The following is a 71,777-nucleotide window of genomic DNA, read 5'->3' as shown; positions in this document are numbered from 1 at the left end:
GCGCGCGCGCGTTTGTGTGAAATGGATGGCTGTTTTTTTTCCCGCAAAGGACAGAGAGAACATCATGCTTTAGGACCTGAAGGCTGCATACTCTCAGTTTCAACAATTTAAGCCTTCCCTCATAGTATGCATCATTAGAAACACTTCTAGGAGAATGAGTGACAGGTGTCAAATAAACTTTATTTAGAAAAACATATTTAGAAAAATAGGTCATTTAGGATCTGGGAAGATGGCCCAGTGTGTAAAGGATCCTTGCTCTGCAAGTCTAGTAACCTGGGTTTCATCTCTAGAGCCCACACTGGCTCAAAAAATCTGTACTCTAACTTCCACATATGTGTCACACACATCTCTTTCACCTCCCTTTACACACACACACACACACACACACACACACACACACACACACACTACTACTACTACTACTACTAAAACAAAATTTAAAAAATTAGGTCATTGAAACCAGGCCTGTAATTCTAGCACTTAACAGGCTGAGGCAGAGGTATTGCTTTGAGTTCAAGGTTTATCATGGATGCATAGTGAAAACAACAACAAAACAAAACACCCCAGCCAACTAAATACCTAAGCAAATAAGCAAAATAACAGTGGAGACAAAGCTGAACTTAGTATATGCGAGGCGCTAGGTCTGATCTCTAGTACTGCAAAAGAAAAAAAAGCAGATACTAGTTACTGCCTCTGCTCTAGAGTAGCTGCTATTCTCTGTCACCCTCACTGAGTGGTTAGAGCATTAATCTGTTTACAATGGCGCAGCTAAAAGAAAGACTTGTGTCTGACTGAAGGGGGACTGAGCACCAAGAGGTGCTCAGCTTAAACTGGGCAGTGGTGGTGCACGCCTGTAATCCCAGGACTCAGGAAGGCAGAGGCAGGAGGATCTCTGTGAGTTCGAGGCCAGTCTAGTCTACAAAGCAAGTCCAGGGCAGCCAAGGCTACACAGACAGACCCTGTCTCTGAAAACCAACCAACCAACCAACCAAATAAAAGCCTCCCAAAACAAAAACAAAACTAAACAAAACAAACTCCTAAAAGAGTTGGAGGTCAGCCTGGGCTACAGAATAAAATTTAAGGTCAGCCTGGGCAACTTAGTAAGATACTAACTCAATCTTAGCCCAGTCCTGGGGGGTGGGGGGAGAACGGGAGGGAAGGAGGAAGGGAGGGAGGGAGGGAAGGAGAGAGAGAGAGAGAGAGAGAGAGAGAGAGAGAGAGGGAGGGAGGGAGGGAGGGAGGGAGAGAGAGATCAATTGAGCGAAGGTCAGGTGTTCTAAATCATATTTCAAGAATACCTTCAACACAATGGTGCAAGGGCCTCCCCAAGGCAAAGACAAGCTGGGATGTTCACTGGAGCAGCTGGAAGTGGGATCCTCTCCGATGTGGAGGCGATTTAGCAAGTCCATAAAATCGAGGGTCAGCACGAACAGTCCTTTAGAAGACCCCCAGAGGCCCGATTCAAATGACATAGCAATATTACTACTGTATGGCTCCCATCTTCATAGTCTGGGAAAATAAACTTTTAATGGCACTATTAAAATCGGAATTTCCTTCAGGGCCTTGAACATTGGGATGTCTCAGTATTGTCCACTCTACACAGAATATAAATCTCACTTCTGAGTTGGCTACGAGGATGAGAGCACAGTGAACTGGAAATTAAAAGCCTTGACTAAACAGTGACTCAACAGAAGCTACACACAATTTGTCTTCCTCCAAATGTCCATTGCTATTGAAACAGACCAGTGGAACAGCTCTCCAGCGCTTGCTAATCCCTCTACAACTGTCCACGTTAAACACACTGTGTACCTGGAGGCGGGAATGCCTGGGCATCCTCGGAGGACTTGGCAAGCCTATTTTCTTCTCTCTTTTCTGAGTGAGATTTACGCTGACATCTGCTCTGATTGTTCTCGCAGTTTCATCCATCACGAGAGAAGCCCGTGAAAGGGTACAAAAAGGCTTCTCGGCTACAGAGATTCCTGTTTGTGATTTCTTCCCTCTGGAAAGGAAAAATCCCACTTGGAAGACATAAAGCCCTACAAACGTTAAGCACAGGGCACGGCTCCTTAGGCCAGTTTCCAGATAGGCTCTCAAGTCACCCAGGAGGCTGCATGGATAGCTCCTGCAAAGCTGGCGAGGGGCAGTAGGTTCTCGGCTAATTGCTTGCTGAAGCGCAGCCTCTGCTCCTGAACCTCGGGCCCCATTCAGGTTTAGACTGACCAAAATGCCTCTTCTCAGAGACACCTTTAAAAACTGCAAGTTAGGTGGCCACAGTGGCTCAAGTCTTTAATGCCAGCACTCGGAAACAGAGGCAGTAGGACTTCTGTGAGTTTGAAGCCAGCCCAGTCATACGGAGCTCCAGGCTGGTCAGGGCTACGTAGCTTTGAGAACCCATCTCAATGAGGCAAATTAGGGGCAAGGGGATGGCTTAGGGGTTAAAGATGCCCACCTGGTGACCACCACAGGCTGGGAGAAAATGGCTCCCACAAATTGTCTTCTGGTCTCTACACAGATGCCCTACACACAAATACAACAGGAACAAACCTGCACACCTGTCCAGAGCAGTGGTCCATGCCAGGTGCTGACACAAGCGTTATTAAGCAGGCTGAGAATCAATTGAGTCCAGATGTTTAAGGGTAGCCTGAGAAACACAGTGCGACGCCCTTCTCAAAACAAAAACAGAAACATCTCAAAGCTTCCAGATCAGTGGTTCTCAACCTTTCTAATGTTGTGACCCTTTAGGGACAATTCCTCATGTTGTGGTGACCCTCAACCATAAAATTATTTTGTTGCTACTTCATAACTGTAATTTTGCTACTCTTATGAATCATAATGTAAATTTCTGATATTCGACATTCCGCCCCCCCCCCCCCAAAAGAGGTGAAGACTCACAGGTTGAAAACCACTGTTCTGGATGCATGTGCACTTTTCCACTGAGTTATTTTGTGCTAAAACCTGTCAGAATATCTCAGTGAACCGAGGCAAAGGCTTGTGGTTTCTTCTCATAGAAAAGCAATGAGGCCATGGTGGCACACGCCTTTAATCCCAGCACTTAGGATGCAGAGGCAGGTAGATCTCTGAGTTCAAGACCACCTTGGTCTGCAAAATGAGTCCAGGACAGTCAGAACTACACAGAGAAAAACCATGTCTTAAAAAAAAAAAAAAAAAGGAAGGCAGGCAACAATGTGATCACACACACCAGAACTGAGTCCTTTTTCTCTCCTATGAAACACTGCGGTCCCAGCACTCAGAAAACAAGTGAAGGCAGGCAGATTAGGAGTTCAAAGTCATTCTCAATTAACCAGGAACTCAAGGGCAGCCTGAGCTACTGCAGACCCTACTTTAACAAACAAGTAACAGACAAATCTGAAACCAAGCACTGTGGTGCCAGGCTGAAGGAATTTAGTGAGATCTTGTCTCAACCCCCACCACCAAAACATAGCAAAACAACTCCAAACCAGACAAACTGGAACTGAAATTCTTCCATCTCATCATCATCATGATCATGATCATGATCATCATCATCATCATGATCATCATGATGTTGTTGTTGCTGCTGTTGTTTTTGAGACAAGGTTTCTCTGTGTAGCCTTGACTGTCCTGGTCTCACTCTGTAGACCAGGCTGACCTCGAACTCAGAGATCTGACTGCCTCTGCCTCCCCGGGTGCTAGGATTACAGATGTGTGCCACTTCTGGGACTGAAATTCTTAAATCCAATACTATGAAAATTTCATTTTTAACCTTGCACTTTGGGGGGAAGTGTAGTTGCTGTTGGAGAGTGTATCAATTATTAGGAGAGGGGCTGATGCTAATTCGATGGTGTCTATGATAGGAAGATGGACCATCACCGGCAATGGCATAAGTTTGGCTGCAGCCACCCCAGGCTCAGTGGATCCAGAGGCAGAACTGATAGCCCTGGGCTTTGGGGGAGGAGGGCCATGATTGTGGGCTGGAAGTAGATGCTGCAAGGACAGAGGGGAAGAACAGCAGGTGTTCTGAAAGCTGACTCCTCAACTAGTTAATCTTGGTTCATTAATGTTGGTAAAGACACTTCTACTCTTTGTGGAATGAATAGAAGGCAGCGAGGAACTTCATTCATTGTGAAAATGTCTTTGATTTTTCTCCTGTGTGGAATCCTCCCCTTGGGCTGTCTGAATGAGGCTCGGTGTGGGAAAGGGCAGGATGAGGGATCCCCATTTTCTGCCAGGCTCTCCCACTTCCTGTCTGGCTCAAGGCGGTCTTTATTGTCCCTTATCTTGAGTACCCAGGCGAGCGGTTGGGTCAGGTCTGAGATGTCAGTGTACTGGTTATGAGCCACTGCTTTCTATATTTCCTATAGCTCCTAAGCCAAGATGCAGAACTTCCAGATTCCAGTCCGAGTCTCTTCAGTTTTTTTTTTCTTTTTTAAATATTTATTTATTTTAGTCTTGCCCACATTCCTGTTTTTGCTGCATGCACGCATGCATGTGTACTGCATGCCTAAGGAGCCTAAAGAGGTGTCAGGTCACCTGGATCAGGTGCCAGTGAGCTTCCAGGTGAGTGCTGGAACCAAACCCAGGTCCTCTCCAAGAGTAGCAAGTGCTCTTAAGAGAGAGAGAGAGAGAGAGAGAGAGACAGAGAGAGAGAGAGAGAGAGAGAGAGAGAGAGAGAGACAGACAGACAGACAGACAGATAGACAGACAGAGAGACACAGACACACACAGAGAGACAGAGAGAAAGAGAGACAGACAGAGAGACAGACAGACAGTGGATATTGCCATGTCGCTCAGGTTGGTTTTGACCTCTGGATCCTCCTGCCTCAGTCTCCCAAGTGCTAGGACTGCAGGACTGTACCATCACACCCAGCTCAGACTGTAAATGCAATGACCTTAGTGAGCTATATCCCACAATGTGCCCATTTGACGTGGTGAGCTTCACAGTGGATGACTCTTTCCTTGCAACACTGGTCTGCCCCCTGCATCGGCTCCTCTCTTGGAGCAGCACTGTGGGGAGGGGGACCCAGAACTAACCAGAGCTGAGCCTAGGAACTTTTCTGATTGGACCACCTGCTGGGAAGGACGTGAGCACTTGGCCCATCATACCAGGAAGTAGGGTTTCTGCAGTGCTTGAAACTGCAGCCACCACAGGGGGGGGGGGGGGAAGCAGTGCCAACATCTCTGCCAATATGCCAAACATTGAAGTGGCTTTCAGAAAAAGCCCAAATTTCCCCAGATGTCTAATTCCAGCCTTGTTTCCTGTGCCAGTTTAGCACTCAGAGAACAGTATTTAAGCAAACAGCAACTGTCATGTATGCCTTCACTCAGCAGCTACTGACTGCACTCTGGAAAGGCGAACAGCACTGTTCTCCAAGCTGCTAGGGATAAGAACTGGTCCCAGTGTCCCTGCTTGCGGAGGCAGTGTAAGGAGTCTGTTGTGAAGACACAGGATCACCAAGGAACAGGCAAGTGAGCAAGATGATCTTTCACAGTCTACATTTCAGGTTTGCTGCAGAATTGAGGAGGTACTCTCATGTCTCCTCCCTACCCCCACACATAACAGCCTCCCCCATCACCAACATCTCACACCACCGTTTTTCTTTTCTTTTCTTTTCTTTCTTTTTTTTTTTTTTTGAGACAGTGTTTCTCTTTTGTTATCTGGGCTGTCCTAAACTCTCTTTGTAGACCAGGCTGGCCTCGAACTCACAGGGATCTGCCTGCCTCTGCCTCCCGTGTGCTGGGACTAGAGGCATGCACCACCACACCCGGTGCTCACACCACAGTTTTTCACAGTTGTGGGCTCTGTGTTGACACACTGTAATCATTACTTCATAGTAAAGTTTGTTTGTTTTTGTTTTTAAAGATTTGTTATGTAGTGTTCTACCTGCATGTACACCAGCAGGCCAGAAGAGGGCACCAGATCTCACTGTAGATGGTTGTGAACCAAGCTATGGTTGCTGGGAATTGAACTCAGGACCTTTGGAAGAACAGTCAGTGCTCTTAAGCTCTGAGCCCATTTCTTCAACCCCTAAAGTTAGTTCTTGATGTAGGATCATCAATAGGTTGAACAATTTTGTTTTGTTATGATTTTTTCCTTTTGCTTGTGTTGTGTGTGTGTATGTGTGTGTTTGTATGCATACTCACATGTGAGTGTAAATGTGTGCACGGAGGCCAGAAGTTGGTGGTAAATTAACAGCTGATTGGGGGGGCTTTTAAAAGCAGACAGAATTGCGCTGCAAGCTGTATAGAAAGTAGTGTCCCTGAGGCTTTTCCTTTCCAACGCTCTGTCCAGGGTATTCAGAGTGCTTGAATACAGAACAGGACCCCAATTGTCACGAGCACACCATGTCAGAAAAACCAACGAACACATTCCTATCTTCCCACAATATCAAAACTCATTGAAGAACAATAAAATCCCAAGGTACATCAGTTCTGCTGCTAGTGATTTTGCTGAGATCCCTCACTGCCAGCTGAAAGAAACACAAACTCAGCCGGGCGTGGTGGCGCACGCCTTTAATCCCAGCACTCGGGAGGCAGAGGCAGATGGATCACTGTGAGTTCGAGGCCAGCCTGGACTACAAAGTGAGTCCAGGACAGTCAAGGCTACACAGAGGAACCCTGTCTCGAAAAAGCAAAAAAAAAAAAAAAAAAAAAAAGAAACACAAACTCTTTTTTTTCCAATTTTAATTAGAGATCACCTCCCATATCACACATTGCATACACCGCACACAGTAAACATCTCTCTCTGTGTGTGCATACGTGTAGGTTATGGAATATGGCTACAAAGGGTTCAAGTAGCCACAGTAGCAGGAGCTGCAGAGGACCCGAGGGGTAGAAGCTGGGGTTCTGGAGGGGGCGTGGAAGGAAACGGCAGAGAGCGAGGGGAAGCAGATAACAACCGCGTTAGAGATATGTTACAGCTGTGTCGGGGCAGCTGCTGGGTCAACGCTGAGTTGAGCCTCGGGGTCAAGACAAGTTACAGAAGTCCACAGTGGGACCATGGAGGCCACAGAGGTAAAGGAAAGGTCAGACCCAGACAGCGGAACGAGCAGAAGGAATCCCAGCAGTTTGTGCCAACTGTGCAGACTGAACCCAGCTAAGTCCCTGGTGGGGGGGGGGCAGTAGGGAGCCAACACACCAGGTGACAGGTGAGTGGATCATATAGGAAGTGTTAAATGCACTTTTTTGTGTGTGTTTGTTTGCTTATTTATTATTTATTTATTCTTTCGAGACAGGGATTCTTTATTTAGCCCTGGCTGTCCAGCAACTCATATGGCTGAGCTCTGCCTGCCTCTGTCTCCTGAGTGCTGGGATTAAAGGCGTGTCATATGTCCTATTCATGGGTCCAGGTGAGGGTCTTGCATCTTTTCCATAAGCTATTATGCTCAATAAGTTCTTGGGCCTGCTTTGTTCCTTTTTTCCTCATGTATATAACATGTGAGTACATGTTAATACGTGTATTCATGTGTGTGAGCACAGCTGGGTGCCTGTCATAATAAATTCATCAAGGTCCGAGAACCTTCAATGTGGGTCCTTGCTTCCCCCTTGTTTAAAGACAGCCTTACACTTCCTGCCGTATATTACAGGTGTCCTGGTTGGGGGTTACTATTGCTGCGATGAACCACCATGACCAGAAAACAAGTGGGGGAGGAAAAGGTTGATTTGGCGTACAGTTCCACAGTACTGTTCATTACTGAAGGAAGTCAGGACAGGAACCCAAACAGGGCTTGGACCTGGAGGCGGGGGCTGATGCAGCGGGGCCACAGTGCTGTGTTGCTTACTGGCTTGTTTCACATCACCTGCTCAACTTTTGTTTTTTTTTTATAGAAGCCAGGCCCAGCCGGGCATGGTGGCGCATGCCTTTAATCCCAGCGCTTGGGAGGCAAAGGCAGGCGGATCGCTGTGAGTTCATGGCTAGCCTGGTTTACAAAGCGACTCCAGGACAGCCAAGGCCAACACAGAGAGAATCCTGTCTCAAAACAACAACAACAACAATAAACCCAAAAGAACCCAGGACCACCAGCTCAAGGATGGCACCACCCACCATGGGCCGGGCCCTCCGCCATTGACCACTAAGAAAATGACTTACAGCTGGGTCTCACGGAGGCATTTATTTGAATGAGGTTCCTTTCTCTCTGACAACTCTGGATTGTGCCAAGTTGACACACAAAACCAGCCATTACACCAGGCCAGCTGGCCTGTGAGCCCCCAGCGGTTCTCCTGTCTCAGCTCCCAGCTCACCATAGGAACACTGGCATTATGCACAAATACATCTGGTTTTATGTGGGTTCCGGGGACCCAAACTCAGCTCCTCACACTCACACAGCGAACGCTCTAACCAGCGAGCTACCTTCCCAGTCCCCGATACGATTTGACTATGGTCATATGCTTCCTGCCGTTCCAGCTTAATTGATAAAGTTGGAGAGTGGTACCCATTCTGTGTATAGGAAGAAGTCACTCATCAGAAGGCGCCTCATGGAGGTGCTGGGCTGCACAGCTGGCACTGCTTACCTGCCCACCAAGAAGCAGAATCCACCTGATTCTGCATCTACCCTCAAATGGAGCCAACAGCTGCTTATAACAATGGAGTCTCTGGGGGGCAAGGCATAGCCTGAAAAAACAACAACAAAACAACCAAACACTGTTTTGCATAATATGAAGTTATTTAGGGCAGGGCACAGCCCCCCCCCCACTCAGCACCAGAGGTGGAGGGATTCACACTGAACCCAGCTCCAACAGTTTAAAGAACAGAACTTGTCAACTCATGTTTGATGCTTTGTGTTAACTTATTTGTGGATTGGTACTTTCTTACGGGAATCATACACTTGACCCTGACATGACTTATTTGCACCAAGGAAACACACACGAAACGTAGTTTTTCCAATGTCGCGCCCTAAGCTATCTGTTGTCCTCCCGTTATCTACCTCACTTAACACCCACATCACCCTTTTAATGTAAGTCTCCTTATCTTCATTTCATGCATGAGAAACTGAGGTGCAAAGGCTAAGGAATCTGTTTCGTATCACGTGGCAAATAAGCTGCGCAGCCAGCTTCCCACGGGGGATGAACCCAACAACCGTTTTGGACGATCTGAACTTCTAAATGCGGGGACAGACCACTAAGCCCAGTTTATTTGATTCCGGCTTCATGCATGCCAACACTTTACAAATTAAGCTATATCCTCAGTCAGGATTTTGGAGAACGATGTCATGTAGCCCAGGCTGGCCCCAAACCCAAATTCAGTGCACAGGCAAGGCTGTGCCTTGAATTCCTGATCCTTGGGCCTATGCCTCTCAAGTGCTGGGGTCACAGGGAGCTGCCTCCGCGCACTCCCAGGTTTCCTCTTAGAGTTTGAATTAGGGGTGCCTTGGTGAAAAGGCACTGACTGGGATGGCGGAGGCAGGGAAGATGACGGGTAGAAGGCTGTGATAACAATCTAGAGTCGCTAGAGCATCTCCACCAGATTCCAGCCACATGTGCCACAAACCTTTTAGTCCTCTCTAAAATGGGTTGATAAATTGAGAATGAAAAACCTCCAGCTTCTTTCAAACTCAAATCCTTCCTGATGGTTTTAAATGTTAGTGCACGCCAGGGATTTACACAGGAAGGTCCTGGGTCCGATTGACATAGGACTATCTGTAAAAATGTTTTCTAAACAAATCATACCAAGACAAACCCATCATTTCTACAATAATCTATATACCTTGTCTAAGAAACTGATTTGGGTATTGCTGTTGCGGTAGTGGCTAATATTATCACAATCAACTAAGAATACTATATTCAAAACAAATGAAATGACTTAAACCATTTTTGCCAAGAAATATTATGAAAATATACTTTATGAAGCATAAAATGCATTGTCACCGAATTAATTTGTTTTCTAAGCTCAAATTTAATTTAAAGAGAGACAGTTCTCTAGCTGCTTCCAACAACAGCAGACTGTAAAGAGATTTTTGCATAGAGAACACAGGAAATAAATATAGTAATGTTCAAGCAAGTAACCAACACAATAGTTATTCTGTTGCTTGTTGCTTTTAGAAAGTATTTTTTAACAACTTCCTGATGAATTGGCTCTTGCTGGTGTGAAACCAGGGTGGTGGCTGGCTCTCACCTGTTAGCTCCCTCCTCCATCACTGTGTTCTATGAATATATATATATATATATATATATATATATATATATATATAGTCTATGTATAATTTTTATATAATATATCATATTATATACATATTACCAGGACCTGCTAGATACTTTCCTGGGTTTCTCATAACTGGCCTTCATTTTTACAGACAGGAGGTTGGGGATTCTATTCCTGGCTTTGCTCAAAGGGCCTTTTCCTTAGATAACCCACAGGGCAGAGCATCTTCCTGAACTAAGGCTTTCATCTAGCCACTGGTGTTATTAAAGCCTCAGGGATCCCATTGCTGATAGCCCAGCATGGACACAGGTCCTGGGACTCCTATTGTTTCAGGCAGGCAAATGCATTAGCTTATTTTACAGTCACTAATCTTTCACATCTGGCACCTGTTACTAGGAACCCTTCGCTCCTTTTGCCAGCTCGCCACTGCCAGCACCTCCTTCCATTCCGTACTGAATTCACTTCCTTCAGGATGTTTTCCTTGCTTAGTAGCTACTTAGCAGATAAATAACTCTTGTTTTTTGAGCTTTTAATCACACCGAGTGCTTTAAAAAAATAAACGATCAAAGTCTAGGGATAAACAGCTTACAGAGATTTTTATTCTTTAAGAACCACCCAGGGTGACTTTGTCAGAAACAGAACTCAAATTTGCAGGCGGCTGTGTTTTCACTTACATCTTGCCTAGAACCAGAGCAAATGACTCTTTATGGTGACCTCTAGCGGGCACGGTGCAGTCCTACAAAATTACGAAAAGTGGAGGGGAAAGTAAAACCTTTCCCGAGGTACTCCGTGGTCACAGGACCACATTTTCAACCTCCTTATTTATTTATTTTTCTTCCAGTGTTAGTTTTGCATCTAACAGCGTCTCCCTAACATACAACTCACCTGTTTCTTGCCTTTGAAGGGCTGGGCTGCCGGTGTCGGATGTGTGAACTGCTGTTTAAAATAATGCCTGCCAAGTTGAACCCCACTCCCTTGGCTTTGCACAGTGTAGTTGGCTCCACCAAGCCTTAAAACCGTCTCTGCGTTTCGAGGGCCGGTGCCGCAGTCGCATGGGGGTGCAACGGGGAGGGGAGGAGTGGACATCGTGGTAGCACGAAAAGGAGAATGCAAAATCAAGGCGATGAGACATTCTGGTTTTGCTAGTGAAAGAAGATTCTCCAGACTGCCACCCCACTCCACGGGAGGCACCAAGAGAGCTTGTGTAGGCGCCTTCTCGGGACCCAATGCTGGGAAAAGAGGAGGCTGAGGCGGGTCCGCCGGGCTTTGGCATCGCGCGAGGGGTGGGGTGGGGGGGGCTGGGTGCACCGCCGCCTTCGGAGCGCACGACTCGTGGGGAGCCCCACACGCGGAGAGGAAGCGCAAAGTCGGCAGGTAAAGCCGTGATTGGGGTGCTTGCTTTGAGATAGCCCTTCGGCCCGCCTTAGAGGCCGACCAGGGTTCCGAACAGTCTCTGGCAAAGGCTCTTCCAGATGCCGTCTGCTCCTTACTTCAAACCCTGCACCTTGGTCCTTACCTCTGCACCCTTCCTTTCCTCCTGTCTCCTCCCTTTGGGAACTGTTTAAAGGCGCCTAGGGGAGGTGTGCCGGTCATCCCGATGGCCCCGGGGCTTCCCGCAGCTCGCATCACGCCCCGCGCACCCCTCCCGGCCACTGCGGGCGGGGGCGCACGGCGTCACGAGGCGGGGAGCCCGAGGTCTGGGGCGGGGCGCTGGGGAATCCCAGCCCGAGCGAGCCGGGAGGTGCAGGCGCGGGCGGGCAGGAGGTGCACGCGGAGGGAGCGGAGCGCGCGGAGCCCGCGGGCGAGGAGGAGGACAGCGAGGGAGGACGGTGAGGGAGGCCCCGCCCCCGCCTCCCAGAGCCCGCTTCCCGCAGCCGCCGTGCCCGCTCACTTTGCCTTTCGCCTCTGGACGGCGGCCGGACTGCGAGCGCTGGGGACCCGGGAGCCCTACCCACGGCGCCTCGGCTACCGCGCGCCCTCCGGGAGACCGGCGCCACCTGGATCCGCGGCCACCCACCGGGACTCCGAAGGGCGAACCCGGGAGCGAGGGGCGGCGGCGCTGACACCGCGGGGGACTCAGGCGGCGCGGGGCGCGAGCCCCGGGGGAGAGCGGGCCCCGACGGCGCGGCCACCTTGTGCGCGAGGCAGGCGGGCCCCCGGGGCGGCCAGCCATGACCTTCGGGCGCGGCGGGGCGGCCTCGGTGGTGCTGAACGTGGGCGGCGCCCGGTACTCCCTGTCCCGGGAGCTTCTCAAGGACTTCCCGCTGCGCCGCGTGAGCCGGCTGCACGGCTGCCGCTCGGAGCGCGACGTGCTCGAGGTGTGCGACGACTACGACCGGGAGCGCAACGAGTACTTCTTCGACCGGCACTCAGAGGCCTTCGGCTTCATCCTGCTGTACGTGCGCGGCCACGGGAAGCTGCGCTTCGCTCCGCGGATGTGCGAGCTCTCCTTCTACAACGAGATGATCTACTGGGGCTTGGAGGGCGCGCACCTGGAGTACTGCTGCCAGCGCCGCCTAGACGACCGTATGTCCGACACTCACACCTTCCACGCAGCAGAGGAGCTGGGCCGCGAGCAGGCTCGCCCCGCCGGGTCCGAGGCGGCTCCCTCCCGGCGCTGGCTGGAGCGCATGCGGCGGACCTTCGAAGAGCCCACGTCGTCGCTGGCCGCGCAGATTCTGGCCAGCGTGTCCGTGGTGTTCGTGATCGTGTCTATGGTGGTGCTGTGCGCCAGCACGCTACCCGACTGGCGCACGGCGACCGCCGACAACCGCAGCCTGGATGACCGGAGCAGGTACTCCGCCGGCCCTGGGAGGGAGCCCTCCGGGTAGGACGCACTGCTTCTCTGCCCGTCCAGTCCGTCCCGTCCCGTCTATCCGTGCAGTCCGTCAGTCCAGTCTCCGTCCTGTCTGCTTGGCGCTCCAGCCAAGCCCTTTCCTGCCCCAAGAGGCCCGTGGCGCTCCAACCTAGGGGAGTGTGGGTCCCCAACCCCGCCCCTTTGCTCCAGGCACAGCTAGCTGGTGTGCTTGGGCCTCACCTTTTAGGGTAACACCCCCCCCCCCACGCTATGTAGTTTAGTTCAGACCAAATAGCAAACTGCTAATTAGATTTTCCCCCAAACTTTTATTGCTAATATACAATAATTTGCACGATAATTCAATTTGAACTAAGAGCTCTTTGAAATATGTGCCAATACTGGTGGTGTTGGCGAAGATGAAGTCTCATTCCGGTGAAATGTGGTCTGCTGCACTGCCCACGCATTCTGCACACCCTGCCCCTGGCATAATGTGTGCTGGGATGGGATTGCCGTATTATAAAGGAGGCTAATTTAGTGATAGACTCCGAATAATGGATGTCTGTGTCCTTTTCTTCTCTCCTTTGCAACCAATATGGACCTAAGCAAATTCCTGTCCTCTGTGCGGTATTAAAGGTTTACAGGGTCATTCAGAGGGGTCTACAGTGTGTGTGTGTGTGGGGGGGGAGAAAACAAATACAACTATTACCGTGGGGCGAGGTGGGGTGTGGGGGGAAGAACAATCTGAACTTCCCCGAACCCAGAAACAGGATTCAGTAGTTGAAGTGTCTCTCTCCCTCCTCCCCCCCCCAAACCCCACCTTTCACTAGGATGGAAGGGAAATACTTTAATCTTTCCTGAGATCATGCTTACCCCTTAGTGGTGATAACACTCCCCTGTTTTTAGAACAAGTGAGTTTATTTTGCATATTTGGTGGGAGGAATAAGCAGACTAAAGTTGGACTTTTGGAGCAGACAGCCATTTTGGGCATAAAATCCAACCTGTATATTTTCTCTTACCCTTTGTTTGATAACTCTTCTAAGAGTAACCCCCTTCCCCATTCATTTTCTGTTTCAATTTTTTTTTCCTCCATTCACTTTCAAGTCAAGGCTTGCCCCTGTAATCTTTTTTCTGAGGGGCCTGGGTATGCTAGGAACCGTGGTGGTATTGCCACAGCAGTGCATCTCTTCCAGAGAATAGTCTTGCTGTCAGGAGCAAAGATTTCTGTATGACCCTTAGGAGCAAACACAAGGGACTAGTAGCACACAATCCATTACCGGTATGCCATCTTGGGGTGAAATCCAAGATCTATACTTTGAAAAGAAATAAATTAGGAAACTTGTTTTGTTTTGTGTTTCCGTTGTTGTGTTTTCATGTCACAGATTGGAATTACTTCCCTGGGGCTCCAGTGGTACAATGAAATTAACTAATTTCTATAAACAAAGTGACTTTTTATTTTTTATTTCTTTAAAGGGGGACATTAAAAAGAAATGAGTGACCAGCATTGAGATGACTCATCAACAAATGTAGAATTCTCAGGTTAGGGGCAGAACGAGCTCATTAGCAAAGGGAAGAGGAGGTTAGGTTTTCAGGGAGTTGATTACTCCCAGGCATAAACAGGAACAGGGAACTAAGTGAGTGATAATTTTTGAGGAAGGAGAGAGTTTGGGGAGAAATATCATTCATGTAAAGCGTTAGGACGAATACTAAATTTAGGTAGAAAGAGAAACCGAAGAAACGAAAAAAAGGGGTGAGACAGATAGGCTGCAAAGGAAATGAAAAAAAGATAGGGCAAGGCTTAATTTGAGTACACGCATCTTAAGTCTGAATATAATTATTCAAGTCATACTGTTTCCTAGATACTCATATTTCAGGCAAATGAGTTTTTTTTTTTTCTTAATGGCCCAGTTTTAAGCTTCTCCCCACAAACGGGTATATGAAAGCCAGGATCTGTGATCCCAGATAAACTAGAGGATGGCTGAATAATCGGGATGCACTTCCGCACAGGAAGCCTTCACTGGCCTGCCTCAGCAGAGGGGCCTCCACTGGCATTTAATAGCCTCTCAGTCCCTGCCAGCTTGTGGCAGCTAAAATGAATCCACATCCTTCTGATCATTTGACTAGGGATGCACTAAGTAAACCCAGAGTCTAGGCAAGCGTCCCACCGCGCACTTGTATCCCCAGCCTCACAACTCCCCAGTCTGATTCATCCCATTGCAGTTTGCATCTTTTTTTTTTTTTTTGAGTGTCTACTTGTTCCAGGCACTGCTGCTGTTCCAAATACTGTAACTCTTTTCTTGTAAAGAAAAAGTTGATGTAGGATGCAGAGGCACACTGGGCCTTCAAGAGTTGAATTATTCCAAGAAAGTCTTCAAGGTCACGGAGGATGGGAACAAGGCATCCTCCGAAGTCTGTGCACTGTCCAACACTAGCAGGGGGGGCGTCGCTTACATAAAGTGGTTTATGCAACCTGCACAATCCTGGGTCTTGCTTGAGAACAAAAACTCGGAGAGTTTTCCAGTTAAGGGAACAGCGTGGGCATAGGCATGAAATTTGTATGTTATGTTTAGGGAGTGGGAATCTAGTGACAGAGAGGTGGCTAAGAGAGCACAGCCGAGTAAGAGAACAATTCGATTTTGCTCCCGTGGGCTACCTAGTGGCTGCACTCTATCATTTGTGCTGAGAAACTTAGCCATAGAAAGCAGAGAATGTGTTAAGTATGTACTGTGATGGGAGAGGGAGGGCACTGGACACAGGAGAAATGGCTGGACACGGAGGCACACGCTGTCCTGCTATCTCTCATGGTCAGTGCAGAAGGTAGTGAGGCCGTCTCTCTCTCTCTCTCTCTCTCTCTCTCTCTCTCTCTCTCTCTCTCTCTCTCTCTCTCTCACACACACACACACACACACACACACACAATCAGGGCCTGGGGACGGTAGCTCAGTACTAAAAGCAACTTGTGCAAAAGCCAGACCCTGCAAAAACAAGAGTTGGAAGTCTTTGTGCAAGGGCTGTGAGCTTGTATCACTTTGTCTCCTGAGAATAGATGCTTAGTAACAACTGTGGTCCATACTAGGGAGAATGGAAATTCCTCCAGAGCATCATAAGATAGAAGATGTAGGGCTACTCCCAGGAGCTGGGAGTATCCTGCTCTGCCTGCAGACTCCACATGCCAGCTCACTTGTTCCCAAGAGACCTGCGTGGAGCCCCTCACTGTGCCTTCCTAAGCTAATGAAATACGCCACTCAAGCCCAGCTCAGCTTTTGTTTGAAGCCTTTATGGGCTGCCCCAGTAAATGAGATGTTTCCTCCCAAATTTGAGAGATCACTGGTTTGTACTATTTATACTTGTCATGGGCGTCCTAAATGGCATTTTTCTCATAAACACACTGTAGCTCCTGCGATAGATTTGATAAAAAGCCCTTGAAGGTAGGTAAACTCATTTATACCCCTCCCCCCATTTTGTTTTGGAGTCAGTCTTTTTTTTTTTTTCCTTTCCTGAGATAGAATTTCTCTGTGTAGCCCCTGGCTGTCCTGAAACTCACTCTGTAGAACAGGCTGGCCTCAAACTTGGGGGTCTGCCTGCTTTTGCCTTCCAAGTGCTGGGATTAAAGGCATGCACCACCACTACCTAGCCTTAAACTGACAGTTTTCCTGCCTCAGCCTCCGTAGCCCTGGCATTACAGCTGAAACCACCATGCCAACTCGAAACATACTTTCTTTTTTTGGTGGGGGAGTGGGGGAGAGAGTGCGTAGAGACTGGGTCTCATGGCCCAGGGTGGCTTGAGATGAAGTATGTATCCAAGTGATTTATTCATTCTCCTACTTACCTTTACCTCTTATGTGCTGACATTACAGGCATGTGCTACCATGCCTGGTGTGGGAGGTGGAATGTGCACACACAGAGAATTGTATGTGTGTGTGTGCATGTAGAGACCAAAAATTGAAGTCAAGTGCCTTTAAAAAAAAAAAAGATTTATTTACTATTTATACAGTACTCTGCCTGCATATATCCCTTACACCAGAAGAGGGCGCCAGATCTCATTATAGATGGTTGTGATCCACCATATAGTTGCTGGGAATTGAACTCAGGACCTTTGGAAGAACAGCTAGTGTTCTTAACCTCTGAGCCATCGCTCCAACCTAAAGTCAGCTACCTTTTTATGTCACTGTCTACCTTATTTTTTTGAGACAGGGCCTCTCACTGAAACTAGGGCCAATGGCTTCCATTAGGCTAGCTGACTGGCCAGTAAGCTTTTCTGAACTCACTCTGTAGACTAGGCTGGCCTCAAATCAGAGATCCGCCTGCCTCTGCCTCTCAAGTGCTGGGACTAAAGGCGTGTGCCACCACTGCCCAGCAAGTTTTTGGTTTTGTTGTTTATTTTACATATGGTTTGCCTTCATGTCTTCACCACATGCGTGCCTGGAGCCCATGGGGGAGTCAAAGGAGGACACTGATTCCCTAGAACCAGAGCGGTAGATGGTTTTGAGCTACCAGGTGGGTGCTGGGAATTGAACTCATCCTCTTTAAGAAATGCTCTTAACCGCTGAGCCACTTCTGCAGCCCTTGGAGGGTTTTTAAGGAAATCTATATGTTCTGATGTGCTTGATTTACTTACCATACATACACTAAATCTCCCTGACCCCTGCCCGGGGACCTCCTGCAAACACCTGCTAGGCTTTGTCCCCAGCCCTTTTGGGGATCAATAACAGATGCTAGAAAGCCATGTCAGGCAAAAGAGTGGGCCTTTGGCTGAGGGGCATAGTTGTGGAGAAGGGAAGAGATTAAGCCAGTGATGGATTTCAGGGTATCTCCTGTGACAGGTGCAGTAGCTTTCCGTTGTGGACAAACTACCTGAGAGGAACAACTTGAAAGGAAAGATGGCTTGTCGTCTTGGTTGATGGCGTCTAGGATTCAGCCCATGGTCTTTTGGTCCTGCCATCTTGGGCCTACAGTCGTGCAGCACACCGTGGCTGGAAGTGAGGCATGAGTCAGTGCTTTGCCCCATGTCCAGGAAGCAGAGGGAGAAGGAAGAGGCCAGGGTCCCAATATCCCCCAATATCCTAATTACCCCAGTGGCCTAATTCCTTTCTCGTAGCCCCACCCCCAACCCCCAGCGGTTACCAAGCGTGTCATAGGCTGCGGAGCTAGTTCTTCAATACCTCGGGGGGCCTTCGTTATGCAATGGTGCCCTGGACTAGGCAGGTGTGAGGTGTGTGACCGGGTGAGGTTGCCCTCGGGCCTGCAGGCACTGGATGCCTCTGGCTTGAGGCGCTAGACCACGTTAACCCACTCCTGAGCACTGAATAGAGTTCTCTTCCATGAGGAGTGCTTCCTGTTTGGGGACATTGTGAGGAGGACCCCCCCCCCCAGAGGGTTGACGAGGAGCGAATCAGAGAGCATTTTCCATACTGTATGACTGACTGAAGGTATGAGGACTGTGACGTCATCTTGGTGAAGACCTAAAGTGAATGCACTTGCTGGGTAAACACAGGCATTGACCAGTCAATCTCTGGGTGAGCATGTGCCTTAACGCTTTACCTGACTGACGAGGCAGTTTTGCCTTCCAGCTGTAGTCCCATTCTGACACCGCCAAGCGTCAGTCTGGTGTGGTGGCACAAAGCTGTCATCCCAGCAAAAGCAGGAAGACTGCAAACTACAGATCACCCTGAGCTATCTAGTGAGGCCCTATGTCAAAAAAAGGGGGGGGGGTTGGCTGGAGAGATGGCTCGGTGGTTAATAGCACTTGCTCCTCTTGACGAGGATCTGGGTTCCGTTCCCAGCACCCACATGGTGGCTCACAAAACACCTGAAACTCCAGTTTCAGGGTAATCTAGTGCCCTCTCTTGGCTTCTGAGGGTACTGCGTGCACATCAAGCCCTGGCATGCATGTAGGAAGACGCAGGCCTTTAATCTCAGCACTTAGTTAGACAGAGGCAGGGGGATCACTGTGAGTTTGAGGCCAGCCTGGTCTACAAAATGAGTCCAGGACAGCCAAGGCTACCCAGAGAAACCCTGTCTCAAAAAACAAGAAAAAAAAAAAAAAAAGAAAGAAAGAAACGAAATGAAAAAATGACTAAGCACAGGTGTCTGTTTTATAAAAATGTAGTCTTTCTTTGCTAGCTGCTTGTGACTTCTGGCAGGCCTGTCGGGTATAAATTGTCTGATCTTTTTATCGGTAGACTCGTGGCTGCTCGCTCCATCGGTCTCAGTAAAAGTGTTCTGAGTCGGCATGCAAAGCCTTATGATAATTTTGATCTGTTCTTTAGCAATTCTTTGTTACGGTTGATTCGTGCAGGGGTTTTTGATCTTTAATTTGTATTACTTTGTTGTGGTGGGAAGAATTTGAGGAGATTGTGAAATGTTTAACCTTCTTGTGTTATTTTAAGCCCCTGTCATAAGAAAATTTAAATAATCAAAACGGAGCGCCAAGGTGATGGAAATTTAAAAAAAATCAATTGTGTTATTTCCGTTGCCTTTGTGTTCAATATTACATAAGCCCAGTAGGCTTTGGAGTGTGTTAAAAGTAAGAGCAGTGTTTGAAATTGCAGGCGAAAGGTCTACGGGCTTTTACCTGGCAGATAAGGTGGCTATTTGTAGAAGCTGGTAATTAATAGATCTCTGATAAGATTGGGTGGACCTTGGGACCTCAGTTAAACCCAGTTCTTTCACACTCCACTTTTAAGTGTGGGTAGGTTTTTTTTTTTTTTTTTTTTTATGTTTGCTGTCTGCTTACGGCTCTGTGGAAGGTTTACGTTGTCAGTGCCTTTTAAAAAAATAACATTTTTTCTCATTTTGGTAAGCAAGTGATTTTAAATGCTCTTTTTATTTACTTTTAATGGAAACTGCAGCCACTGGGAGGTGTAGCCCCTCCAGCAGGAGCATGCTCCACTCTCCTCAGGTCCCATGCGGTTTCTGGGTGATCTTCCTGGCCGCAGGTGTGCTGAACAGCTGAGATGACCATGAACTCTTGATCCTTTTGTTTGACTTCTAGTATTCTTTCAGGAATGTTCACGCACTATAAACATAGACATGCACATATATGTGTGAACACGTTGCATAGACAAAATTGTGTATTATATAGATGTTAAAAATATGTGTAACGGGGGTTATTTTGTAATTTTGTTCAGTAGTTTACCTTGATAAAGTGTTTAAACTGTTTGTTTGTGTGTGGGTGTGGATGTCCAGGTGTCTGTGTCTGTGTGTGGGTGTGGGTGTCCAGGTGTGTGTGTCTGTGTGTGTGTCTCTGGGTCCAGGTGTGTGTGTCTGTGTGTGTCTCTGGGTGTCCGGTGTCTGTATCCGGGTGTAGCTATGGGTAAAGGCTTACATCCACAGAGGCCGGAAGCATCAGATCCCCTGGAACTGGAGTAACAGGAGCTTGTGAGCTGCCTGATGTTGCTGCAAGGAATCAAACCCCGGTCTCTGTGAGAGCAGCGCACACCCTTAGCCTGGGGCTCGTGTTCTCGCTAATATCTGCGTAGTGAGGATCCCAGTGCATGCTTAGACCAGGACTCACCTAGAGAGCATATGTCTGAGACTTCTTCATCAGGATGGTTTCAGTCAAGCAGTATGGAAGCAGCCTCTGTTTCTCCTCTCAGCAGCCACTGCCTGGGGTTCTCCCTGCTACACACTTCTCACAGGACACTAACGTGGGAGGCAGATGTCATGGAAGAGAGTTGTATTCCCTGCTCAGGAAGAGTGGTCGAGCCAAAGGGACCTGGATGCCTGTGGCCTGAGGACAGCTTCATTAATAGTAATAGCTGTAAGTGTGTGTGTGTGTGTGTGTGTGTGTGTGGTGTGCTTTCTCACCAAAGCCTTAAGTAGATTTTAAATTTTCTTGGCTTTATTTTTCCTGGTCTTAGGCCATGTCTTATTGTCTGTCTGTCTGTCTCTCTCTCTCTCATGCACACACACAAATGGATGACTGAATGATTATTTTCTACTGTGAGAATTGAACCCATTCATAGGCAAGTGACAGTCCACATGATTTTTAGGATTTAGTTATTTGTTATTATGTATACAGTGTTCTATATTCATGTACACCTGTGGGCCAGATTAGGGCATCAGATCTCATTATAGATGGTTGTGAGCCACCATGTGGTGGCTGGGAATTGAACTCAGGACCTCTGGAAGAGCAGTCAGTGCTCTTAACCTCTGAGCCATCTCTCCAGCTCCCACTGATTGGATTTTTAAATAGGAAAAAAAAATATAAACCCACAAAAAAGCTAGGTCTGTTAGTATATAAACTTGTAAGGTCTGGGCAGGTGCATTGCCTCAAATAAAAACCCCAAATGGTTTTTAAAATGGGCCAAAATGAGACCTTGAATTACGGCATTCATATTTCAGTATCTATGTATTAGGGCTTATTGAAAAGCAGCTATGGTGGTTCTCTTGCACGTCGTCTGGCAGGTCGAACAGTAGTGTTGTAGTGAGTATGGCCTTCTGCAGGCCATAATGGGGCACGCCTTTAATCCCAGCACGTGGAAGGCAAAGACAAGAGGATCAGGAATTCAAATTTGAGGCCAACCTGGTGTACACGAGACTCTGTCTTAAGAAGCAACCCCCAAAAGACAGTGTGCCCCCTCAAAGCCTGGCTGATGGCAGAGGAAGTTTGCCAACCCTTGACCTTCGGGATTGATGGCCTCACTCGGATCTGGGTTCACATGTTTTGGCCATTTCAGGGCGCCTGAACCCATGGGCTTGCCCAGGAGAGGCCCGAGTCCCATCTTTGAGTTGTAAGTCTTTTAAAAACTTTTTATCTTACCAAGTCACCTCAGCTGCTCTTGCACTCACTCTGTTGCCACTTGGGACTCTCAGCTGGAGTAACAGGCTGGTACCCCCAGGCCTGAGCCAAGCTTTAACGCTGTTCCTCTATGTACAGTGGGGAGTCCTCAGGCTCCTTGCATCTCTGGGCCTGATCTTCCTCCCTTGTAGAGATCAGCACAGTGGTTGCACTACCTTTTTGGGTGCTGGAGAGAATGTTACTGCCGGTTGGTTCTAGGGAGTCTGATGTTAGATGCTCCCCTTGGATCCTGCTGAAGAGTCTCAACCCACAAATCCATCTGCCCTCCCCTCCCGAGTTTATTATCCAATCAGAGCTGGGTAGACTGAGAACTTCTGTTTACTTGGTAGGGGAAATCAAGTTTTCATAAGCTAACAACTTTCTTATTAATTAAGGGTTTCTTGGTACACATTTATTTATGTATTCATTTATTCGTTTGTTTGTTTTTCTCAAGACCGGCTCTCATTATACAGCCCTGGCCATCCTGGAACTCACAATGTACACCAGGCTCGCCTCAGCCTCACAGAGATCCACTTGCCTCAGCCTCCAGAGTGCTGAGATTAAAGGTGTGCACCACCACACTTGATCTAACTCACATTTAAATATTTATTTATTTATTTTTAACTCATTTTTATTTTATTTTATTATTTTATTTTTTTGTCATTTTTATTTTATGTTTGCTGGTATTTTGCCTGCATATATGTCTGTGTTACAGCGTTAGGAGCCCTGGAGCTTGAGTTATAGTCAGGTGTGAGCTGTCATGTGTGTGCTGGGAATTCAAGCCTGAACCTCTGGAAGAGCAGCCTGTGTTCTTTTTTGTTCTGTTTTCTACACAGTGAGACAGGGTTTCTCTGTGTAGCCTTGGCTGTCCTGTTGCTTTACAAAGACCAGGCTGGCCGCGAACTCACAGAGATCTAACCTTCTCTGCCTCCAGAGTGCTGGGATTACAGGCCTGTGCTACCATGCCTGGCCTTAGCCAATGCTCAAAACCACTGAAGCATCTCTCCAGCCCATTAACTATTTATTAATTTAGTGGCAGCATCAGGGTTTCCCAGAGCCCTGTGCATGCAGGGAAAGAGTTCCACCACTGAGCTCATGTCAGTCTATTTTATTTTTTGAGACAGGGTTTCACTCTGCAGTCCTGGCTGTCCTGCAACTCACTATACAGAGCAGACTGAACTTGAACTCGCAGAGATCCTCTTGTCTCTGCCTCCTGGTTGCTGTGATTAAAGATGTGTGCAGCTATGCTCAGCTTCATACCAGTCTGTTGTTTCGGTTTTCAGGCAAGGTTTTTCTTAGTTGCCTAGGCTGGCATAGAAGTTTCTATGTAGCGCAGGCAGGCACAAGCTTATAACCCTCCTGCTTCTGGCTTCTGCACCATGGTCAGCTCACTCTCTCTTTCACACACACACACACACACACACACTGCTCACACACACACACACACACCACACACACACACACTGCTCACACACACACACCGCTCACACACACACACCGCTCACACACACACCACACATACACACACACCACACACACACACACACCACACATACACACACACCACACACACACACACACACACACACACCGCTCACACACACACTGCTCACACACACACACACACCGCTCACACACATTCACTTTCAATTACTTTTTATTTAAATATTGAGAATTTTATACGCAGACACAAGACATTTGACCATATTCGTCTTCTCCCCTTATTTATAGCATTTCTCTGTCTAGATATTCATGCCTGGTTTCCACCTCAGACACCCCGGAGGCTCCCTGAGTGTGTGGGGGGGAGTGAGACGGCAGGGTGCAGTGGGTGCGGTTAGGAACTGTCTGTTGCTGGGAGGCTGCAGCCTTAGGTCGGCAGTCATGTACACTGTACTGGTCAATGCCTGTGGTGAGCGGGGAGCGGATGGGCCACCGAACCTGGATTCCTGAGCTAAATCAGAGCCAGACACCTTTCAGCATATCAGCAGTTTATGGTTTTGTATGAGAATCAAGTGCATTGAAGAAACAGGAAATGGAAGCTTCTGTGGTGATCCACTCCTATAATGTTAGCACTCAGGAGGCCAAGGCAGGAAGATCTTGAGTTTGAGGCCAGCTTGGATAAATAGCAAAACCCCTTTCCAGAAAACACCGAAAGGGGCGTTGGTCCATATGTATCAGTACCTACCCAGCTGCCCCTGTGGCATAGGGTGGTCCAGCCTTGGTCCTCAGCATCTTTTCAGGAGGTAAAAGAGCTGAAGGGTCCGTGATGAGGTGGCGCCACTATGGGCAGGAACACTGGAGGGGGCAGAGCTGGGACTGCAGAGGGGCATCGGCATCAACCAGGATTCTCCAGTGCCAGGCACACGGACACTGTGAAGGTGGCGGCATTACCAGCCACACTGTGCCAGGTGTTGTATTCTGTACCACCGTGGACTCGGTGACACCAGCCCGGGTGTGTGCTTTTCAGTAGTCTGTGTGAAGATTTGGAAGGTTGAGGAAAGCATTTCTGTGTGGTGACGTGACTGTCTCAAAGGAGGGTACTTTGCAGGTGGCTAGGGTTGAGGCCTGAACTAACACCCCCACCCAGCCCAACACTACGGATACTCTAATATTCTACATTTACTCAGAGTGGAAGGCAGAGCAAATTAAGTTCTCTGAAATGCATCAAGTAAGTCTCTTAAGGAGAACAGTGGACAGCATTTGTTGCTATTGATAAAATTCAATATTTTTGCCATGAAGGCAAAAATGAATAACTCTGCAGACGTGCTGACCATGGTGATATGAGCCTATGGTCCTAGCACTCAGGAGGCTGAGGGGTTGAGAATTTGAGGTCAGCCTAGGCTACACAGTGAGTTCCAGGCCAGCCTCAGTTATACCACCAAAGACCTTCATACAGTCCTGTCTGCGCTCAGCACATTGGTATACCCTATGTGACCAATCCCAGATGTCACAAAATTGTGCTGCAAACGAGCCCATTAGGAGTATCAAAGATAGTGGTGCACTCAACATCTCAGACAGTTCAGAGGCAGGTGCTCTCCCAGAGGCTACCTAACCTCTGAAAAGCTGTCACCTTCTGAGTTCTGGTATAGTGTCAAAGGAAAATTCCTAAACTTATATAAAGGCTAGGAGAATTTCTTTTCCTTGATTTTTTTTTTTATTAAAGATTTTTAACGAGAGTGGTGACACACACCTTTAATCCCAGCACGCTGGGAGGCAAAGGCACTCTACAAAGCAAGTCCAGACAGCCAGGGCTACTCGGAGAAACCCTGTCTTGAAAAACAACAACAACAATAAAACCCCAAAAAATACTAGGCACAGTGGTACACACCTGTAATCCCAGCATCCAGGGAGGCAGAGGCGGGTGGATCTCTGTGAGTTTTAGGCCTCTCCATGGGCACATGTACTCATGTGCACACAAATACACAAATAGTTAAAAAAAAAAATTAAATGATAGGCATTTGTGTGTGTGTGTGTGTGTGTGTGTGTGTGTGTGTGTGTGTGTGTAGATGCATGTGAGTGAGGGTGCCTGTGGGGGACAGAAGAGGGCATCAGGTGCCCTGGAGCTGGAGTTACTGGTAATTGTGAGCAGCCCTGTGTGGGTACCAGGGACTGAACTTGGGTCCTCTGGAAATGCAGTAAGCCTGTTAAGCGATGAGCCAGCTCTCTAGTCCCATCGTTGTTTATTTATTGAGCAGGGTTTTATGGTATAGCCAAGGCTGGTCTGGAACTCAGAGACATTCCTGCCTCTACCTCCTCAGCTCTGGGATTAGAGGCAAGCACCACCCTGTCTGGTTGATGTCATGCAAGGAATCGAACTCAGGAACTCATGCATGCTAGGCCAGTGCTCTACCAACTAAACTACATGCTCAGACCTATTTAGTATTATTATTATTATTTAAGAGGAGTTAACCAGCAATTCAGAAATTCCTACCTTACACTGAATATAATATTAATAGATACAACCTACGTGAAATGGAAATGTCCCGAAACCAGCCAAGTAATCCCTCAGTTTTAGTATGGACATCCAAGCTCACCTTCTGGAAGCTATGGGAGGTTCTTGCTCTTGTCCTTTTCCAGTTGCTTTTTCTAACAAGTGCTCTGTTCACCCTTCCCAAGTTACAAATATTTCTTTGTGATATTGGAGAGATGGCTCAGAAGTTAAGAGCACTTGCTGCTCTTGCAGAGGACCCGGGTTCGGTTCCCAGCACCACCCACATGGAGGCTCACAACCATCTGCAACTCCGTTTCCAGGAGTTCTGATGCCCTCTTCTGACTTCTGCAGGAGCCAGGGATGCACATGGTATGCACACACACGCATGCAGGCAAAAGAACTCATGCACATAAAATAAAATAAACAAATCTTAAAGAAAAAAAAAACTTTACTGGTGCTGGATGTATTGACCCACTCCTTTAATCCTGGCACTCAGGAGGCAGAGGCAGGTGGACCTCTGTGAGTTCCAGGCCAGCCAGAGCCATATACAGTGAGACCTTGTCTCAGAGTGTGTGTCTGTCTGTCTGTCTGTCTGTCTCTCTCTCTCTCTCTCTCTCTCTGTAAGTTAGAGATCAATAATTCTCCACATTGTCTGTCTGTCTGTCTATCTGTCTGTCTGTCTATCTATCTATCTATCTATCTATCTTGAGATAGAGTTTCTTACTAAACCTGGAACATACTAATTGGCTAGACTGGCTAGCCAGCAAACCCAGGATTCTCTTGTCTCTGCTTCCCAGAATGGACAACTCCTCGCCTGGCTTTTTATGTGGGTGTTGCAGATCCAAACTTAGTTCCTCGTCCTTGGGTAGGAAGTGCTTTCCCCACCGAACCTTCCTCCCAGTGGTCTGGAGCCTGGAACTTGGAGTGTAGGCAGGCTGGCCTGGAAGTCCTAGTGATCTTCCTCCCTCTGCCTCCCGAGTGCTGAGCGCCAAGGGTACAGACGTGTCTCCATGTCCACATCAAGCTGGCACCTCTAAGCAGAAAAGCACAGCATGTGGCTGTCACTGTAAGTTTTGGTTTACATAGTTTTTTATGAAGTGCATCCTACAAAGTGAGAAAACGAAAGGTCCTAGTGATCTAAAGCAAATCCTCCTGCAAGTTAGATGATGGCCAATCCTTTGATTTCAGCACAACTGAAGAATGAAATTGATTTGATAGAGTCCATTGTTTTCCTTTCAAAGGTTTTTAATGTAGGGTGGGGCAAATGCTGAGAGCATTTGCCTGACTTCTGGGAGGCCCTGGCTTGATTCTCAGAACTGTAAAGCCTGTCCTAAAGTACAAATAATAATTGCATTTATAGGGTACAGTTGACCTTGTATGTGCTCACATGATGGGATCTGTTTGGTTTTGAGGCAGGGTCTCCCTGTGTACTCCTGGCTGGCCTGGAGCTCATTGTGTAGACCAGGCTGCCCTCCAGCTTGCAGAGATCCACCCACCTGCTCCTTCCTCCAGAGTGCTGGAGGTCCAGGCTACACCACCACTCCCTGGCTACATAGTGGAACCGTTAAATCAGGCTAACACACCTGTCACCTCATGTACTGGTCATTTCTTTGTGGTGAGAACTCGGATGCTCAGTTTAATCTCTGTCCACTAATAAGCAATCCTTTTTAAGTTTTTGAGGTTAGGTTTTAATGCATCTCACCGTGGCCTTGAACTTGCTATGTAGCTTGTGATTTCCTTGAACTTCTGAACCGCCTGATGTAATCTCAAGAGTCCCTGGTTTATTCGGTGCTGGCTTGAAAGTCCGGCTTCGTGAACGCAAGGCGAGCACTGTCGGTTATGCTGCACCCCAGACCCTCATCAGTTCAGATACGAATGTTTTGTGTTTACACTATCTCATAATTTATGTACTTTGCAGCTATTTTAACAGAAAGAAAAAGTGTCAGGCTGGGGAGGTGGCTCAGTCCATAAGAGCATTTGCTGTGTACACAGGAGGGCCTGAGTTCAGATCTCCACCACCCAGGTCAAACCAGGCGTGGCTGTGAACCCAGGAACTCTGGTCTGCTGAGATGACGGGAACCAACCCAGCTACTCGACCATCCCCCACCGCCGCCTCCCCCTCCCCATCCTGAGACAGGGTTTCTCTGTGTAGCCTTAGCTGTCCTGCACTCCCTTTATAGACCAGGCTAGCCTCGAACTCACAGAGATCTGCTTGCCTCTGCTTCCCTGAGTGCTGGGATTACAGGCATGTGCAAAGCACAAACCCGGCTTTAACCAGTCTAGCTTTTTAAAAAAAAAAAAAAACGCAAATTTTAGGTTTAGTGAAGGATCCTATCTTTTTTTTTTTTTTTTAAACTTTTTATTTATTTATTTGGTTTTTCGTGCACCACCATGTCCAGCTGAAAGACCCTGTCTTAAGGGGATAAAGCAGAGAGTGGTAGAGCGGGACCACAGCGACCTTCTCTGGCCTGTCCTCCACCCGTGTACAGGGAAGAGCATTTGGCTGCCTTTTGAATCCAGTTTTCATGGGTGTAGAGGGTCTGTGGCAGGCGTAGCCTTCGGTTTCCTCACCAGAAAGGCTGAGGAGCTGCTGGTGCCCCTTTTGAGAGGCGCTTGCGCAGATCAGGCAGCTTAGGGCCAGCTTCCGGCTTGATCCAGGCGGAAGGCGGGGCCTCTCCAGCAACGCGAGACTCCTAGCTGTAGGTGCAGGGCTTGAGTGAGTTAAAACCAAGTCAAGGGTTAAGCGGCCAATAAATGAAGTTTGGCCTTTCCCAGAATATGAAACACATAGCAACAATCAAGTAATTAAACGTAAACTGACATAAACTGACAGACATGGACAGACTGGTTAAGAGTTAAAAGTTATATAGAGAAAAATGGCGCCAAAAATCTGAAGAAACACAAAAGACCGATACCAGCAAAACCCAGTATCAAAGAAGGGGTGCATCGACACCCACACACACCCCTTTACCAGGCAGAGACTTGGACCGTCGTCTTCATCTTCTGACTGGAAAGAGCACAAGTGCATGCTGCTTCCCTTTCTTGAGTCAAAAAAGGTCTAGACAGAAGGATAACAGGTCACCAAGAAGAGACTTGATACCCTATGAGCATATACAGGGGGAGGAGGTCCCCCTCAGTCACAGACATAGGGGAGGGGAGTAGGGGGGAAGCGAGGAATGGGAGGATACAAGGGATGGGCTAACAATTTAGATGTAATATGAATAAATTAATTAGGAAAAAAGAAAAACCAAGAAAGGAAAGCTTACCTCCTTAAGGAGGAGCCAGCTGTTTTGGTGGCGTTCATTTATCAAGCTGAGGGTACGGGCCCATCTCACTGGGGCCTCCAGATGTTACAGCCCATGAACTGCCACACAAACCACTTGAGCATCAATCAATCTCAGGGAGATATTGAAGGTTTGTTAGAACGCCATATGCCAACCAAGACTGACCATGGCCAGGGTCACAGTGGACTCGGGAGCCCGACTGGGACGTTCGTTGGTCTGCTTCTAAGGCAGGCTTTTTATACGGAGAATTGTAACCAGGTAACAGCCAGGTAACCAGGTGGGAAGCAAGGGGCGGGGGCAGCGATACATCATTTTGACCGGTTAAACAGAAGAAGAACCAATTTTGTTCTGAGCACAATGCATTTTAAGCTGATTGGCTGGGATTTAGGGTAGGAGAGCTCTTGGGGGCTTTCCAGCTCTCTGGGAGGAAGGAACAGAGCAGCAGGTTGTGGTCTTTTTTTGGTTTTGTTTTGTTTTTTTGAGACAGGGTTTCTCTATATTGTCTTGGCTATCCTGGACTTTCTTTGTAGACCAGGCTGGCCTCGAACTCACAGCGATCCGCCTGCCTCTGCCTCTGCCTCCCGAGTGCTGGGATTAAATGCATGTGCCACCGTGCCCGGCTCTATGTTGTAGTCTTAACTCTAATAGAACATACAGTTATCTTTAACCCAAGCAGAACATACATTTGTCTAATCTATTGTTTTATCCTAAGCAGCAAGCATTGAACCTTCCTGGTCTCACGCACAGGAGGGCCTGAGTACTTGAACTTAATTTCACCTTATAATCAAAATGGCTTCTGATAGGCCACAGTGGGTGTTAACAGAGAAGCCCAGTTGTGCTAGGGACTAGAGTAGGTCTTAACAGAGGGGCTGTAGAGTTTAAGCAGTTAAGCAGGTTACAACAACATAGTTTTTCTAAGTTCTTTAAAGGGTGAGCAGTATTGAGAGCACCATTCTTTTTTAAAATATATTTTAATAATTTATTTATATTATATCTCAATTGTTATCCCATCCCTTGTATCCTCCCATTCCTCTCTCCCTCCCATTTTCCCCTTACTCCCCTCTCCTATGACTGTGACTGAGGGGGGCTTCCTCCCCCTGTATATGCTCATAGGGTATCAAGTCTCTTCTTGGTAGCCTGCTGTCCTTCCTCTGTGTGCCATCAGGCCTCCCCCTCCAGGGGACGTGGTCAAATATGGGGCACCAGAGTTTGTGTGAAAGTCAGTCTCCACTCTCCACTCAACTGTAGAGACTGTCCTGACCATTGGCTAGATCTGGGGAGGGGTTCGAAGTTGGTTGGTGCCACAGTTTGAACAGGACCCCTGGGCCCAGATCTTCCCATCATAATGTTCTTCTTGTAGGTTTCTAGAACCCTCTGAATCCTTCTATTTCCCCATCTCCTATATTTCTCTCACCTAAAGTCCCAATATGATGTCCTCACCTCTGCCCCACTTTTCCTGGTAGGTGAAGACTTTCATGGGACATGCCCCTTGGGCAAGGGTCTAGATATAAGTGAGTATATATCATTTGAGTCTTTCTGCTTCTGGGTTAACTCACTCATTATGATCATTTCTAGTTCAATCCATTTGTCCACAAATTTTGGGAAGCCTTGTTTTTAATAGCCGAATAGTATTCCATAGTGTATATGTACCACAGTTTCTTTATCCATTCTTCTACTGATGGACACTTGGGCTGTTTCCATGATCTGGCTATTATGAATAAGGCCACTATGAACATGGTTGACCACATGTCCTTGTTGTGGAGAGCACCATTCTTTAGCTCAGTAGGGCCCAGCAAGAGCTGTGGGACAGTTTAGGGACTGTGCTGTTGCAGGTTAGTAAGTCACCATAGTGTCAGGAGATGAGGCGGCGATGGCCCATCAAGGGCATCAAGTCAGCCGATGTTCACCAAGGGCACTGAATAACTGGCTTTGCAGGTAGGGGCACTGGCAAGGCAGAAGGAAGCCTGTGACACCACTGACAAGCCCAGGGGATGGACACCAGGCTTTTGCTTTTCATCGGGATCTCATCCCTTGTCCGTTGGCTTACAGTGTGTGGCCACAGCTGTTCACCTAGGCTTGGTTGTGACATTGTATGTGACACACTGCAGTCAAACCCACAGGTCTGCTTTTTGTCATGTCACCATATGAACACCTTTGCTCCATGGACCTTGTGTGTGTGTCTGTGTATGTGTGTGTGTGTGTGTGTGTGTGTGTGTGTGTGTGTCTGCGAGAGAGAGAGAGAGAGAGAGAGAGGGTCAGAGCGAGCGAAGTAAACGTGGCAGCATTTCCCTTAACATACCCAGCAATGGCATGAATCATCATAGGTTTTTTTACCCCAAAAATATTCTGAGGTAATGAGTGTCTTCATGTCTTCAGTTCAGGGGAGACAGTAGGGAAGTCAGTGCCATTGGTGATGTGGTGGGGGCGGGGTTGGGTACACCAGCTCCTGGCCCCAGACTGTGCTCAGCTGGAGCTCTAATTCTTTCTGCAAAGTACACTCTGTCTTTGGTTGTATAAATGATGCATGGGGAATTTTGACTCATATTACAAAAGCCAAATTAAAGACCAAATTGAACCTAATTGATAGTTATTGTTATATATGTCACTTAAGAACTAAGTTCAATGAAAAAGATTTTTTTCACGCCCTAGAAAGATAGAAATTAAATTTTACTACTTAACAGTACAGTATACAATGGGTCTTTAAAACAAATTGTTCCGATTTCTCAATTAACCTGTATAACTTAGTTAAATGTTGGTAGTGAGTAATTGTAGTAAATCTGAAGACTTTTTCTTAAATATGGCAGACTTCTTGTTTCGATTTTGATTTTGCGAGACAGGGCTTCTCTGTGTAACCCTGGCTGTCCTGGACTCATTTATGTAGACCAAACTGGCTTCCAACTCACAGAGACCAACCTGCCTCTGCCTCTGAGTGCTGGGATTAAAGGGGTGCATGCCACCACGTTCGGCCAGGCTTTTTTTTTTTAAATGAAGGATTTCTATGCTAATCAAAATGTATTTCCGTTGAATAACAGTTACCAGACTTGATGCAGAACAAATCAGCTGGCGAAATAAAAGAAACACGCTTTACAAAGGTATGCCAGTGCAGGTCTGTAGTCCCAGCACTCTGGAGGTGGAGACCAGAGGGTCAGGAGTTCAAGGCCATCCTCACCTATACATCCGTAGTGAGTTTGGGACCAGCTTGTGCTACTTGGGATCCTTTCTCAAAAGAAGTGGAGCAAGTTGGGGAGGGGAGGAGGAAACAAGCTTTAAAAAAAAAAGTTGGAAGCCGGGCGTGGGGCGCACAACTTTAATCCCAGCACGCGGGAGGCAGAGGCAGGTGGATCTCTGTGAGTCTGAGGCCAGTCTGGTCTACAAAGTGAGTCTAGGACAGCCTGGGCTGTTACACAGAGGATCTCTGGAGCATGTGAAGACACACAGATTATAGAGTTGGTGTGGGGATTCGAGCGTGTTGTCCTAGCACTTCAGAGACTGAATTACCTCAGGTTCGGAGCCAGCCTGATCTACATGTTGAGTTCCAGGACAGCCAGCAATGCATCGAAAGATCCTCGGCTTCAAACAAGAGTATAGATTATAGACTGGTGAACAGGCATGCACACGAAGTTCACTAGGTGCCTCTTTGCTACTGAAATCCTTCCCTTACCCACAGCATGGCTACCTTCTGACTTTGCTCTTCTTATCTCTGTGCATTAAAAATATGTTTAAGAGCCGGGCGTGGTGGCGCATGCCTTTAATCCCAGCACTCGGGAGGCAGAGGCGGGCGGATCACTGTGAGTTCGAGGCCAGCCTGGTCGACAAAGTGAGTCCAGGACAGCCAAGGCTACAGAGAGACCCTGTCTCGAAAAACCAAAAAAAAAAAAAAAAATATGTTTAAGGATTGGGGAGGTGGCTCAGTGGGCAGGGCTGGGGAGGTGGCTCAGTGGGCAGGGCTGAGGAGGGGTTCAGTGGGCAGGGCTGGGGAGGTGGCTCAGTGGGCAGGGCTGGGGAGGTGGCTCAGTGGGCAGGGCTGGGGAGGTGGCTTGGTAGGCAAAGGCACTTGCTGTTGAGTTCCATCCCTGGAATGTGGAACCCATATGGTGGAAGGAGAGAACTGACTCCCACAAGTGGCCTTCTGAGCTGCACACAGGTCTCAGGGCACGCGTGTGTCTTTTCATATATACAGATAAGTAAAATGTGTGTGTGTGTGCGTGCGTGTGTGTGTGTGTGTGTGTGTGTGTGTGTGTGAGAGAGAGAGAGAGAGAGAGAGAGAGAGAGAGAGAGAGAGCGCACTAAGTGTGATGATACATACCTGTAATTCCAGCACTTGGTAGGCTGAGGCAGAAGGATTGCCATCAATTCAAGTCTAGTCTGGGCTATACACATGATTGAGGCAAGCCTGGGCTACATAGTAAGACCAAAATAAAACTATTACTGTGTGTATGCACACACATGTGTGCTTCTTCCTGTTAGCTTTTCATTGCTATGATAAATATCCAAGACAATCAGCTTACAAAGAGTCAGCGTTTGGGAGGTTTTGGGACTGTGCCTGGTTGGTCTTGTCTCCTGTGTCCGTGAGACAGTAAATTACAGTAGAAGCTCACGATGGAGCGAAATTGCTCACCTCAAAGCTCAGAGACAAAAAGGAAGAGGAAGAGATGAGTCCTGCTCCTGCTTTTCACTTCTAGGTCATGCCCTCCGGCACCTGAAGACCTCCCATTAGGCGCCACCTGGTAAAGTTCCCAATACCTCCCAATAATAGTACCGAGTGGCAGGCCACACCCTTAATGTGGGTGTTTGGGGGACACCCACACTCAGTCTGCAGTGGTGTTTCTATAGCTCTGAGGAATGGCATGCGAGCTCAGGCTGTTGATTCTCACAGCTGCCGTCCTTTCATTGTAACGCTGTCTGTAAAAAAACCCTTCCATTACTGTGGCGCTGTGGCGAATAGCTTTGTTCACATCTCAGCGCGCAGATAGGAAAATGTCTTTAATTTATCTACCTGGGGCTGACGTGTATATGGGAGGGTTTGCACATTTCTCCCAGCAACTCTGGTGCTGGCGTTTTGATTTACGCTCTCACCAGCAGGGAATAAGAGTCTCTGTGCTCAGTGTCCTGGCTGGCTCTGGTTGTCAGATATGCGTTGCTGACTCGGTGTACATGAAATATCTTTTCTTTTAAGGTCACATTTATTGAGATATCATGTATGTAATATACAGTGTTTTCACGTATACAGTCTGGTGACATCAGACAAATCTGCTTGGAGAGGGACACTGGGGAGAACCCAGCTAGGATTCGTGAGACGCCTCCGTGGTCTGGGGGAGCAAATCTCCCCATCTTTATCCCGGCAGCGATCCCAGCACTCAGAGATGGAGGCAGGAGAATAAGTTGCTTAAGGTCACCCACTAGTTACTGAGTTGAACTCCAGCCTGGGCTCTGTGAAATCCTGTCTCAGAAAACCAAAACAGACTATTTTTTTTTCTCTGCCATGCCTCCAATAAAAGCAGCAAGCTCAGCCAGCACACACCTTCCCTGCTTCTCTCTCTCAAGGCGTGCAGCCTCCTGCCTCCACCCTAAGTGCTGGGATTACAGTTTGCACCGCCATACTGGACACTTCCTTGTTGATCACTTATTGCGTGTTAATTGTTTCATTACTTCCCGTTTCCTTTCTCTGTCCATTGCTTCTGCTTTCTAAGCTCTGCACAACGAGGTCCTAGAACAAAGACAAACTTCAGAGACGTAGATGTTGAGTCCGTTCATCATTTTCTACGTCCTGGCCACAGCAGAAGTCCACAGAGGCAGCAGCGGAGAGCACACTTAGTTTTGAGTTTGGTCCTTGGCCCCAGAAATCCAAGTCTATGTACACACCTTGCTGACCTCTCGGAGAGCCTTGAGCATCGCTGAACAGTTACACTCTTACGTTGTGGGGAGCTTCAGTGCTTTGCGTTTGCCAAAACTGGATGTGTTAGTTTTCATTACTCTAACTGGTAGTAGTTGGATCTTTTCATTTCTCTTTGTCTTTTTCTTTTCTTTTCTTTTCTTTTTCTTTCTTTCTTTCTTTTTTTGTTGTTGTTGTTTTTTGTTTTTTGTTTTTTGAGACAGAGTCTCTCTGTGTAGCCTTGGCTGTCCTGGACTCGCTTTGTAGACCAGGCTGGCCTCGACCTCACAGTGATCTGCCGCCTGCCTCTGCCTCCTGAGTGCTGAGAGTAAAGGTGTGCGCCACCACCGCCCGGCCTGGTTCTCTCTGTCTCTGTCTCTCTGTCTCTCTGTCTCTGTCTCTGTGTCTGTCTGTCTGTCTGTCTGTCTGTCTGTCTGTCTGTCTGTCTCTCTCTCTCTCTCTCTCTCTCTCTCTCTCTGTCTCTCTCTCTCTCTCTGTCTCTCTCTCCACTGTTTCTCTGTGTAGCTTTGCCTGGGTAGACCAGGCTGGCCTTGAACTCACAGAGATCCACCTGCCGCTGCCTCCCTGAGTGCTGGGATCACAGGTGTGTGCACCACCATGTCCCGCTAATTTTAGTTTTCTTGATGATAAGAGCGCTAATCATAGCCAGGGGTGGTGTCACACACCTTTGATCCCAGCACTTGGAAGACAGAGGCAGGAAGATCTCTGAGTTTGAAGCCAGTCTGCTCTGCAAAGGGAGCCCAGGACGATGAGGGCGACGCAGAGAAACCTTTGTCTTGGAAAATCCAAACAAACGTATTTGCTTGTCCAAGTATGTACCCTGCTTTTTAAAAATACATACTTTTTCTATTTTATGTGTATGGTAATTTTGGCTGCATGTATGTCTCTGCACTGTATATGTACAGTGCTTGAAGAGGCCAGAAGAAGGCATTAGTTCTCCTGGAACTGGAGTTACAGTTATTAGCTGCCATGTGGGCGCTGGGAATTGAACCCAGGTCTTCAGGAAGAGCAGCCAATGCTCTTAACTACTGAGCTATCTCTACAGCCCTGTTAAAGCTCCCCCGCCTCCTGAGACAGGGTTTTTCCTTGTAGCCTAGGCTGTCCTGAAACTCACTTTGTAGACCCTGCTGGTCTTGAACTCAGAGGTCCATCCATCTGCCCCTGCCTCCTAGGTACTGGGATTAAAGGCATGTGCCACCACCACCCAGCTTTTAACCTATTTTTGAAATTGGTATATTTGTATTTATTACTAAGTCTTAGGAGTTTTACATACATTTTGTGAGCATTCATATGGTTGCTGGGAATCGAACTCAGGACCTTTGGAAGAGCAGCCAGTGCTCTTAACCTCTAAGCCATCTCTCCAGCTCCTTCTCATACATTTTGGATGCTAACACTTTGTCAGAGGCCTTGTAAATTCTTCTAGTCTCTGTTAGAGACTTATCTATAGATGTCGTGTGTGTGTGTGTGTGTGTGTGTGTGTGTGTGTGTGTGTGTGCGTACACGCACCTATATACAGGTGTGCAGGTATATGTGTGTGCAAGCATGTGTGGAGGTAAAAGGTTAACCGTCAACACCTCCCTCCGGAGCTTTCTGCCTCACTTTGTTTTGGGGGGAGGAGTTGAAACCGTCCTGCTCTTTGGAGTCTGTCCCTGGGGCCTGGGGCTCATTGGCAAGGATAGGACGCTGACCACTGAGCTCCAGGGACCACCTTGGTCCCCAGGTGTCTGACTGAGGTCAAGTTTAGGTCGTTGTGCTTATTGTACAGCAGGTGGCTTCCTCACCCATCTCTCAGCCCTATGGTTTACTTGTTTTCTAAAATGTTTTTTGTTTGAGACAGAGTTTTGCTATGTTTCCCTGGATGGCCTGTCACATAGCTTGGCTATGTAGCTCAGGCTAGCCTCAAAGCTAATACTTCTGCCTCCCATGTGATCTTAGCTTCTGATTATTTTTTTTAAAGATTTATGTATATGTCAGAGTGTTTTCCCTGCATGTATGTGTACTGTGTACACACCTGATGCTCATAGAGTGTGGGAGAGGGTGTCGGATGCCTGGAGCTGGATTTACAGATGGTTGCGGGACACCACAAAGGTGCTAGGAACAAAGCCTGGGTCCTGTGCGAGAGAAGGAGAGCAGCGCAGGCTCTAAGCTGCTGAGCCATCGCTCCAGCCCCCCCCCCCACCAGTTGTATACTTAATTAACACCGAAATCCCTAAAACACTTTTTCATTTCTTCCTAAGTATTTCACTAGACTGATAAAACAGCTAGATTCACAAGTGATAAAATTTCTCACAGTGTTAACGTATTTTTATTGTGCGGGTTTTGCTGATCCCGCCTGAAGTTTAGTTAAGACTGGAGACATGTATATAATCTACAGCTGTTGGCCTTCTGCTGGGGCAATCTGTCAGCTTTTTAACCTGACTGCCCCCGGTTTCTGTCTCTCCCCCTTGTGCCTGCTTCCCAGCTACCGTCCAGTTCTTTATTATGCAAAAAGCAGCAGGACAAAGCCTGGCCATCTCTTTGGGTTGCCCTTTGCCTTGAGAGCTGTGTGACCTTCACCTTGGCAGCATGCTTTGCTTTTAAAAGACAGGTGAGCAAGTGACATTTACACATCCCGCCAGCCAGGCATAGCCAGCTTCAAATAATAATTACGAACACACTTTTTAATAGCCAGAAACACAGTATTTGTAGGTCATCCCATGGTATTTAAACATGTCGCTAAATGCCATTTTAAGACAGTGTAGTGCTGGGTGTGGTGACACGCACTTTTCATCCCAGCACTTGGGAGACAGGGACATACAGATCTCTGAATTTGAGGCTAGCCTGGTCTATGGGGCAAGTTTCAGGACAGCTAGGGCTACACAAAGAACCACAACCGCCACCAACAAAAAAACACAAGCAAACACAAAAAGGAGTGAGTTTCTTTTAAAAAGAGGCAATGGGGGCAGGGGGGGCAGATTAATGGCTGAAAGACATATGTTCTTGCGGAGAACCTGAGTTTGGTTTCCAGCATCTTACACCACTAAGCAGCCATGTCATCCAGCAGCTTGCAATTCCAGCTCCATGGCATGTGAAACACTTTTCTGGCTTCCTTGGGTACCTGCATTCACAAACACATGCCCACAGACAGACAGACGGATGGACGGACAGACAGACAGACAGACACACACACACACACACACACACACACTTAAAGATAAAAGAAGCAGTTGCTGCCTCCAGTGGGAACAGGCGACACAACTGCTGCCTGCCGACCCAGATGGAACATGCTGGGCGTCCACGGTAACAGCGGTAAGGCTTTCCAGGGGGTCGTGTGTGAGACCTGAAAGCCTGATAGATGTGTGTGCGAAGACAGGAGGCTTGAGATGACAGAGACTACTCCGCGTCATGCTTGCTGGGACAGACAGACCGTGGCGGGGCCTGTGTGACATACCGTGATGTTAGCTTTTACCTGGTGGCAGCTGGCCGTCAACGCTACCTCGGTACTCACAGTGGATCTTGCTACTTCTGAGTGCTGTGATTTTGGCTGGGGTTTCAGAAGATCCGCCCTTGGTTGTTTTAGTCCGGCTGCTCGAGGCCTGTGGTTGGGCAGAACCTCCCACAGGGAGCACATGGGCAGGTAGCATGGTACTGAGTCTGAAATAACCCTCACCCCTTTTAGGCTTGCGTGTTTGGACACTTGGTCCCCAAGTGATGATGCTCATTTCGGAGGAGGCTGTAGACCTTTAGGAGGTCGAGCCTTCCTGGAGGAAGTGGGTCACTGGGTGGGGGTGGGGTGTTCCTTGGGAGTGTGTTAGCCCTGCCTTTCTCTCATGTGCCGCAATACCTGGTCTGTCAAATGACTAAGGAGCCGCCTCCTCACGACCCTGCTGCTATGAGCTTGACCATGGCTTCCGCGCACCGTGTATGACCTTCCTCAGAAAGTAAAGCCAGCGCGAGCTCTTCTCCCCTGAGCCGTCTCTAGCTCCTGTGTTATTACAGCAGTGAGAAAAATAACTAATATAGAGCTTGACTGATGGATTTTTTTTTTTTTTAAGTCAGGGCCTATCTTCCTAGACCAGACTATTTGGGAACTCACTATGTAACCCTGGCTAGGCTCAGGCTTACAGATCACGTGACACATGTAATTACCATGCCGTGTTTAAACTGTTTTTATATGTATATTGGAAACTGTGTTTGCAGAAGTGTCCCCCACTCTAGCCCCTGAGTATTATTGCTGTCTTGATGTTTGTAGGGAGTACCTAATATACAGAAATTAAGTGAAAATAATCTGAATTGAACTCTAGATGTATTATGTATCTGTAGTTAGAAAATGGCAAATGATACCAGCCCAAATGACTTCACTTTTTAAAAAATTACTCATTTGAAGTTTATTTTCTACATTTATAGCGACACTATTTATATCTACATATATATTCTACAGTTGCTCTGCAGAGTATAAAGCTATAGTTGAAATCAAAATGGTAAATGTTATTAAAGAAAAGGATTGGTATCGGTTTTTATAGGATCTTGTTTGAAGAGGAGGGTGGGTGATGTCCCTTCCTGTCTCACGATTCTTTTAGGAACGAATTACCATTTAGATGAAAAGGGCACCGACCCACACACTGGGTACTGCGTGGAAGGGGCGCAGGGCCAGGCTTTGTTTAAGGGGCCCCCTTGTAGCATCCTTGAGGTTAATTCTTGGACATGGAGCAGTTTGGGAGGAACCATGGAGTTGCTGTATAAAGCTGAGAGAGGCCCCTGAGGGAACGGAGAATGGGTCTGGGAGGACACGCACTGGTGGTCTGGCCCTTTGTGGCTCTCTAGGAATCCTTCTAGAGCTGTAGACTTTGGGTTGTGCTCCGTGGGTGCCCACCGAGAGCACGGTGGCCTTCTGAATCCCAGGCTATGGCTTTGGTGAAATGCTGCCCCCAATTCTTGGCCTGTCAGAGAGGCTCAGCGTTCCTGATTCTTAGGCACCACCCCAGAGCTCTGCACGAAACAACCCAAGGTCTCCTGGAGACGGTGGTGAGCCGGCCAACGGATGGGATCGATGACATCCCTCAGTTAGTTCTGCTCCCAGAAATGATTACTGATCTTCCAGCTGTTAAGGAAGTCCAGGAGGGCTGGCGAGATGGCTTAATGGCTAAAGTGCGTGCTGTGCAAGCCAGACATCCTGGGATTGATTCCCAGGACCCACATAAAGGCGGAAGGAGGGAAACAACTCTGAAGTCGAGAGAATGATCCAGGTGGTCATGTCATGTGAGAGTCGAAGTGGTTTTTGTTTTCCTCACTTGCTTTTCAGGTTAGAGAAAGCTTTGGGGGCCTCTGCCTGGCTCCTTTCCACCCTCATCACTTCATAAGCCATCTAACACACACACACACACACACACACACACACACACACACACACACACACACACACAAACCAAAAATACCAAACTCGTTCAGTCTATGCCTGTACGTGCTGTGTGACTAGCTCACTTCCCCACCACCATGACTGTACTGTGCATGGGCAGCCAGTGGTAGGGTCTTGTCAGAGGCTCCTGGGTGGCCCCTTTGTTTTACTTTATTTCTTGTCTAGCATCTGCCAGCTCAGCCTTGCATTTCCCTAGCAAGCCTTGGCGCTTCATGGTTAACCCCACCTCCAGCTACCCCATCAACGTTCCCCACCCCTACCCTGGGTGTTCCCACAACCCACTTGCATCCTGCCTCACAGGCCTGAGACTGGGGCTGGCCGTTAGTAACTTCTGAAGAAACACTGAGTGAATGCCTGGGATCCACCTACTGTCAAATCTTGAATGGTTCCTTTGCCTTTAAGGCTGCAACTTGACCTTCAAATCCCTTTGCTTTCTTCCTTTTGTGCATCTTACTTGGCCACTGAGGACTCTGGAGTGCCCTGGGGTGCTCCCTTCATAGCTCCCCCATCTTTCATTTTCCCACAGTCATCACATGCTTTGGAGGCTTTTTTTTTTTAAATATTGTGCTACTCCCCAACTAGCCGGTCTTGAAGCAGAAGTGTCCATGACACAGCACCCCAGCTATGCCTGGGGCTGTTGCCTGTTTCCTCATCTGGAAAACAGGGATGATACCATGGCAACAAGAAACTAGAGGACCCTAAAGGTTGACAGTAACATATACCTAAAGGCCTGGTTTATTTACTTTTTAAAAACTTAGTGAACTTAGTGGTGTGTGTGTGTGTGTGTGTGTGTGTGGGTGGGTGGGTGTGTGTGTGTGTACATACTCACAAGTGCACATATGTGAAGGTGAGAGAACAGTTTGTTGTTGGTTCTTTCCTTCCATGATGTGGTTCTTGAGAATAAATTCCGGTTGTCAGGCTTGGCAGCAAGAGCCTTTGCCCACTGAGCTATCTTGCCAGCCCTAAACATTATTTTAAAAGATGAAATAGTCCGGACTGGCAAGATGGCCCTGTGGGTAAACGCATTTGCAATCTAGATGACCTGATTTTGAGCCCAAAGTGGAAGGAGAGAACCGACTCCCAAAAGCTGTCTTCTGACCTCCACACTTGTGCACACACGTACACACAAATAATAAGCAAAATTTATATTTACAGTCAGTGCTGTACGTTCCAATTATGAAAGTTCAGCTTTTCACAAACAGAGTGAAAGGTAGATTCCTAACCTTTACTTTTACAGTCCTCCACCTACCAGCCCCGTGTATGGTAATCCCACAGTCTTAGCATTCTGCTTCTGTGGAGGGACACCATGACCACGGCAACTCTTATACAGGAGAGCATTTAACTGGGGCTGCCTGACAGGTTTAGGTCATTGTCATCTTGGTAGGGAGCTTGGCAGCACGCAGGCTGACATGGTGCTGGAGAAATAACTGAGAGTTCTGCGTCTGGATCCACAGCAGCAGGAAGAAACTCCAGGCCTGGCTAAGTTTTTTGAAACCTGAAATCCCATCCTCAGTGACACACTTCCTCCAACAGGGCCACACCTCCTAACCCTTTCAAATAGTGCCACCTCCCTGGTGACCAAGTATTCAAATCTGTGGGCCGGTGGGGGCCATTTTTATTCAATCCACCATACCCTGTTACCGACCTTATAATCTGGGTAGTATTTACTTTACGTATGCCATGGTATTCTTGAGGTACCCCATCAGCTGCCGCTTCAGTGAGTGGTCCCCATTATTACCACTAACTTTCTCTTTCTGTCTTTATTACCTGTTACCTCTCCTAGGAATTTTGCTATTATTATTATTTTATTTTATTTTACAAGTGTTATTACATTACTTCTCCAGGTATATCCAGCTCTTCCCTGATTTTGCTCGCTCTGTCCCCCCAGGCCAAATTAAATTGCATCCTTTTCAAAGAAGCTTCTGTAATTGCCCAAGTGAAGGAAAACCTACTGTTTTCTGAACTTAAGTATGACCATGACTACATTGATCAGTTCTGTATCTATTGTTTACCTTATTTTTTTATTTTATTGGTAAGGGATTTTATCTCTTAGCATGGCACATAGGTAAAGAATTCTAAGGAGAATTAACGTTAACCAGGTGAGAGCATGTTTCGTTCAGATTGCAAGTGTGCCCCAGTGTGACAGCCAAATCCATCCTTAACGCCTTCACCCCTGCACGCCTGAGGCTTGCCCAGAAGCCACCAGGCTTTCTAGGAGCAAGCACAGTTCCTACATAGACAGTGAATGGAAGGTCCAGGACAAAATTGTGCCACCAAATGCCTGAATACCAAACTGCTACACTCATGAACCCTTTGGGTGTCTGTTCTTCAGGAAGAGCCTTGTCGCTTGGGACAGAAGCGCTTTCTGTTTTTTCTTCAGTTTATGTGCCTGGACTTGTTCACTATTCTGCAGGTTCTTTTTGGTTTTTTGAGACAGGGTTTCTCTTTGTAGCCATGGCTGTCCTGGACTCACTTGTACACCAGGCTGGCCTCGAACTCACAGGGATCTGCCTGCCTCTGCCTTCCGAATGCTGGGATTACAGGCTGCACCACCACCGCTCGGCTTCTGCAGATTCCTTCAGGCTGAGTTTTCTCTTTATTTTTAAGAATGCATTTGTTGTCATTTTATGTGTATGCGTGTTTGCCCACAATAGATCTGTATGCACCATGCACATGCCTAGTGCTGGCAAAGCCAGAACACGGTGTTGGGTTTCCTGAAACTGTGAGTCTGGGAACTGAACCTGGGTCTTCTGCAAGAGCGGCCGGTGCCCTTTACTGCTGAGCCATCTTTCCTGCCCCGTCTTCTTTGTTTTTAAAACATCTTTTTAGGTCAAGTGAGATAGGTAGAGGTACTTGCTGTCAAACCAGACCATAGCTCATTTCCTGGGCCCTGCACCGTGGAAGGAGAGAGCTGACTCCTGAAAGATGCTCTCTGACTTAAGTGGGTGTGCACACACCTACACCCCCTCCAGTTAATCAGTTAATAAATCAGTGTAATAAAAAAAATAAAATACTGGGCTCAGAGGTTAAGAGCATTGCCTGCTCTTCCAAAGGTCCTGAGTTCAGTTCCCAGCAACCACACGGTGGCTCACAGCCATCTATAACGAGATCTGGTGCCCTCTTCTGGCACACAGGTGTACATGCAGACAGAACAATGTATACATAATAAATAAATAAATCTTTAAAAAAAATGTAAAATACCAGGCTAGAGAGATGTCTTAGTGGCTAAGAGCGCTTGTTGCTCTTCTAGAGGACCTGAGTTCTGTTCCCAACACCCACATCCAGTGACTCACAACTCCCTGTAATCCCTGGCTTGTCTCAGGAGACTTAAACCAATGAGCATTTCCTTTGTGAGCACTTGATTAACCTGCCAGGCCAGGAGAGTGAGAAAGGGTACTGGGACAATTGCCCACTTGTTGTAGTAGTTTGAGTCTCGACTGTCCATCCCCCAAAGGTGTGTTGTTGAAAGTGCAGCCATCAGCCTATGGTGCTGTGAGAAGCGGGGAGAAGCAAGGAGTCGGCCTTGTAGGAGAGGAGATCCTTGGAGCATGCTCTTGAAACAGACTCTGGCCTTTTCCTCCCCCTTCCCCCCTTCTCTCTCTCTCTCTCTCTCTCTCTCTCTCTCTCTCTCTCTCTCTCTCTCTCTCGGGGGTGGAGGAAGGAGGGTTGGGCTTCCTACTTCTCTTCCACATATTCATGCCCTATACCTCCATGGAACAATAATATTCCCACAGGTGGGAGTTTACTTCAAAATAATACATAAAGAGGGAAATGGATGGAGAGGTATAGGGCAACATTGGGTGTAGTTTGGGGGTTAATGGGACTGGGCATTTGGAGGGTCACAATACCATTCTTCCTTTTTTGTTGTGTGTTGAGTAATTTCTCCACTTCAGAAGCTTGGAGAAATGACATGAGAGAACGGAAGCCACGTCTTTCCGAAGCACTGAGCCCATAGCTCTACCAAGTCGCATTAGCAGGACAGGGTCTCCAACAAGAAACCACCTCGGGTAATGTCGCTGTGCGCCCAAGTCATATATTTGGGTTGACAATGGAATTATTGATCCCAAAGGAAGTCAGAGGAGGTGAGGGTTGTTAGTAGCAGTTGCCTGCAGTCTTTCACACAAACACTCTTTGAAGGGTGTTGGTGTTGGGTGTGTGGCTCTGCTCTGGCAGGGCTGAGATCTTTGGATTTGTAGGCAGGAACTCGGCTGTTTCTTCGCAGAGGGCCGTCAGCTCCGGTTCGACAATAGAGTGTGACTCCAGTGTTTATGTTGTCAAAACAGGACAGAGGGACCATAGGGGAATCTGCAGTTGGGAGGTGAAGCCTAACTCCCCTGGGGAAACAGGGGCAGCAGGGGGGGTGGATATAAAGAGGAAGAGATCTGGCCCCTTACGCCTCTGCACAAGGAGCCCCGCCCACACAGCTGGTTAAGAACACTGGCTGCTCTACCAGAGGACCTGGGTTGGATTCCCAGCACTCACATGGCAGCTCACAACCATCTGTCACTATAGTTCCAGGGCATCCAACATCCTCCTCTTAACTCACAGGGTACCAGATGCCCAGACACAGAGGCAGACAAAACACATAAAATAAAATATAACTTAAAAAAAAAAAACCCGAGCAACAAAGAAAACACAAATCCTCAGGAAGACACAGTATACAACTTTTTTTTTTTTTTTTTTTTTTTGGTTTTTCAAGGCAGGGTTTCTCTGTGTTACCTTGGCTGTCCTGGACTCTCTTTGTAGACCTGTCCTCAAACTCACAGTGATCTGCCTGCCTCTGCCTCCCGAGTGCTGGGGTCAAAGGCATGGGCCACCACGCCGGGCTTGTATACGACATTCTTGATGAGGTCCTGGTGATTTGTTAGTGGCAAGAACAAGTGGTTTGCCTTTGTTGGCGTTTTCTCATTTCTGTGTGGGGATAATAACTAAAGCTGTCGAATACATCTGCTGTTAGGATTCAATGAACTAATATGTGCACACTTGGAGAAATGGTTGTTCTCCTTTACGACAGTGCTCAACATCTATTTATCGTATTCCCATCAGTGTGGGTCTGGAGGTAACTGATACAGATGTTTAATTTGACTTTTTTGTACCTAAAGAGTTTGTATGTAAAAACAGACCTATCTTTCCCCTGGTTAACTGACTGTTACAGAGAAAATACTTAAAAGTACAAGAGAGAGACACTAGGTAATATGGTGGATACTGGTGAGCTGTTGGTTGGATTTTTTTTTTATTGTAATTTTTTATTACACTGTGTGGTGTTACATTGCATCTGCCTGTTAAAAATGTGACTGGAGTTGGGTGCGGTGGTGCACCCCTTTAATCCTCGTACAGACCTCTGAGTTAGAGGCCTCACTCCACAGAGTTAGTTCAGGACAGCCAGGGCACACAGAGAAACCCTGTCACACACACAAAAACAAAACAAAACAAAACACGAAAACACCAAACCAACCAAACAAGAAGTAATTGGGAATTGTGAATACCTCACCCGTTATTCGAGTCTGAAAGCTTGGATGGGTGAGGTAACCTTTCCTTTTGTGGCTCTCCGGGGATTGTCTCGGGGTGATTCCATCTGCTGACAACTTGATTGCAATGATTGCTTTTTTTTTTTACTTGGCCATGCTTTTTTACTTTTAAAAGCGTTTTTAAATTGGAAAAATAATGTGTGCACCTGGTGAAGCATTTAGTGGTAAAAAAGGGAATAGAGTGAGTTTGCACCCTGTGTCAGGCTTGAGGACTGCCCTTCGGGGTACGGTTGTTAACAGTGTTCCCTCCCTTTCCTTCCTCTCCCTCCTCCTCTTCTTTCTTGAGGCTGGGTCTCACTGACAGTCTAGGCGGGTCTCAAAGTCACCAGCCTGCGGCTTCAGGCCTCCAGAGTGCTTGGATCTCTGGCATGTGCCACCACGCCTGGCTTAAAAGTCTCTTGAGTATATTTCCAGTATCTGCACACAATTGCAGTGTGTTTGCGTGCTGCTCTGCGCCTCGCATAACTCTGCATCTTGAAGGATATCCTACGTCCGCATACAGTGATGGATCTTTCTCCTCCTGGTGACTACACGGTATAAGGCAAGACGCCTTCTCATGGCTGCATGATATAAAACTGGGTATTTGTTTGATAATTTCACACAGTTGGAACCAATAATAACTTGTAGAAATACACTTACATAATCCATCTCCTGCGGGTAGACATTTATATATTCTTTATCCTTGGGTATTGTAAGTAATGGCTCTCATCATACATGTTCTTGGAGGTGTGTGGGTGCATGTGGGTGGCTGGTGCTTCTGTGCAGCGCTCAGCTTGATAGATCTTGCCAATTGCTCTTGTAAGTCATTTGAACAATTTATTCTGCAACTATCGGTGCGTAAGAATATATGCAAAAAGCCTCCAAAGAATTCTTGGTCTGCCCTGCGCTGCTGTCGCAGGGGACTGTGGATTAGGTCATTCATAATGAGCAAAAGGACTTTAGCTTCCAATGTTGGAGCCTGGGAAGTCAAGATTGCGGGGTCCGCGTGTGGTCAGGGCGTTCGTTCGCGCTGCACTTCCCCACCAGGCACTGTGAGGCAGGAAGAAGGGCAAAGAGAGAACAGAGTGTCCTTCCAGAGAGCGGAACCCACTCTCTCAGGATGCCGTTCAGCCTTGAGGTGTGTGTGTGCAGGAAGAGGTGAGCAGGTGCACATCCTCCTGCATGTCGAGGCCAGAGGCTAACATCAGATCTTCCTCCGCCATTCTCCACCTTCTCCTGCCATTATTGGTATTAACCCATCCATGACGGTAAAGCCTTAATGACATAGGTCCCTCCTAAGGGACCCATCTCCTGAGACTGTCGTCGTAGTGCCATTTCAACTCCACGTTGAGTTTCAGACACTGAAGCCATGGCCTCTTCTCTTTGCACTCAGTAAAAAATTAAAAGGATCTCCCTTTGTGAGTGTGTGAGGAGAAGACTGTGAGTAGCCAAGGGACAATAATAGCAGGAGTTACAATGACAAGTCTATGATAGTCACAATTTATTGAGCATTTATTATGTGCTAAATGTTCTAGGCTCTTTTTTTTTGCAGGCTTGCTGTCTTGTGAGTGTTAGGAAGTCGTCCAATTTTTCAAGCTGTCTTTGTCATACTGAGTTTTATTCGGGTTCTGCTTGTTGTTCGCAAAAATAATCACTTTTTTTTTTTGAGGTAATGGAATATAAACTAACTAATGGCAAGCCGAACACCAGTTTTTTTGTCTTGATCTGGAGGGTGCCGTGGCTCGGCAGTAAAAAGTGCCTGGTTAAGGCTCCAGGTTACGTGTCAAGGGTGTGGGCTTGAATCCCATTACTGCCCATATATTTTTTTTAATTGTGCTTTTAAAAGCCCACATATCAAATTTTACTTTTTAAAAGATAATTTTAAGTGTACAGTTGAGTGGTGCTAAGTAGTCTCTTTGTTATAAAATAGACTTTCGGCACTTTATCAACCTGTAAATCTGAAACTATATACCTATCAAACAGTCCCCCAGTCCCTGCTACCCACAATTCCACTTTCTGTTTTAGACTATTTAGATTCCTCATATCAACAGAATTGCATAGCATTTATCTTTGTGGGGTTGCCTTATTTTCACTTAGCTTAGAGCACCAAAGGTTTACACATGGCATAGCTGGCGTGTGATAGGATTTTCTTTCCCTTTAAAAGCAGGACAAGGCTAGGGTGGTGGCTCAGTCAATAGGTGAAGAGCTTGCTGTGTGAGCACAAGAACACAGATCTCCACATCCACGTAAGAGCTGAGCACAGTGGTGTGTGTCTGTGACCCCAGCACTTGGCACAGGGCCGGGACAGGCAGATGCTGGAGCTTTCTGGTCAACAGGTGCCAGTGAAATGGCAATGGGGTTTAAGTGAGAGACTCTGCCTCAAAAACTAAGGTGGATGGTAATACAGGAAGGCCTGACGCTGACCTCTGGCTTCTGCATGCGTGAGCACACCTAGCACACAAGGCTGAGTGGTATCCCAGTGTCTGTGAGCATCCCCCTTTATCCTTTCATAGATGTGAACCTGATGATACTTTTTTTATTTTTCTAGGAGTAAACACGCTCTCACCTAGCCGATGCCCCCGTTTTACAGTCCCACCGCCGCTGTGGAGTAGCCATGCTGGGCCTTTGTGTCCATCACAGTCTTGTCTCTCATGCTGGACAAGCCTCTGTTGTGTGCTCACTGTGTCTGATGGACGTGGGGAAGGAGGGCAGGAGACAGAAGGGAGAGTTGAGCAGAGAGCTCTGGGCGATGTGCAGGCTTTGTCCTGACGGGGGTTAGGCTAAACGTTTGTCAGAGCTCAGTGAATGTAGCTTAAGGTGTGGACATTTCACTGCGTGGAGTTTATATCAGGAGAAAAAAAAACTAAACAGATACTAATGTGGTTTTAGAGGGAAGTGAATGGATGGTTGCAATTGAACTGCATTAAAAATGAGATTAATGAATAGTTAAAAAGAATTGGTGATAAGTGGCTTCAACATTTTTTTAAAAAGATCTATTTATTTATTTATTATGTATACAGCGCTCTGCCTGTATGTCAGAAGAGGACATCAGATCACATTGTAGATGCTTGTGAGCCACCATGTGGTTGCTGGGAATTGAACTCAGGACCTCTGGAAAAGCAGCCAGTGTTCTTAACCTCTGAGCGGTCTCTCCAGCCCACGACTTCAACATACCAAAGACAGTCACTGAGCCTTGAGCTTAGCATTGGAATGCTTGCCTAGCATGTGCAGGGGCCAGCACTGCCAAAATAAATACACAAATACATAAGTAAAACATTGGTGAAGTCTGCCTGAATTTTGGACATTTGAAAGTCTTGGTAATAAAGTGTTGTGGGGAACAGATGAAGAGAGCACCTGTAGGCCTCGGCCTTCCTCCGCACCAGCAAAGTCAGTGCTTGTTGTGCCCTATCCATTAAGATGGAGACAGACACTGGTTCACTCTAAGGAGCATTTTCTTCCCTTAAGAGAGCTTCTGACTCACTCCCAGAAGTGCCTTCTGTCATGAAGGATCGGCCAGCAACTAGTAATGGCTGGCGTTTGCAGGCAGCCGTTAAGGTCCTCCAGGACCAGAGAGAGGAAGACTTTTTATGTTGTCCCTGTGGAAATCCATTTTCTACTGCTGTTACAGAGGCCCAGACAGAGGTTCGCCCGGCTCATTATCTTTCAGCAGGGAAGTCCAAAAACACAGCACCGATGGGTCAGAAGCCTTCAGGCTTCCTCACAGCTTAGTAGAGGCCAAGATGGAAAGTTGGCCTGTTCTTACCCTCGCATCAGGCCCCAGTCCTGAGGTAATAAACTACTGATGAGCTTAGATGCCATGTGTACTGGCTGGTTTGGTGTGTCAACTTTACACGCGCTAGAGTCATCAGAAAGGGAGGAGCCTCAGATGAGGAAATGCCTTCATGAGATGTCGCTGTAAGGCATTTCTCAACCACTGATCAATAGGGGGAGATCCCTGCGATGGTGGCCCTGGGTGCTACAAGAAAGCAGGCTGAGGCCTGGAAGGAGGGCTCGGTGGTTAAGAGCACTGACTACTCTTCCAGAGGTCCTGAGTTCAATTCCCAGCAATCACCCGGTGGCCCACAACCATCTATAATGTGATTTGATGCCCTCTTCTGGTGTGCAAGTGTACATGCAGACAGAGCACTGTATACATAATAATAAATAAATAAATCTTGAAAGAAAGAGAAAGAAAGAAAGTAAGTAAATAAGTAAGTAAGTAAGTAAGTGCCAGGCGTGGTGGTGCACGCCTTTAATCCCAGTACTCCGGAGGCAGAGGTAGGCAGATCTTTGTGAGTTCGAGACCAGACTAGTAAAAAAATCAGGCCAGGACAGCCAGGGCAACACAGAGAAACACTGTCTTGGAAAGGAAAGAAAGAAAGGAAGAAAGAAAGAAAGAAAGGAAGGAAGAAAGCAGACTGAGCAAGGCCATAGGGAGCAAGCCAGTAAGCATCACCTCTCTATGGCCTCTGCATCAGCTCCTGCCTCCAGATTCCTGCCCTGCTTGAGTTCCTGTCCTGACTTCCTTTGATGAACAGTGCTGTGGAAGTGTAAGTCAAAGAAACCCTTTCCTCCCCAACTTGCTTTTTGGTAATAGTGTTTCGTTGCAGCTATAGCAACCTTAACTAAAACACCGTGGAAATGAACATATAGAGACAAACCATTTAATAGTAACAGTGGACACTGTCATGAAAATCACTGGTGGTATCAGCTCTAAAGGCTGTGGGTCTGGGCTTTGTTACCTCTGCTTCTGCGGTCCTGATGGTGTGGTGTTAGAAAAGATGCTTAACCAGCTGGTCTTGGCTTTGTCATCTACAATAGAGATATGAGGAGAAGCACACACTTCCTAGAATTCTGGAAAGGGTTACTTGAGATGTCGTCTGTACAGGGCTTAGCACAGTACCCAACTGAAAGGCGTCAGTAAGCTGGCAACTTTCTTTCTTTCTTCCTTCCTTCCTTCCTTCCTTTCTTTCTTTCTTTCTTTCTCTTTAGCAATGCAATAGAACAGCCTTCCTAGTGCTCCATTGGTGCACTCGGTTAGCGCGTGGTACTTACAGAGTAGCCTCCCAAGGCATATGCTTCTCCAGTGTCATCCTGGTCCTCCTGTTTGGGTTTGATGGGCGTAGCCTTCAGAGGCGCGTCATTGTTTGCCACCACGCTCAGCAAACAGTGCCGACTTTGCCCACAGTTGTTGGTGCGTTGGTGAGAGCTGTTCAGAAGCCGGGGGATCTTGGCAGGCGTCAAGTGTTTGTTGATGGAGGTTGCCTTGGCGTAGTCCTAGGCAGTCCTAGGTGGAAGCAGTGCTTGGAGTTCGTGGCTGATCAGTCCCTTCAGCGGGAATCTAGAGAGATCTCACCTGACTTGGGGGGAGCAGGAACTGACGCCCCCATGACCTCATTACAGACAAGCTCGTGCCTCTTTGAATTTCCTTACTGGGAGATTATTCCACGTCGTTGGAATTTCCTCCTCTTTAATCTAAACGACTTTGGCTGCTGGTGGAAATAATTAGTCAGAAAATTTTCTGGTATTTTGGGCACAATTAAGAATTTTCCTCTTCTGAAAGTAATAGATCTTAGGATTTTAGAGTTGACAAGGCTCTAGGAACAGTCACACACTGGTACTTGGAAGATGCGTCTCACCCATCAAAGGAGGAGAACGTGGGCTTCTTGCTGTCAAGTGCGGCGCCCTTCTGATATCTGCCTGGAGAAGACACGCGGCCCATTAGTTAGGAAGCAGGTGCATTTTATCCCAAAGCAAGTCCAGGACCTGAAATTGTTACAGGTTGTCTATCTTTTGTACAAAATGCCCAAGGCCAGAAGTGCTCAAGATTTTCAGGTGTCTCCTTCCTCTTCAGATTTTGGAATATTTCCATACATGTAATAGATTGTCCAAGGGTAACCTAAACCTCACTGTGTTTCCTGCATATCTTTTTGTTTGTTTGTTTATTTGTTTGTTTTTTGAGACAGAGTTTCTCTGTGTGGCCTTGGCTGTCCTGGCCTAGCTTTGTGGACCAGGCTGGCCTTGAACTCACAGTGATCCTCCTGCCTCTGCCTCCAGAATGCTGGGATGAAAAGCTAGCTCCACCATGCCTGGCCTTCCTGTATATCTTTTATACACGTAGCCTGAAGAGGATTTTTTTCCCCCTTTGAAACGGGGTTTCTCTGTGTAGCCCTGGCTGTCCTGAAACTCTGACTGTAGGCCAGGCTGGCCTCGAACCCAGAGATTCACCTCCTCTGCCTCCTGAGTGCTTATAGGGTGTACCACCACGCCTGGAACCTGGAGGTGATCGTGTGTTTTAGCTGTGATGTGTTGCATGAGGTCAGACGTGGGGTTTTTCCATGCAGAGCATCATGTCAGAGCTCCAACAGTTTGAGATTCTTGAGCATTTCTGGTTTCTGGTCCTCAGATTTAGATGTCTTCCCACAGTTCCTTCTGAGTGCGCCTGGTTTACTGCTTTCTAGAATCACCAATTTATCACTGACCTAGAATATCAAACAAGATTGAGGGCCCCAGAGGCTCAGCCCAGCTAAGGTTTAGTTATTGGTCAGGTGCCTTGTCCAATCTGCGTCAGGGTGGGAAGCGTCCATGCTCCACGGTGCACAGTGAGTGAGAGTAGAGCTGGTAGAGGTTAGAGCTGGTAGCAGGTAGATTCTGCCATCCTTCGCCAGGCTTTTCAGAGTATACATAGTTTCCAGGCTACCACACTAGAGCAGTAATACACATCCACAATATTTCTGTCCTCTGTCCTCATGGCCAGTTGGTTAGCTAGAACAGGTCACGTGACCTTGCCCAGCCTCAAGATGTCTAGAAATGTGGGATATTTGACCAATGTAGTCAGGTAGAAATGATGCTTGTTAAAAAAGTATCTTTGCAGGAAGCCCATTCGGGATATGCTGCTCCCCCCCCCCCCCAGCGCCCCCTCCCACCCACCCCCCGCCTTTGTCATTGTTTGTACCTTTTGTGTTCTTCGCCTCCATCTTAGACATTTATTTTACGTCTCCTTTGGTTCATGGAATGGCTCCTCAGTTTACACCATTGCGTCCTCCAGCAAAAAGGTCGGTGTTCTGGCCTGAGAGCAGATGCTCTTTATGAATTAGATGAGGACGGAATTCTAGAGCGCTTTTTATTAGGTAGTGATGCCAGCAGGGTCAGGGCATGTCTTAGAGCTGTGAGCTTGGGTAAAAAAAAAAAAAAAGCATTATACTATGAACTGACGAACATGAAGGTACAGCTGATAATCTTTAAAGCTTTTTAAAAACAGGTTTTGTTTTGTTTTTAGACAAGCTGAAAGAGGGAACCAAGTCAAGCTGGACACACCTGATGATCTTTCCTTCACGTGCCTGATGGTTTTCGTACACACTGGCCAGGTGTCAGGGTGCTACACAACTTACAACTGGCCTTTCATTTACAATGGTAACAATAAACATTGTTTAGCAGGCTAGAGAGATGGCTCAGTGGTTAAGAGCACCGCCTGCTCTTCCAGAGGTCCTCAGTTCGATTCTCAGCAACGACTTGGTGACTCATAGCCATCTATAATGTGACAATAAATAAAATACAACAACAAAAAACCCTTTTTTAGCAACTTGATGATACTGAAATAAAATATATGTTAAAGCACACCAAACAAGAAGAAAGAGTTCAAACAGGACTAATAAACTATCATAAATTGAGTTACCTACTAAACAATTAAAAATTTCCAAAGGAACACAGGAAAAAAAAGGTACTAAAAATTAGGCTCAGTCACAGGAGATCCTAAATAACACAGAAAAGATCATCCAGGCCATTCTTGGTTTTCCACACAATACTGTTTCTACTCTTAGAATTTATGTTTATTAAATTATTTACAATGGTAAATTTCTGTGAGTTAATTTTTTTTAACTTTTGTAATCAGCTTAGGAGTTTGCCTCTTTTTTCCAGACAGTGTTTTGTTTTGTTTTGGTGTGTGTGTGTGTGTGTGTGTGTGTGTGTGTGTGTGTGTGTGTATAGTCCTAGCTGTCCTGGACTCATTTTGTAGACCAGGCTCTATTCAAAATTGCAGAGATCTGTCTGCCTCTGCCTCCCGAGTGCTGGGATTAAAGGCGTGCACTACCATGCCCAGCTTTGCCTGACTGTTTCTTTGGTTTTTGTTTTTCGAGACAGAGTTTCTCTGGGTAGCCTTGGCTATCCTAGATTCACTTTGTAGACCAGGCTGGCCTCAATCTCACAGCAATCCGCCTGCCTCTGCCTCCTGAGTGCTGGGATTAAAGGCGTGCACCAACATGCCCAACTGCCTGACTCTCTTAAGTAGCAACAAACTGAGCAGAAAATATGCATTCTATCCATTTTGCTGAGTAATACACAAGAAATTATAATCTGTGCTTCAGAAATTTCTTAAATAAACTTTATTCCTCTGAATTAAAAATGAACCCAAGCACTATCTTTAAAACCTGTACCTTGAGATTCCCCATCTCTTCCAAGATTTGTGACCCACCCAGTTTTCTGAGCCCCAAAGCCTTCATAACACCAGTTCCCAGTAGTCTGTTGAGGACATGAGTGCTCCTGTCAGTCAAACAGGCTATGAGTAAGAGCAGTAGATCCTCAGCAGGGAAATGGCAGTGCCAGCTGTGATGTCATCTGCTCGGCCGCCTCTCCAGGACATTGGGTTAGTTTTACTCTTCTCCTGGTGACTATTTGTGATGGGCCGGAAATGCTGCATTTCACCCCGAAAGAGAAACCAAGGCCCTAATAACCTGGTTGGGGCCTTACCGAGCCAGCTTAGTTTTGTTATAACCGCACAACACGGCCGTTGTAACATGAAAAGAACAGCAAGCAGATGTGGACTAGTTTGGCTGTGTTCCCTTGAGACTGTGGCCCTGGAAATCGCAGTTTCCTCTAATCAATATGTGTCATGGAATCTAATTCTTTTTCTTTGATTTTTTTTTCCATTCAAAAATGTCAAACCAAAGTGCGGGGAGAGACAGAGAGAGGTGGGGGGCAGAGACAGAGAGACAGAGATAGAGATACAGAGAAGAAAAAGACTACCAGGATTTACACTGGAGGATGTAGCTTGTCTCCTATGACACATTTATAGGCAAAGCCTGTGGGCAGTTTCCCAAGACCGAAAAGCCGACTTGACCTGACACTGTATGCCCCGTGGTAGCTCCATTGTGCGTGCAAGTAGATGAAAGGCCTGGAGCGAGTGGCATAGGTCATGGAAGAGACCCATGCATGAAAATATTCTAGGCACCCTTCCAAGCAGGACCATGGCTTCTGTATGTCAGGGTAGCGGACATCTCCGGGTTCCATGCTGCTTCTCGCTTTGGGGTGCCATGGACGCTGCTGGTGGGGGGTAGGTTAGTGTAACCTCTGTGGGAATAGCTGGGCAAGAGTTTCTCCCAAGTCTAAGATTTAACCTACACAGTTTACAAAAATGTGAAGTGATGTAGAAGCAAAAATACTCAGCTGGGCCTCGTAGCCTATGCTTGTCAGCCCTGGACCGAGGAGGTCAAGACAAGGCTACTACTGCAAGTTTGAAGGCAGCTGGTGAGAGGTTGTCTAAACCCAACGCTAATGTCCAAGCAAACTGCCCAAGTGAGTCATGTACAAGCATTCAGGGATGCTGTGGAACCATGTTTAAAAAGTAAGGACGCTTATACTTTTTTTTTTTCATTTGTTTTGCTTTTAAGATAGGTAAACCTTGGGCTCCTTCCTCAGCCTTCTGCCTCCCGGTGGCTGCTATTACTGTGTCCAGCTAGCCGAGTATGCGCCCTCCCTCCCCTCCCCACCTGTCTGTCTGTCTGTCTCTTCCTCCTCCCCACCTTCTTTCTTCCACTTATTTATTTATTTTATTTCATTTTGGAGGCCAGGGCTCAACATGTATTTGCTATCACACCGGATAGTAATTGAGAAGGCTCAGGTGCTGGGGAGATGGTTTGGCGCAGCGGTTCTCAGCCATCCGAACCATGTGACCCTTCAAGACAGTCATCCCGCTGTGGTGACCTCCCCCACACACCATAAAATTATTTTCATTGCTACTTTATAACTAATGTTGCTACTGTTACGGATTGTAATGTAAATATCGGCTATGCAGGATATCTGCTCTGAGACCCCAGCCACGGGTTGGGGACGGTTGGTTTAGTGGTAAGAGCATTTGCTGTGAAGCACAGGACTAGTTCAGAAACCTAATACACATGTAAAAAGCTGGTCGCAGCTGTGCATGCACTTGTAATTCTAGTGCTGGGGTGTAAGCAGAAACAGGAGGATGGAGGGGGCTTGCTGGCCTCTGGCCTAGATCTGGGTTCATCAAGAGATGCTGTCTCAAGGGAATATAGGTCAAGAGTGATACCACATGACCTCCTCCATGCATACATATGCCCTACCTACCCCCCATTGGGAAAACTTTCTGTTCACTCATCTGAAAGAAATGATCTCCAAGAGATGCTGGGATCAGGCTGGAGAGATGGCTCAGAGTTTAAGAGCACTGGCTGCTCTTCCAAAGGTCATGAGTTCAATTCCCAGCAACCACATGGTGGCTCACAACCATCTATAATGAGATCTGGTGCCCTCTTCTGGCGTGCAGGCATACATGCAGGCAAAACACTTTAATACACAATAAATAAATAAAATCTTTAAAAAAAAAAAAAAAGATGCCGGGATCACACCCACTGCAGATCTTATATTATATTATACATAAAATAACCTTGTAAGGATTTATAAGAAACGACTCCTTTTTTTTTTTTTTTGCCTCCAGAGAGGGTAACTGGGTGGCTTGGGGAAGGATGAGAGTGAGACAGTCTGTCTGTCTGTCTTTTTAGAGCCTCCCTATGGCCAGTCCCTGACTTGTGAGCTGTCTGTGACCCTCCTTCAGCCCCCAGGCTTCGGGGTGTAGAGACACACATCACCATGCCTGGCTGAGATTTTTCCTTTCTGCAGTCTCTTTTTGTTTTGGGGGCTCTATGGTTCTGTGAATGCCAAGGTGGCAGAAGCTCGCCCCGAATTCCTCATCCTGTTGCCCCCACCCCACAAGTGCTGAGACTGCAGGCCTGTGCTACCACCCTTAGCCAGATTGGTAGCTTCGAACCACGTGAAACAGTCTTTACAGGCGAGAACTCTCAACTCCAGAGGGCTGCAGTCACCTTGAGGGTGCTCCTGATGACGAGCACCTCCTGGGTGATTGAGCTTGCCCGGTACTTCATTGGTCTGCAGACACTGGGTTTGACTCTCAAGAAATAAGTGAAAATTCATAAAGTTAAAATTTATGGTTCTGGAAAGTATCAGACTAAAGCAAAACTTGGTCACTTGTATTTACTCATTTTCACGTGATACCCAGGGTACCTTGGGGTCTGTGCAATGGACTTAGAGTAATTCTTCTCACAGTGAGGTCTGCCTGCTTCCATCCACTTACTTGATTAAGTGTGAAAAGCGAATAATGGTAACTTTAACTTGGAATTCAAATGTTTAAGTCAGCTTACAGTTACCTCCGGATTAGCTGCCCTCCAGGTCAGGCTTCCTGACCAGCATGCTGTTTGGATTTCTGTAGCCTTCGAGTGCAGATTGGAGGTGAGGGGTGTCTAAGAAGCCTGTTCCTTACTTCTAGGATGCTCTGCAAATACTAGTTTCAACATGGGCAGTGGTATGGAATGTTTAAGAAATAATGGCTGTGGGCAAAACAGTTTGTATGTTAAAACTATGCTACAGAGGCTGGGGAGATGGCTGGGTGCTAAGAGCACTGGCTACACTTCTAGAGAACTCCGGTTGGATTCCTAGCACCCACATGGCAGCTCCTAACTGTCTATAACTTCAGTTCCTGGGGATCTGATGACCTCTTCTGGACTATATGGGTACTGCACACATGTGGTGCATATACATGCAAGCAAACACCCATACACATAAAATAAAAATAAATCTTAATTCTACACACTGCATAAAAATCACTATGAAAGTATCAAACCATGTGGTTGTGGTCTTTGGTAATAGTTTGGCCCAGCCCAGGAGTGTTTAGCCTGTGTTCCAGGTTGAGGGAAGTGGGCCTAGCCCTCCACCTGCAGTGAGCACCCACGCCATGCCTAACAACTCCCCCAGCCTTAGTGTCTCCCATACAGCTCTACTGAAAGATAAAAGAAAAGTCACATTTTAGAACAATTTTCACATTCTGGGAACAAAACCCTTCTGCTAAACCCATAGTCAGGAACCATTGTCCTCAGAGAATATGTGACATCTCACACTGTCGTCAGATCAGCTTCAACCAAGTTCACCCCACCAAATATAAGAGAGGGCTTTTTTTTTTGTTCCTGTTTTTGTTTTTTAAAGAGCTAATGATGGGAGGATTTTAATGGTATTTCATGTAGGCTAATGTCTAAGAACCTTTTGAAATTCAGTCATCATCTGAATCGAAGTACTTACTGTCCCGTTGTGTCCTGTGGCAGCGATGATGTTCACACTGTCTGTTCTTCATGTTTTCTGGAAATGTGACTGAATCAATATGTCAGTGTAGTACTATCTGAAGAATCTGAAGCTATTGTGATCAATTCCTCCTTTGTTCTCTTGACAGGATAATTGAAGCTATCTGCATAGGCTGGTTCACCGCAGAGTGCATTGTGAGGTTCATCGTCTCCAAAAACAAGTGTGAGTTTGTCAAGAGGCCCCTGAACATCATTGACTTACTGGCAATCACGCCCTATTACATCTCCGTGCTAATGACAGTCTTTACAGGCGAGAACTCTCAACTCCAGAGGGCCGGAGTCACCTTGAGGGTGCTCAGGATGATGAGGATCTTCTGGGTGATAAAACTTGCCCGGCACTTCATTGGTCTGCAGACGCTGGGTTTGACTCTCAAGCGATGCTACCGAGAGATGGTTATGTTACTTGTCTTCATCTGTGTTGCCATGGCAATCTTCAGTGCACTTTCTCAGCTTCTTGAACATGGGCTGGACCTGGAAACATCCAACAAGGACTTCGCCAGCATCCCTGCTGCCTGCTGGTGGGTGATTATCTCTATGACTACAGTTGGCTATGGAGATATGTATCCTATCACAGTGCCTGGAAGAATTCTCGGAGGAGTCTGTGTTGTCAGTGGGATCGTCCTGTTGGCATTACCTATCACTTTCATCTACCATAGCTTTGTGCAGTGTTATCACGAGCTCAAGTTTAGATCAGCTAGATATAGCAGGAGCCTCTCGGCTGAATTCCTGAATTAATGTATTGCAAATCAACCCGCGTGCACACTTCGTTCGATAGCGTTGACGCTGCTGCTTCTTATTCGTGTGTGTCTCCCTGGGCAAGCCCTGCAATGGCAATTGTCCCTGTTGGCAAGGCGATATATTATCCTTACCAGCTGAAGGGATGAAGCAGTTTACTTACGGAGTAAGCAGGACTCGGACCTCACACAAAAGGACGGTGACGCCTAGAGTAACCAACTGTGAGGACCTGGTGTTATTTGGTCCTGTGTCTGCCTTGCCTCGCACAGCGGTGTTGCTGTGGGATGTCGTTAAGCACATTATTTGAACACTTTAAACCAGAAAGGCACTCTTTTCCAAATGCTCTTCCGTCTTAACGAATTCAGAAGAAGCTTGGAACTTGCAGTGTTATTTTTGAGACTAGCATTTTCCTTTCTAAATGTTTTATAATTTCTCATATCAATGTCAGAAGTATCCTAGAAACATATGTCACATGTGGGAACTGTTGAACAAATACTTTAAAAAGTTGGCCCAAATTTAAACTGTATCATGGAGCTAGAGACAAGCAAAAATATTATTTGAAAAACTTTGCACACTTCTATCCTTGGCTTAATTTTTGTGCCTCTTTCTTGTCTTCTCTTACAACTTCATGGAGCATTAAGTGTGTTTTCTCTTTCCAGTTAGGTTCCCCCACATTACTGAAGTAACTTCCAAAGAGTACGTGACAACGGAGAGAGCTTGGGTTCTTCAGTGTTTTGTTGGGCGATATTAGAATCCATTGCCGAGACTCAGCAACAAGAGCCCTAGCATTCAGAGAGCCAAGAACATTTCTAACATAAAATGAAAAAGATATTTATTTAGCCTTTTGGCACAACAGCCATATTTACGTGTTGTCACTTGGTTGTCATAAAAGGAGAAATGCTGTTGTCTTAGTACAGTGTCACTAAGTCAGTTCTGAGCCAGCTGTAAGCGGTGCAGGCGTAGTTATTAGGCCTGGCTCCCCCTCGTGAATCAAGTCACACTAAAACTCCTTGTAAGGGCGTCAGGCAGCACACCATGGTGCTCCGTCTTGATTGCTAGTGTTAGACTGTGCAAATGTGATGGCTGTTCAGTGCGAAGTTTTCACAGTATGTATTAGAATATTGTCTTTTCAACAAACTATAATAAAGAAAGCGTGAGTACACACACACACACACACACACACACACACACACACACACACATCAAAGTCTCTGATTCAGAAATCATTTAGTTTGCATACCGTGATCATCAGGGGGGAGGGAAAAGGGTTGTAGCCAGGGTTTTACTTTTCAAAGAAGTGCCAGAAATGTTCATTAAAGGAGTATGAGCCATCAGTTCAGCTTTCACCATTACGGGTAGAAAAACCAAGGCAAGAGAGCTTATGATGACTAAGGAGTTGGGGCTGGAACCTTTATGGCCTGGAGCCGGGTCCAGCAGTTTACTCTGCACACACCTCTAGGCTCAGCAGAAGCTATCATAAGGCAACGCTCCGTTTCCATGGTAATAATAGAAAAAACCATTTCTTTTTCCCTACTTCCCTTTTCTGAAGTCATGTGATACTGGCCATTTTTTAAAAAAATCCTCCCTCTTTCTTTGCCACTGCCTTCACTGGTGTGCTAACTTTACACGCTAATAAATTGTTATTTACATGTTTTTGTTGCGTTTTAACCGAACACATGGCATAGTTTTATTTATTTTTAAGCTTTTTGATTTATGCAAATCATATGCAGATGTTAGCTCATCCGTATTATTAGTAAGAATACGGTAACCTTTCATTTTACTAGCCCTGGGATACTTTGTGGGACTATGTATTACATCTCTAAGCAACTTAGTACAGTTGTGAGCTGGGACCCTCGAGGGCATGCACATTGCCACATCCTCACGGTGTGTATCACAGGTGGCCGGTGTGTTGTAGAAACCATGTGAAGAGACAAGGAGACGTACGTTCCTGGACACGCTCATGGGCATCCACACCTGGGCTCTGAGTTGCTTTCAGGTAGCAAAGGGTGATGCTGGACTTTGCATGGGGGGGCCAGCTTCCATCGAGAAGCACCTAGGATGTCGCTAACATCAGTTCAGCGGGATGAGACGCACTAAACCAGTTCATCCGTAAATGAGAAAATACAGAGTGGTTTTGTCCTTCGGGATGTCGGACCTTCTTAGAAACAGATTTTCTTGCAGCTTTCTTGAATGTTACTAATTTTTGTCTCATCTTACTTATTTGTTTATATTGGGGTTTTTTTGGGGGGGGGGGAGAACACAGGGGGTAGGGTCTCTGCTATTTAGGTAAGGCTGACCGTAAACTTGTGACAACCCTCCTGCCTCTGCCTCTCAAGTGCTAGAATTTCAGGTGCATGCCACAACACCCAGCTGCTTCAGAAAACAAAACGCCAAGGCAGATGGCTCAGTGAGCTACAGCGGGTCCAGTTCCTAGCACCCACATGGCGGCTCACAGCTGTCTGACACTCCAGTTCCTGGGGATGTGACTCCCACTTCCGGTCTCTGTGAGCTTCTGTACCACTTACACAGGCAGGGACACACACACACACACACACACACACACACACACACACACACACACACAGAACTTTTAAAAATAAATAAGACAGTTTTTAAATTGCTCCTTCATGGATGTGCTTTTAGCATTCTTCACAGTTTGCTCTTCGTGGCAGAAACGCCTTCATGAGGACCCACTCCCCCACCCCAAGAAGTCACATAACGTCAGTTAGAATGCTGAAGAGAGCTACATGCCCAAGTCTTTATTTTGAGCTGACTTTGAGCGTTATGTGATTGCTCTTACGTGTAACTTGATTTGTATGCCCTGAAACAAGAGAGTAGGAAGATTAGGAAGACAAAATTAGGGAATCTTTGTAAAATTGAGCTTATAACTCAATATAAGTCTCTTATTTTGTTGTTCAAAACAGGGATTCTCTGTGTTGGCCTGGCTGTCCTGGACTCACTCCATAGACCAGACTGGCCTCGAACTCACAGAGATCCAACTATCTCTGTTCCCCAGGTGCTGAGATTAAAGGAGTGCACCACCACACCCAGATCTTTCTCTTTAATTTTATTTTTTTTATTACTGTTGTTGAGTTGCTAGTTCAAACACTTCCATTTATCCTTGGGGCTAGTAGTTACTCGTGACCGCACAATTGTAAACTTTAAATTTTTATTTTTATTTATTTATTTATTTTTAGATTTTTTTTTTAGAGACAGTGTTTCTCTGTGTAACAGCTCTGGCTGTCCTTGACTCACTTTGTAGACCAGGCTGACCTCAAACTCACAGAGATCCACCTGCCTCTGCCTCCCGAGTGCAGAGATTAAAGGCGTGCACCACCGTGCCCAGCTCATCTGTAAGTTCTGATTTTAAAATGTTAAAATCTGTTCATTCATAGTGACTATTAGTATGTCAAAATAATCTTGTAAAAGTACATTTATCCTGTGTGTGTATTACACATGTGGGCATATGTGTGAGTGTGTGTGCATGTCTAGGTCAAAGGACAACTTATAGGGTCAGTTCTCTGCATCCATCATGTGGTTTCTGGGGCTTGAACTTGGTCCATCTGGCTTCGCAGCAATCACCTTTACCTGCTGAGCCATCTCATCAGCCGTTTTCAATCTTTGTGTGCTGTCTTGCCTCCATCTCTTGTGATCCTGCAGAGTGGGGAGAATTTTCTTAGCTGGTTTGACGTTTTTCTAGAAGCTTGTTTTTCCTTTTTGAGGGACATGAAAATAAAGAACTGAAAACTAGTTCGGCTAATACAGCTAAGCTTTGCAACTTCAACTCAACACACAGTGGCAGAGTATTCCCCTCTGGCCTGACAGAGGTGTGTGTTCTTTCTGTAATACAGCACACGAATCACCCAGCCAAACCTGTAGTAGTATCTACAGGGTCACAGGAAGTCAGGACTAAGCAGATGTGGGAGGAACTTCTGGTCTACCTAGCTAAAGTTGGCTCTACCTGGTTGTAAGTTGGGAATGGTCATACTTCTGTCAGGTCAGGATAGGCAACGGAAAGTTGATTCCAGACTGCTGGTTCTTTCATCTACTCCTTCCTTCCCACTTAATTATTTTTTTTAACTTTGCAAAGTTAATGGAAGATTGCCTTTAAAAATATTTTCTTCTCTGGGGGCTTGAGAGATGACTCATTGGTTAAGAGCACTAGCTGTGCCTGCCAATGGCCTGGGCTCGGTTCCCTAGCATCCACTTAGTGGCCCACAACCCCTTCCTAACTCTAGTTCCAGGGGACCCAGTGCTGCCTCTGGCCTCCAAGGGTAGTAGCCACATGCACATGATGTACATACATACATACATACATACATACATACATACATACATACATCATACATACATACATGAACTTGGGGTTGTGCAATGCCTTAGAGAATTTGGATTTTTAATTTTATTTTTGTTTGTTTGATTTTGTTGGAATTTATGAATTAGGAATCTTCATATCCTAGACACACATACTCAATCTCTCTCTCTCTCTCTCTCTCTCTCTCTCTCTCTCTCTCTCTCTCTCTCTCTCTCTCTCTCGCTCTCTCTCTCTCTCTCCTCCCAACCCCAGGCTGGTCTTGAACTAGTGACTCTCTGGTCTTTACCTCCAAAATGCTCAGATTACAGGCATGTACCACCATGTTCAGAAGAAACTCATACTTTCAAGAGATGTTTTGTTTTTGCAGTTCTTCTTTCTCATGATCTCTCATCCCACTGCTAATCCTAGTGCTAGAAATTGAATTTAGACTGAGCAAGCACTCTTACCGCTGAGCCACACTCCTGGGCCTTTAGTAGGATTTTCAAAAAAATCTTGTGTGTGTGTGTGTGTGTGTGTGTGTGTGTGTGTGTGTGTGTGTATGTGTGTATGTAGGAAGTTGGTTGTTATTGTGTTGTTTAGGAGAGCCATAGTTGAGTTGGAAACTTTAGTTTGGAGCTTTGGACAGGCTTCATTGACCAGGGTTGCACACACCGCTCTGTTTGTTCAGCAAGCATTCATATGGTGTTTGCTTCCTGCCTCTCAAGAACCCATCTGCACGTGTGGGAATGTGCACAACAGTTCTTTTTCAGAAAGAAAAATATACTGTTTTACTGTCCCATTTGCTGTGGAGCCCTCCATTGACTCAAAGTGTCACCAAGCATGGTGACAGTGCCCCACTGGATGACAACTTACATGTACACTTTTTGATTTCCCAAGGAACACTTTAATCCCTTTTTTTTTTTCATATTGGGGTTTGAACCTAGGACCTCAAGCACGTTGGTCAAGCACACTACCACTGTGCTGCATTTCCCAGCAGGCACTTTAACTTTTGACCTTTTAAAATGGCGGCTTAATGGCCAGTTGAGGGATGGAATGTGATAATCTGCATTTATACTGCATTTCACTTTATTGTCTTTAGGACAGAGCCTTGCTGTGTAGCCCAGGCTGGCCTCAGCTGTGTAGCCGTCCTCCTGCTTAGCCTCCCAAATGCTTGGATTTATAGACGTGCACCACCACACCCAGTTCTTATCTCAACTTTAATTTAGTAGCACTGGTGAGAATTTAAAAATATCATCATGAATCCAGTTCCATAATCCAAGTTAAAGCATAAGCCACAGTGAGTGAGTAAAAGCAATATTATTTGAGGTTCACATAGAAGAAATGACATCATTATGTCTGAGGTAAGATTATGGTGTCCTCACTCTGTTAAACGAGGTACCCATTTTTTTTAAAACTAAAACTCCCCATAATTTTGTCATGGAGAAATATTCCTTTTGTTTGTCTTCAGTTACTAGTACTGTTTTCAATATCTGTAATTCTACCCATGACAGAGTAGAGGCATTTGCATGCTATGAACGTTAAGGTGCTTATTTGTGACGTAAGAAAGAAAAAGTCTTAGTTAGGCTTTCTTTCTTTCTTTCTTTCTTTCTTTTTTTTTTTTTTTTTTTTTTTTTTTGCCCTCCTCCCCCACTTAGTTAGGCTTTCTATTGCTGCAACAAAACACCATGACCAAAAAGCAAGTTGGAGAGGAAAGGGTTTATTTGGCTTTCATTTCAACAGCACTGTTCATCATCAGAGAAAGTCAGGACAGGAACTCACACAGGACAGGAACCTGGAGGCAGGACCTGATGCAGAGGCCATGGACAGGTGCTGCTTACTGGCTTGTTCTGTATGACTTGCTCAGTCTGATCTCCTGTAGAATCCAGGACCAGCAGCAGTCCAGGGATGGCGACACCCATCATGGCCTGGGCCCTCCCCATTTGAGAAAACTACAACTGGATCTCGAGGAGGCTCCTTCCCCTCTGATGACTCTAGCCGTGTGTCAGGTTGACACAAACCCAGCCAGTACAGGAAGCAGAGTGACAGGTTTCTCTTGTATACTAATATACAGTAAGTTAGTAAATACACATTTTTGTCTGTGTCCTATGTACCTGTCATCCCAATGACAGTCTACTTCCTGTATGAGCCAGTTGGCTGGAGAATTTCACTTCCATAGGGAAAAAGTAATATTCCCACTTTCAAATGCTGATTTTGATGCCAGCCAAGTGTTTGCCTTTCTTTTCTCACTATAATTTATTATTTCCAGTACACTCTTCCCAGTGATTTCCATGGCAGGACCATACAGAAGATAACAGCTTTTAGTAAATTTGGAAATCAGGACAAATGAATTTTCTCTAGAATTTTGGCTGTTCGTGGTCTCTTGCGTTTCTATATGAACTTTAGAGATTCTGTGGGCCTTTTTTCATCTTAAATTTAATTTATTAGTTTGGAGGGGGGCGGGTACATGTGTGTGCGTCCAGACAGCCGTCGGAAGTCAGATCTCTCTTTCCACTGTAGGATCTTGGTATGGAAGGCAAGCACTTTGCCCCATTCAGCAGTCTCACTGGCCCAGCTTATCATTTTCTCTTCGTGAAAAACAATTGGGATTCTTCTTTGTTAAAACACTTTTGTGGGGGTGGGGGGGCTGGAGAGATGGCTCAGAGGTTAGGAGCACTATCTGCTCTTCCAAAGGTCCTGAGTTCAATTCCCAGCACCCACATGGTGGCTCACAACCATCTGTAATGAGATCTGGTGCCTTCTTGTGGTGGGCAGGCACACGTGTGGGCAGAACACTGTATAATAATAAATAAATATTTTTTTAAAACACTTTTTTTTTTACATTATCTAACTAGCCTAGGGTGGACTTGAACTTGCTGCATAGCCTAAGCTGGTTTTGAGCTTAGTCCTCTCTTTACTCAGTGTCAGGGGTGTTGGGGTTACAGGAATTACAGGAACGCACCACCACATGCCAATGCTGATAGTTCAGATTTTGGCATGGGATGCATCTCATCAAATCTGTAAATCAATTGAGATAGTATTGCTGTCTTAATGGCACTAAGTGTTCCAATCCGTAAACATGGGCTGTCTTTCCATTTGTTTCTTAGAGCAGAGAGTCCTACCTTTCCGTGCGCACTTCCTTGGTTTAATGCATTCCTATGTATTTTGCTACTTTCAATGCTGTTTAAATGGAATCCCCACCCCTCTTGTCTTTTAGATAAGGTCTCATTGTCTAGCTCTGGCTGGCCTGGAACTCACTGTGTAGACGAAGCTGGCCTTGAACTTACAGAGCTCCATCTGCCTCTGCCTCTCATGCCAGGCTTAAAGGTATGTGCCATCACACCCAGCTGTTGCTGTTCTCTTGGGCGCTCATCACCAGGGTGCAATGATCCTGATTGTTTTATATTGATCTTTCATCCTCTAGTTTAGCTGAATTCAACTATCAGCTCTGTGAAAGGATTTGAGGATTTTTTTTTTTTCTGTAATTGTGGTCACCACATCTTCAATGAGATTTTTACTTTTTTCTTTTCAATCTAGATACGTTCTAATTCTTCCTCTTACCTAATTGCCTCTGCTGGGACTTCCAGTACAGTGTCACATATAAATGGCTATTGTGACATCTTGTTCTTATTCCTGGTCCCAGAGGGAAGTTTCCACTCTTTACTGTTAGTGTAATGCTGGCCTTGGATCTCTTCAGGCTGGGAAATTTCCTTTGTATTACTAGATGAACGGTGTTTTTTTTTATTGTGGTAGGATATTAGTTCCTAACAGTGTGTTTTCATGAACAGATGGGAAGGCTCTAGGGTGTGTTGCGTTGTACTGCCTGTGTCAGGAAGCATATTTTGCTGATGTGTCTCTGTGTCCCTTACAAGGTACTAATCAAGCCGAAGACATAGAAGTGCTCGCTAATGGTTTTTAAATGGCTCCTGAATTGATATACAGTGAGTGGTTTCTGAGTCTCTTAAGCTGACTCTCTTCATTAACCCGAGTTCATTTGAGTTTGTGTTCCCTTGCAGATACAAGAAGATTTGTTTCTATTGGTTAGTTCCTTTGAATGGTTCTTTTTTTTTTTTTAACCTACCTTGGATTCTCACCAGGCTGTGGTGGTGCACGCCTTTAATCCCAGTACTTGGGAGGCAGAGGCAGCTGGATCTCTGTGAGTTCCAGGCCAGCCTGGTCTATAAAGTGAGTCCAGGACAGCCAGAGCTACACAAGCTAGGTGCCTCTGTTATCCTGACAGGTCAGTGGTAGTGAGATCACCCCACCCCTACCTGTCTCCCTTTCTCTTCCTCCTTTCTCCCCCTTTCCCTCTCTCTGCATGTTTTAGGGATGCCTCCATAGGAAAGCTTGAGAATTGACTTCTTGGCACAACTGACATTTGCGTTTATCTGTAGTAGATTTCTACAAGGCAACATGTTGCTAAGTTCTAAGGGGTGTGTCTCATAGTTAACCTGCCTCAGGAAAAAATAAGCAAAATGTGGTTACAGGTACCTGGCAACTTTTTTTTAAATTGTATGCTCATAGTAGGAACATTAGCTTAATGGGTGTTATTTCCATATGCAGCTGTTATACGCTATAATCCCAACACTCAAAAGACTAGGGCAGTGGTGCATACCTTTAATCCCAGCACTCGGGAGGCAGAGGCTGGTGGATCGCTATGAGTTCGAGGCCAGCCTGGTCTACAAAGTGAATCCAGGACAGCCAAGGCTACACAGAGAGACCCTGTGTCGAAAAAACAAACAAACAAACAAGACTAAGGCAGTAGGATTCCAAATTTGAGAACAACCTGGTCTACATAGACAGCCTTCGTCTCAAGCCGTGAAAAGCGTGGGGTGCACAAAGATGCCTATTGGCTGCCCTTGCCCCAGCAGATACTGCCTGAGAAGGCTTCGGGCCTTGAAAAGCCCTCTTCTTGTTTTAGTCTAGAGATCCTTTCTGGGGGCTGGAGAGATGGCTCGGTGGTTAAGACTATGCACTGCAGAGGACCCGAGGTGGGTTCCTACCCCCACATCAGGAGGGTCACAACCACCTGTAACTCCAGCTCCAGAGGATCTGACACACTTTTCTGGTTTCTGTGGAAACCTCCACTCACATGCCCAGCCCACTCCTATAGTTAAAATTTTTTTTTTATCTTACATTTATAAAGATCCATTCATTGGCTTGAGGCTCCTTTATATAAGCACTAGGTCTAGATTTTTTTTTAAAATTGCAGCCATTCATCATGAATACAATCATCCTGAAATCCCTTCAGGAAAGAAGCGAAGGAAAAGTTTTCTGTGAGTAGCAGATATTCAAATGCTGGAAGAAGGAATGCAGGTGCTCTCATGTGAGTGACTTCTAGGGGGTAGATCCCCACTGGCGTTCCTCATGAGTAATGCGGCTAATGTCATATGTGGCTGAACACTTAACATTTCTCTAAGTTCGCACATATGACTTGAGGGGCCTGGCCTAATGGCTATATTTTTAATAAATCTATGAGTGTGCTGAACAAATGTTACTGATCTTCAGTACAAACATGGACAGCAAGCCTAGTGGAGTCTTGAACCTTGTGTTAGTCACACTGACATATAGTATGTTTATAAAAAATGCTTTGAGGGAAAAGCTTTCAAAGAGAGATACACTTTGCTGCAGCTGTCAAATAAATGTATTCAGTACTATTTATAACACTTGTTCTTGAAATCAGTAGGCTCCCCAATTTTTAGTTATCAAATGCTTGAATAATGGCTACACTTCCTAGCATTAGAGCATTAGGGGGTAATGAAAATTATAACAACTTTTAAAAATAAAATAATGTACTGATGTTTTATTGTTTAGTATTTATAAGTGTTCTGAAAACAAAACTCTGACCGTAGTTATTACTCTAATAAAATTTGTTTAGAGAAAAGATTATTCTAGCCAGAATTCTTAGAAACACATCTTCTGGGGGCTGGAGAGATGGCTGTAGTTAAGAGCACTAGCTGCTCTTCCAGAGGACCAGGGCTTGAACTTAGCACCCAGAGAGCTCCGCACAGCTGCCTGTATGTAACTCAAATCTCTTAATTGCTGTCCTTATACAGTTACAAGAAGAATGGATCATTCTGTGGGCAGAAGGTGTGGCTGGTTGGTTTCTGTGTCTAGAGGCACCAGTGTGCTTGAATTGGAGTTGGGGCCATGCTTATTTAATTACTAAATAAGCAGACATCAGATCTCTCCTAACTAGAGGAACATACACATTAATTGGCCTTGTCCACCTTTACCCCAACCGTTGGCACAATTCAGCTTTGGAACAGCTCTGTGACTGGCACCAGTGATACCCAAGGAAGGTTTTATATCTGCCCTCGACAAAACTAGCAGACATCACAGCCTGATGGCACCTGGCATCCTGGGAGATGGGAGTTTGTGTTGTGACTCTCTATTCTCAATAGTTACTCAGTGTGCAGCTCTTATTTAGTGTTTGCTGACACCATCACCACCACCACCACCACCACCACCATCACAACCATCACCACCACCACCACCATCACCACCATCACCACCATCACAACCATCACCACCCCCACCATCACAACCATTACCATCACCACCATCACTACCATCACAACCATCACCATCACCACCACCATCACCACCACCATCACAACCATCACCATCACCACCACCACCACAACCACCACCACCACCATCATTTTTATATGTCCAGTTAGGTAGTCTTAATTTTTTGAATCCTATTTTGTTTCTTTTTATTTTAGTCTAATTTGGAAACTTAATAAGCGATTCCTTAAAATAACATTTTTCTATAGTACTTGATTAAAAGTGGGCAAAAATAATTAGAATTCTTTCTCTTCATGTCACTGAGAGTTTGGTAAAGAAAATAAGTACAGTAACTATCCAGCTTTAAAAAAAAATCTCCCTTATCATTAGTTTGTTATTTACTTAATAGCTTATCTTTGTATTCGGGCATTGTGGGACTATTTCCATGTTGAGAAAATCATTTTGAATGTAGTTGGAAATTGAATTTATTTTTACTGAAAAACATTTCATCAGCCTGTTTGGTAATTAAAAGTACATAGACTCTCTAAGTCTTTGAGTTAGAGCAGAAATCTCACTTTCCCCCTCTGCATCATGCAGTGTCAATCACTCTGTGCTTCTAAGGCTCCAGGTTGATGGCTTACACACGAGTGCACCAAATGGCCTGTGGCTCAAGTTGGTGTTAGCCTTCATTTTAGAATGCCATTGACTGGAAATCCCCAAAGAGAAACCATTAGGCCTTTCCTAATGTGGAAGTAAAGACTAGATTCACTTCTGTAAAGTTCACATAATACAGATTTTTAAAAAAAATTGTAACCTACATATTATAGACTATGTTTTATTTGAATTGTGTATGTAAAGGTAAAGTGTGTGTCTGTTTTGCATTAAAATGCTTTATATATTTGGCCATTTGCATCATGATAGTTCAGTTTTATGCTTAAAAATAAGAAACATTTAATTATATGTATTTTAATTTTGATTTTGGATTAAGCATACTTTATGAACAAATACCTTTGCCATTCCTTATAAGACCAAGGCCTCTCTCTTTAGTTCAGAATAGCTTGAGTTTTGGTGCACATTTTGTTATTTTCAGAAATTCTGTCAAAGTAACCTTACAGTAAAGGTAGCCTTACATGGAAAGCCTTATTCCAAAGATGCTGGAGAATTTAACTTAAAGTATTTTTTCTGGACTTCAGACTTGGATATTCAGGGGCATGTAAGAACATTTGGGAAAGTTCTCCTTTAGTTAGGTGTGGGATATGGCCATAATGTCTCTACAGTCTATGTCTGTATTTATGTTGAGTGTGTTGTACCTCATTTTATTAGTTGGCACTGTCATGTGATAAAGCCCATCAGTGGATGAATTACTCGTGTGTGTGTGTGTGTGTGTGTGTGTGTGAGAGAGAGAGAGAGAGAGAGAGAGAGAGAGAAAGAGAGAGAGAGAGAGAATTTGCCTTAAAATAGAGCCTCATATGGTCAAATAGACTTGCTGTGACTCATCTTTCTGTGTGCCTCATGAGTCAGGCCCGACAGAATCCACGCATGCAGAAACGAATACTTTGTCTTACTGTGCCTAATCTAAACCTGGGTTAAGTATTTTGCCATGGAAAGGTTTTTTATGAAGGAGGCAGCCTGGGTGTGCTTTCAAATTTTACTGTTAAAAGACGGCAAGTGATCAAGCAGGTATTGGTTTTAACCGTTCTTTTTATCGATCCTTTTCTTAATGGCCGAGGTTAGGCAAAATGCATGTGTGGTCAGTCTTGCTGTTTCCACTGTTGACAGTCACTGCATACATCACAGAGGGGTCACATGTGCCTTGCCACTCAAGTTACAAGACAACATGGAGATTCAGCAGTATGTCATAGTCTGGGTTTTATGGTAATTACATGGAATGGTTGAGGCTCAGCAGTATGTCATAGTCTGGGATTTACGGTAATTACATCGAATGGTTGAGTCTTAGAGAAGTGATGGTTTACGGTCATAGCTTTTATCATCTAATAAAAGAGTCCTCAAGTCAGCTTAGTCTCTGTGATGTAGTCTTGTTTTCTACCTTACTACAGATGTAGTTAGGTGTGTGATCCTTTGGGTCACAGCTCTTCTTGGC

General features: G+C 46.3%; 1 protein-coding gene across 2 annotated transcripts; it reads left to right on the top strand.

Annotated features, from left to right (window-relative positions):
* The first annotated feature begins 12,157 nt into the window (after window positions 1–12,157).
* On the top strand, window positions 12,158–61,814 carry KCNG3 (potassium voltage-gated channel modifier subfamily G member 3). Of its 2 annotated transcripts, none has more exons than XM_084793292.1 (2): window positions 12,158–12,908; window positions 58,230–61,814. In XM_084793292.1, the coding sequence occupies exons 1-2, from the start codon at window positions 12,286–12,288 to the stop codon at window positions 58,873–58,875; spliced, it is 1,269 nt and encodes a 422-aa protein (XP_084649418.1). In that variant the 5' UTR covers window positions 12,158–12,285; the 3' UTR covers window positions 58,876–61,814. The 2 variants fall into 2 exon arrangements, with proteins under 2 accessions (XP_084649418.1, XP_084649417.1); XM_084793291.1 differs by having other exon boundaries at window positions 12,158–12,941.
* The last annotated feature ends 9,963 nt before the right edge of the window (window positions 61,815–71,777 follow it).

Source organism: Acomys minous (assembly GCF_964271855.1).
Source record: "Acomys minous genome assembly, chromosome: 8".
Taxonomy (NCBI): Eukaryota; Metazoa; Chordata; class Mammalia; order Rodentia; family Muridae; genus Acomys; species Acomys minous.
This window is presented reverse-complemented; position numbering and strand designations above follow the sequence as displayed.

Excerpts from the sequence above, each read along its gene's own strand:
- KCNG3 (XM_084793291.1), top strand. The coding sequence starts at position 12,286 with ATGACCTTCGGGCGCGGCGGGGCGGCCTCGGTGGTGCTGAACGTGGGC. Across the intron at positions 12,942-58,229 it reads CCTGGGAGGGAGCCCTCCGG|GATAATTGAAGCTATCTGCA; the intron begins GTAGGACGCACT and ends TTCTCTTGACAG.